General features: G+C 45.2%; 5 protein-coding genes across 6 annotated transcripts; 4 read left to right on the top strand and 1 right to left on the bottom strand.

Annotated features, from left to right (window-relative positions):
• Window positions 1–26,031: 26,031 nt before the first annotated feature.
• On the top strand, window positions 26,032–27,793 carry LOC124657658 (desmethyl-deoxy-podophyllotoxin synthase-like). Its single transcript, XM_047196173.1, has 3 exons — window positions 26,032–26,318; window positions 26,454–27,087; window positions 27,173–27,793. The coding sequence occupies exons 1-3, from the start codon at window positions 26,032–26,034 to the stop codon at window positions 27,791–27,793; spliced, it is 1,542 nt and encodes a 513-aa protein (XP_047052129.1).
• A 4,873-nt stretch (window positions 27,794–32,666) lies between these two features.
• LOC124657823 (myosin heavy chain, embryonic smooth muscle isoform-like) lies at window positions 32,667–37,425 on the top strand. Its single transcript, XM_047196319.1, has 5 exons — window positions 32,667–33,797; window positions 33,903–33,979; window positions 34,408–34,519; window positions 34,620–34,736; window positions 36,821–37,425. The coding sequence occupies exons 1-5, from the start codon at window positions 32,667–32,669 to the stop codon at window positions 37,169–37,171; spliced, it is 1,788 nt and encodes a 595-aa protein (XP_047052275.1). The 3' UTR covers window positions 37,172–37,425.
• A 699-nt stretch (window positions 37,426–38,124) lies between these two features.
• LOC124654897 (E3 ubiquitin-protein ligase RGLG1-like) lies at window positions 38,125–40,330 on the top strand. 2 transcript variants are annotated; one of them, XM_047193870.1, is made up of 9 exons: window positions 38,125–38,365; window positions 38,470–38,554; window positions 38,643–38,792; window positions 38,875–38,988; window positions 39,062–39,159; window positions 39,277–39,377; window positions 39,607–39,709; window positions 39,798–39,922; window positions 40,027–40,330. In XM_047193870.1, the coding sequence occupies exons 1-9, from the start codon at window positions 38,234–38,236 to the stop codon at window positions 40,073–40,075; spliced, it is 957 nt and encodes a 318-aa protein (XP_047049826.1). In that variant the 5' UTR covers window positions 38,125–38,233; the 3' UTR covers window positions 40,076–40,330. The 2 variants fall into 2 exon arrangements, with proteins under 2 accessions (XP_047049826.1, XP_047049827.1); XM_047193871.1 differs by lacking the exon at window positions 40,027–40,330 and having other exon boundaries at window positions 39,798–39,929.
• A 1,686-nt stretch (window positions 40,331–42,016) lies between these two features.
• Window positions 42,017–48,280, bottom strand: LOC124657657. The gene is made up of 3 exons (XM_047196172.1): window positions 48,199–48,280; window positions 47,919–48,078; window positions 42,017–43,242 (listed from the first exon to the last, which is right to left on the bottom strand). The coding sequence occupies exons 2-3, from the start codon at window positions 48,064–48,066 to the stop codon at window positions 42,017–42,019; spliced, it is 1,374 nt and encodes a 457-aa protein (XP_047052128.1). The 5' UTR covers window positions 48,067–48,078; window positions 48,199–48,280.
• Window positions 48,281–52,453: 4,173 nt separating this feature from the next.
• On the top strand, window positions 52,454–52,879 carry LOC124654193 (putative ripening-related protein 7). The gene has a single exon (XM_047193214.1). The coding sequence runs from the start codon at window positions 52,454–52,456 to the stop codon at window positions 52,877–52,879; it is 426 nt and encodes a 141-aa protein (XP_047049170.1).
• The last annotated feature ends 18,248 nt before the right edge of the window (window positions 52,880–71,127 follow it).

The following is a 71,127-nucleotide window of genomic DNA, read 5'->3' as shown; positions in this document are numbered from 1 at the left end:
GAATTTCATGAGGACTAATAAGAAGATCATTGTATTACTGACTTGTTTTTGAATGAGCATTTAATATATGTGAACTTTATTGCAAATGTTAACTAAGCATGATTTTATGCACTCATTTTAATTCCCTTATTCTTGTAGAATTAAACTGTTTTGAATTATTGGAGTTGAGTATTTCTACTCTAAGGGTTTTAGGATTTGTCATTAGGGTTGGATCTCTTAATTGAGAATTTGGTCACTTGCATATGATTTTATGTGAGCACCTATTTGTTAGGGTCTTACAATTATTATTATAATCCTATTTCAATGTTATCACTATTCTTATCTTTGAAAATATCTAGAGTAGATATTGTTTCCAGAATGGTTTGTCTTATCTATAAGGTTAGGTGGTTAATCACCACTCATGGTTTAAGTAAAGGTTTTAGCATTAGGTGTCTCTTATGTTTAATAATTGAAGCATAGGATTTAATTAATGAACAATTAGGTTTCTAATCATATTCTCCTAATGGCACATGGTTTGAATCTCAAATATGGCCAAGGTTTGTAGTTGTGATCACCCCAAGTGATGCACAAACTAGAGTTGAGATATAATTCTAGTTTGTAGAGATGAGATGACACCATATTGCATTGGCTAGGGTTTAGTCTCCCCTATCCATGATAAGATGGTTACTTGCTTAATTAATAGTTGTTGTTCTCCTTTAGTTACTAGGGACTTGAGAATTGGTTTTATCTAATACCAATAGACTTCTATTATTATCCTTAATCTATCATTAAAGTAACTAAAGTGGCTATGGTCTTTTTATAGTTAACTTTGGTTATAATGATGAATGGTTTATCACCACATAAAGTATAGAGTTTGATTCTAATGTTTCCTTATGTTCTTTTAACTGAGGAGTAAATGGAATATAGATGTGGTAAGATTATACTTATGATCACCAAGTGATTCACAAGTTAAGATTGGGATATAAGCCTAGGGTTGCTTACTAGTGATCTCCCTATAATTTCATGTGGTGAATGATATCTACTTATCATATAGGGTTTAACTTATGGCTTATTCTTCTATTTCTCCAAAGCATGGTCATGGCATTATCATGAGCAACTTATTCTCAATGGCTTCTACTCCCAATTCTTAGAGTATATGTTTGGCTTCCTAAAGTATCTCTCATGAACAAGGTTTCTTACTTCCAAGATCAAGTATTGTCTTGATCAGTTAGGGTTTAGTACTTCTATTTTACTTTCTTGGATGGGCTTACTATGGTTGCCTCTTTAGTTTATATCCCAGGAGAATGTCTGAGATATTAACTTAGAGTTCTACTCAAGGAATGATGATTTATTCATCTGGTTATATGAATAGTTCTCTCCCTCAAATCAAAGTGTTGCCTCAACTAATTTGAGTGTAACACCATAGCTTGAGCTCTCTCATATAGGAATAGCTATCCTAGGGTTTATGGTGTACTTCTAATATTGCCTTAGGTATATAGGCTAAGACTTCACTTGTCTAACTTAGTTGGATTAGTCTTACTCTTACTTCATCAACTTATGGATATGGGCTTATTCAATTTGATACTTGGTTATCTCACCACTCCAAGATGCCATGGTTTATCTCCTAATATTTTAATTCAAAGGTTGTCCTTGATTCTTAAATAGGTAAAGCTAAGATTGGTATGAATGGTCTCTCTCATATGGGAAGGACTTTATTACTAACCTAAGGTTAGGCTCCATAGGGAATAATGTGATCATCAGTATCTGTGTTTAGCATAGATGGGTTCTCTCTCTAGGGAATGTCTTGAATACTATCCTAGGGTTCTTTCTAAAGATGATGACTTAAACACATGGATGTATATCCAAGGTTGAGCTCAAGGTTTGTCATTGCTTCTCTAATAAATAATATAGAACTCTCACTTCTATAGGTTTGATGTATAATAAATTGGAATAGAGAAGAATATATAATTGAAAACTAGGGAGCATTTCTAGAGTGGAGATCCTTGTCATGATTCCAAGATTTAAGTGGAATGAATACCATGAGGTTCATGGTAGGAACATGGATTGGTTTAAGACATGGAAAAGATAAGTGAAGAATGGTTTCTCCATTTTATTGTTACTTGGTTTGCATTTGAATAGATGTTCATATGTTATGGCCAAGAATATCATATTATGATCTTTTATAAGATCAAGCAATTGATCATTGAGTAAAGTGTTGTTGTGTTGATTTTAGTTCCATTTGATCTAACCCCTTAGATCAAATCATCTCTACCCAAAACAAGGTTTTAAACAAAATCACATTGAGGTTTATAGCGCTTGACTTGATGAGCTACTTCAATTCCACCAAGGTCAAGTGAAACTTCAGTTACTGTGACTATTTTATTTTAAAGCGCGAAAATTCCCTGGATTTTCTATGCATGAATGCAATGCACACATCTGTTTCCTCTATTTTTGTAACCCCAAATACTGGGATATTACAGTCTCTACCCCTTAAACTAAACTTCGTCCTCGAAGTTTGAACTCTCTCACGTTTTCGGAGTGTGGATCTGACTTGTGCAGACTACATCTTTTCTCGAACTCCGTGATGATCTTTCGGGATATATTTGAATATATCCTTTGTCCAGATTCTTCCTGGAATCCACTAGTGTCTGTCTCTGAACAGCAGTTTCTTTCTCCAGTTCTATGATTTCTTCCTGAAATCCAATGATATTTGTCTCTGAGCAATAGTGTATGTCTCGGAACCATGGCTTCTTACTTTAATTCTTTGATTTCTTCCAACTCTATAAGCTTGTTTCCCTTCTCTTTGCAGATTCTATGATTGAGACTTCTTCTTGTGCTTATAGTCTTAACTGAAGACTAATTTGATAACATACTACTAATTGGTTATCCAGAACTTCGTTCTACAAGATTTGTTTAAGGTAGGTTCTATTTTCCATTACCAGCTATAACTACAGTAATGGTACTTAGTATGATATTTACTATGGGGATGGTTTGGATGGTTTATTTCCCTAATAATGGATTAGACTCATTTAGTCTATCCAATCATGGATTAAGGTTGATACCTCTGACAATTTTGGTTCCTTTAGGTTCCATGAAAGGAATCTTTCAATTAGTCTTTGGTTCTAGTATGGTCAATCTTCTTCAGTCTTTGACCTTCCTAAGCTTTATTTGGTCTCCGATATTTCCTTCATCCAACTTCATTAAACTTAGCTTACTTGAGCTTTCGTACTTCTGAGTAAATACTACTCACTTTCTCAAGTTATAGTCCAATTATTACTTCCTCGAGGCATGAACCTCGGCTTCTGGTCTGTCATCCTTCTGAAAGTAGTGTCCAACTATCTTATGAAAATAAGATCGAACTTCCTCTCAGCTCAGACCTTCTTCTTCTATTTTGCTCAAAGTATGGAGTCATTGTACATCCAACTCAACCTTTACTCTACCCCTTGGAGTTTTCTTATGGTCTTCAATTCCTATTCTTCCAACCATTGGACTTATGGTTACAATATTGGTCTAGGTCTAGTTTATGGGTTGTACTCTTCTAAGGTCTCGCGAAGACTCTTTGTGGTATATCCACTCAATTGTGGACATCCCAAATGAATCCTTTGACTAAATGTTTATAGGTCATAATTATTTAGCTAACAAAATTTTATTTGTTCACAACTTCTTGTTACAAATAATCCAATTGTGGACTACTTGATAACACTGTGGCTATTTGTTATCTAAAAATGGACTCTATTATAGGTTTTGATCAATTGGACGAGACATCTTCTACTCTATCTTCCAGTATTGATCCTATACCAACTGTGGTCTTCTGATACCAACTGTGGTCTTCTTATATCTGCTATGGTTTATTTTGCAAGAAAACCACTTGTTGATACTATGAAAATAGTATTATAAGTGACTTCACTTGCATTCCGTTCTTCCATAATGAATATGGTTCTGCTTCTACTTCTCCATAATCATCATATTTCTCGCCTTCATGCTTCTTCCGCACTAAAGTACTCCTCTGTTGAGGCTAAGCATGAGTTGTGGTTGATACTCCCTTCAAAGTATTGTGGTTGCTTCCCACAACTTTACTTCCTTTATCTGATGAACCTTCTTCTTGTCTTTAGAATCTTTAGAATTCGTCACTTCCTCACACGAATACCATTACCCTCTAGATCTATAGCATCAAGTAAGAACTTGATATTGCAACATGCACTTGCATATCAAAGTCAAACTTCATGTATGGATCTAGTCAAACAATGAAAATCCAATAAAATCCAAGAAGATTCAGCTTTGTGCTTATAATACACACCATCATAAGCCTGAATATAATAGTTGAGTAAGACATCTCTAAACATCAGGCCCTGATGTGTAGTGTATAACAACACATAAGATAGGTTTATAACGTGATACTTAGCACGTATATATGGCATACTACTATTGGTTTTGACATTTACCTGAATTGCACAATTGCAATGAGATAAACTTGAAAATTTTGTTCCAGAATGGTTGTGGTTGACCTAATTTCCTTTGGAAGTACTAGCTTAACTTCCATTTGTGTTGAGGACTAATACACATGTTATCTCTGGGTTCTAACATGGTTATTCTAAACACATAACTCTTGGAATATAGCTCCTATACTTCCAAGTGTTTCTACCATAAACCTATGGTCATGATGTGCTTGGCACACTTCCCATGGTTTTGGAACACAATTCTTGCACTATTGTTGTTGTGGGTATACTTTATGGGTATATCAACGACGTGGCCTAGATCCGGCAAGCCCGGGTGGCCCACAGACGGTGATGGTGGCATGGGGCCCATCGGGCGGCCCAGTTGCTGTTGATCAAGAAGGATGAAGTCCAGCCCGGGAACACTGGAGCCGGATCCCAACCGACCTACGAAGGAGGCCGGATCCGTGGAGGCCCATAAAGTATCCGGATCCGATACGGCCATAAGGAAGGCGGATCCTTGACGTACACGGCAAGATATTGTACCGTAGTTAGGCAACTTGTATTCCGGCTAGGACTCTCCATGTAAACCCTAGATCCGTGCGCCTTTATAAGCCGGATCCCGGGAGCCCTAGAGGCACAACCACAACCATTGTAACAACGCGCAAGCGCCTAGATAATTCCAGACAAGCGACGGTAGGCCCTGTCATCGTGCGGGTGTTCCGAAGGCTGGGTAACTCGCGTACCACCGTCCCGTGTGCACTCCGCCCTATGGCCCCTACTTCTTCTCCCCTTCGTGAGGATCCCTCCTCCGAGGTATTGTCGATTAGGCAACGACAGTTGGCGCCCACCGTGGGGCCCGAGGCGTGCGGAGGCCGGAACCGGGAGGGCTCCGCCATGGGAAGCTACGACGACTCGATCGCCGTAGGGCGCGTACTCTACGCCGGGAATTTTCCGATCGTCCGTCCGGACGAGTGCGGATTCCGGCTAGGACGAACCCCGTCAAGCTCTCCATCGTCCCAATCGGCGGCATCCACATCTTCATCGGCGAGACCGTCGATTCCGACGGAAACGCACTTGGTAAGTAACGGCCGACGCGTCCGCCGCCGAGCCGGACGCCGTCGCGAAGATCCGATCCGAGTCGCGAGGAGCTTCTTAAGGAAGATTCCGCCTTGGATCGAGGAAAAATCAAAACCCACCCAATCCGCCCACGAGCGAGGAGAAAACGGTGGAAGACCAATGCGGATCCGCACGGGTCTCCCGGGTGTTAGAGAAGCAAAGGTGTCACTTCGTGCACTTCTTGGCCCATACCGCGAGGAGACGCCCTCCACCGGGACGAGGCCGATCCTTTACAGGTTGAGGGACCCGGAAACTACGTCGCTCGGATCTGCGCGGAAGCGATCGGAGATAGCGACGCTCCGGGGCAAGAGGAAGTCGGAAACCCTGAGGAATCAATCCTCGGTAACTTGAGCCCAAATTCCGATGATGCCTCCTCAATAGGCACAGAGGAATACAATCGCTTGACGAAGGAGCTCGCAATCAGGGAAGATGACAGCGCTTCATCCATGAACACAGAGGAATTCAACCGCAAGCTCGAGGAACTCGGAGGCGGTGAGCAAGCTGAAGTGGAATCCGCCCAGCCGATGCGGGTTCTAGCAGCCGTGGCACCGGCTGGATCGGCCGGACACGGAAGACGAAGCCTCCAACTCCGGCCCGGGACCATCCAACGTGCGGCCTCCCTTGGGACCACGGCCGCACGGGGATGTCCTGTCACCGAAGAGATAGTCGAGCAAGCACGCATGGATCTAGTCGCGAAGTCGATATTCTCAACAAACCAATAACTCCGAGAGGAGGCTGCAGACCCGGAGGCCTTAGAAGCCAAACGGCAGGAGATGCTGGCAACAGCTCAGAAGTTCGCCAGGACTGCAGCCGCAATGGCGGAAGAAAGAACCTTGGCTGCAAATTTTGTGGACTACTCCCTAAAGAAGGATCGTAAAGTCGATGAAATGATGGCAACAGCCACGGGACTCCGAAAGGAGTGGCAGAAAAGGTTAGACTCTCTGCAGGCGGAGGCTGATAAAATCGCTCGAGAAGCCATCCCTCCCCGCAGGATCACCTTCGCAACGCCTACGGAGCAGCGAGCCGCTCGCAACTCCAAAGGATAACATGAAGAAGGCTGCGGAGCTCCTAAAGAAGAAGGACAAGGAGATTGACATCAACTACGTCCGGAAGCTCGTTGCTTCGGCAATGCGGCAACGAGCAAGGCGGACACTTCGCGCGAGGTTAGCATCCAATCCGGAGCGGTGCATATCCACCGCGCAGAAGGACGCCATAGCAAGTCAACACCGTGATGGCGAATCGCGCACCGGATCTACGGAGCGCGGGGAGGAAAGTCGAGAGATCATCCAAATCCAATCCCCATACCATCGGATTCAACCCGAAAGACCTGGCAAAGGGAAAGGATGCGATGTATACTGGCAGAGATAAGTACCGTGTTCCATCGCCACCACCCCGAGCTTCGCGTCCTCCGCTACCCCCTCGGCGTCGCAGCCCTGCCGGAAACCCCAGGCCCCATGGACCAGGTGGAATCAACATCCGCGACAGTATGCCGCCACCTAGAGACAGGAACAGGGAGCGTACGCTGGAACAACGCAGAAGCCGGAATCAAGACCACGAGCCTGAGCCTCGCCGGAATCAAGACCACGAGCCTGAGCCTCGTCGGAATCAAGACCACGAGCCTGAGCCTCGTCGGAATCAAGAACGTGACCCTGAGCCTCGCAGAAGCCAAGGACGCGATCCGGAACCAAGGAGGAGCCGGAACGAGGAGTACGCACCGGAGCCACGCAGGAGCCGGAACGACGGAGGCGACCACCACCAAGAGGAAAGGAGCCACCGAAGCCGGAGCCAGCCGAGGGAGCCACGCCACGAGTACGAAGGCGGAAGATCATCTTACGGGCCCCCTCGCAGATCTCCCTCGCCACCACCAAGTGGAGGCGGAGGTGGAGGCGGAGGCAGAGGCCGGAGATCCCGTTCCCGCTCAAAATCACCCGGCGGCGCCCCTCGTGATGCCGGGATCGCCTCAACGAGTACGGATCCGACTACATCGGTCCAAGGTGCTTTGGCCGGATGATCCGAGAGGAACCAAAGCCAAGAAGCTTGAACCTTAAGCTACCGGGAAATCCGAAGCATTATGATGGCAGCGAGAGGCCGGATACCTGGATCGAGGATTACTACAATGCGGTAACCTTCGCCGGAGGAACCCCGAATATAGCCTGCCGCATGCTCCGAGTTGTACCTTATTGGTCCAGCTCGTGTTTGGCTCGGCGACCTCGAGGAGAACACCATCTTTTGCTGGTTGGACCCGAAGAAGGCTTTCGAGAACCACTTCGGGGGTACCTACAAGAGACCGGCCACCACCGGCGATCTTCAAGCTTGCATCCAGAAGAAGGGCGAGACATCTAGGAGTTTCCTCACCCGATGGTTGGCAACCAGAAACGAGTGCGAGAACGTAGATAACCGCACGGCAATGCACGCCTTTATTGGTGGTGCACGGCGTGGGGGGCTGTTGCGCCACAAGCTTACCTGCACGGTGAACGCAAACAAACTCACTCTTGACGAGATGATAAACATCGCCGGCGATCATGCGCCGCCGATGACGACGCGGGCGGAGATCTCGCGGCTACGGCCATACCCCTGCACCAACGGAAGAAAAACCGTGATAACGGCGTCGGCAACGGCAACAAGCGGAAGAACCCCCCGAAGACCGGAAGGGCGGAGGATCCGACATGGTAGCCATGACGTTCCAACGCGGAGGTCCGGGGAGGCGGAAGAGGCCGCGGACGTGGAGGCGGAGCGAGGCGAGGGGCCAGCGGCGCGGCGGCGAAGTCACCGCAGCCGGATCCCGCGCCCCCCAAACGTATGAAGAATACAGGGATATGCCGTGCCTGGCTCATCTGGATCCGGCTACGGGCAAATCCACCCATACCAATCGCAACTGCAAGTGGGTCAATGATTTGAAGAATGACCCGGAGGCAGGATACAAACGAGCCCGGAAGCACCGCCCACGCGGCAAAGGAGGCAAGGGCAAGAACAAGGACAAAGAGGAGGACAGTTCCGAAGCCATGGACGAGGATGACGCTTCGCCGGAACCCAAGGAGGGTACCGCGGCTAACAAATCCAACCCCTTCGGCAAGAAGAGTGTCGGAAGTTACCACACCTTCCTCGGAACCCCAAGCTGTCCGCGCGAAAAAATCAGCGCTCCGGATCTTGAACGCCACGGTTCCGGGCTGTGCCGCGGTATGTCAAGTGGTCGGAGAAAGCACGTACGTTTGACGAGGTCGGATCACCCGGCCGTCATCCCCAAAGAGTGCTACGCCACTGGTTGTGAGTCCCCGCATAGACGGGTATGACTTCTCCAAGTGTCTTATGGACGGAGGAGCTAGCACTGAACATCATGTACACGGAGACCCTGGAGAAGATGAACCTCACCAAGGAACGGCTCAAGCACGGCACCACTGAATTTCATGGTGTGGTTCGGGTAAGAAGGCAAACTCTGCGGGCAGCATCAAACTTCCCGTGGCCTTCGGCAATGTGAACAACTACCGCGAAGAGATGATCACGTTTGAAGTGGTGCCCTTCAAAAGCTCCTACCACGTGATCTTCGGCGGGCCCACCTACCACAAGTTCCACGCCGGAGCATGCTACATCTACAACAAGCTCAAGATTCCGGGTCCTAACGGTTGGATCACCGTGTCCGGAGACTACAAGAAAGCTAGGGACTGCGAGGAAGGCGAGGCCGCCTTTGCGAGAATCCGTCATATGCTGGAGAGGAGCTGCAAGGCTACGGAGCCGCGGTGGATCCGGCCGAGATGCGGAACCACCAAGAAGCGGATCTCCGAACAGAAGACCTCGTTCAAGGCCGCGATAGAAACCAAGAAGCATGACCTCGTCGAAGGTGACAGCTCCAAGCGGGTTTCGGTCGGAGCCAACATGGACCCCAAATAGGAAAGCGCGCTCGTCGAGTTCCTCGGAGCTAACATGGATATCTTCGCATGGCAACCTTCGACATGTCCAGGAGTACCAAGGGAACTCGCCGAGCACTACCTCAACATAAACCCGGGTGCAAAACCGGTGAAGCAAGCTATGCGACGCTTTGGAGACAAGAAGCGCCGCGCCATAGGAATGGAATTAGCAAAGTTACTAGAGGCGGGTTTTGTAGTAGAAGTTATCCATACTTGATTGGGTCGCAAACCCCGTCCTTGTACCCAAAAGAATTCTGAAATACTAAGAATGTGCATCGATTACTCCGGCGTGAATAAGCATTGTCCGAAAGATCCGTTCCCTTTGCCGCGCATTGACCAAGTCATTGATTCGACGGCGAGGCGGAACTCTGTGTTTTCTTGACGCATATTCCGGGTATCATCGGATCTTGATGAAGGAGTCGACCAAAGGCGACCTCCTTCATCACACCCTTTGGCACATACTTGCTATGTTACCATGCCTTTTGGCTTGAAAAACGCAGGTGCCACATACCAACGTACGATGCGGCGGTGCACCGAAGGACCAAATTGGCCGGAACGTGCACGCCTACGTCGACGACATCGCGGTCATGACCGAAAGGGATCCGACCTGCTGAGCGACCTCAAGGAAACCTTTGATAATCTCCGACGGTACAAGATGATGTTGAATCCGGCTGAAGTGCGTCTTTGGCGTACCGACGAGGAAAACTCCTTGGCTTCATTGTTTCTCACGGGGGCATTGAAGTTAACCGGAAAAGATCAAGGCTATCCACGAACATCAAAAGGCCAACTTGTCTCAAAGATGTGCAACGATTAACTGGTTGCGTTGCGGCAATCAGCAGATTTGTTAGCCGTCTTGGCGAAAAGCCTTACCTCTATACAAGCTGCTGAAGAAAACGAGACAAGTTTGATGCGGGATGAGGCGACGGATAAAGCACTTCGGGAGTTGAAGAACATACTCTCCTCCCCACCTATATTGGCGGCTCCGGCTGAGTCGAGCCTATGCTCCTCTACATAGCGGCTACCAACAAAGTTATCAGCCTCGTAATCGTGGTGGTGCGAAAGGAAGAAGGATTTGAGCACGGAGTCCAAAGGCTGTCTATTACATTAGCGAAGTCCGACGGAATCCAAGCGAGAGATACCCTCACTTTCAGAAGCTAGCATACGGAGTTTTCCTAGGCAGCCGGAAGGCTGAGACACTACTTCCGAGGAGCACCCAATGACGGTGGTGAGCAAGGCTCCCACGGCAACAATCATCAACAACTCCGACGCAACGGGACGCGTAGCAAAATGGGGCATCGAGTTATACTGCCTTTGACATCAACTACGAAGCCCGAACTGCAATCAAGTCTCAAGTTCTAGCGGATTTCATCGCGGATTGGGCTGAAGCACCGGAGGGCACGCATCGTGCCGGAACACTGAAGCGTGGGTCATGCACTTTGACGGATCCAAGCAACATCAAGGCTCGGGGGCTGGAGTTACCACGAAGTCACCTACTGGAGAAGAAGCTGCGATGCGTTCGCGAGATTCACTTCGAAGCAACCAACAATATGGCGGAATACGAGGCTCTACTACACGGTCCGCGCATCGCTAAGGAAATTGGGATCAAGCACATCATATGCTTGCGGAGATTCCGACACTGGTGGCACAACAAGTAGCCGGAACACTGGAACGCCGAAACTCCGTCATGGCGGCTTACGGAGACGAAGTGGACGAGATCGCCAAGTGCTTCCTCGGATACGAAGTCAAGTACGTCGAGAAGAGACGATAACACGGCGGCGGACATGCTGTCCAAGCTCGGATCCGGCGGGAAACCAATTCCGCACAGGTGTTCCTTGAGCATCTGCGAGTACCCTCGGTGAAGGGTGCAAACCCGGAAAATCCTGATCCGGCGGTTTCTCCGGCTAAGGAAGTGATGGCAATCATTCCGGCCTGGACTCAGCCATTTACGGACTATCTCATCGATCAAAAGTTGCCGGAGGACGAGGTCCACGCACGTCAGATCATTAGACGAGCAAGATCCTACACAATTGTTGATGGACAGCTCTACAAACGAAGTGCAAACGGGGTTTTTCTCAAATGCGTCTCTAGTCAAGATGGCATTGAAATCCTCAGAGAGATCCACGCGGGGGATTGCGGGCATCATGCCGCCCCCGGATCCCTCGTTGCAAAAGCTTTTCGGTTAGGATTTTCACGGCTAACGGCTAAAGAAGACGCCGACAAGCTGGTGAAAACTTGCCGCGGTTGTCAGTACTACGCTACTCAACCAAACGCTCCAGCCCAAGAGCTGAGGACCATCCCTATCACCTGGCCGTTTGCGGTCTGGGGGCTCGATATGGTTGGTAAGTTGAAGAAATCATCTCCTGGCGGTCATGAATACCTCCTGGTCGCTATTGACAAGTTCAGTAAGTGGATCGAGGCAAAGCCAGTGAGAAAAGCCGACGGTGCTACGGCACTAAAATTTGTTTGCAGCCTCGTAACGAGATTCGGCATCCCACACAGCATAATCACAGACAATGGCACAAACTTTGCGCAGGGAGAACTCAAGGATTACTGCGATGAAGTTGGGATCCGGCTTGACCTTGCGTACGTGGCTCATCCACAATCTAATGGTCGGGTCGAACGAGCCAACGGCCTTATACTAGCCGGAATCAAACCTCGCCTTGAAGAACCGCTGCGCCGCGCAGCCGGAGCTTGGGCTGATGAGCTGGACTACGTGCACGTAGAGTTTACGAACTACCCCTAACAGGTCAACAGGATTTACTCCTTTTTTCCTGGTATACGGATTTGAAGCTGTGCTCCCCACTGACATCATCCATGACTCACCGCGAGTTTCCGCCTACAATGAAGAAACTGCTGACGAGGCTCGACAGCTATCTGTGGACCTGATCGAAGAAGCTCGGAATCTAGCCGACCAACGCTCCACCATTTACCGGCAGAAGCTCCGACGCTATCATAGCCGTCGAGTTCGGAACCGCTCGTTCATGGTCGGAGACTTAGTCCTCCGCCTTCGCCGGAGTGAAAGATCACAAGTTGCAAACTCCATGGGAAGGACCTTTCGTCATCGGCAAAGTACTACACAACGGATCCTACTACCTCGTTGATTTCCGGGAACTAAAGGATAGACACTGCTGGCGGCATCGGAAACGAAAACGAGAAGATCCGGGTGACATATATGATAAAACAGATCGTCCCTGGAACATAGCACAGCTACGTCCTTTCCACACTTAGCGCTTTACACATTACATACCTTGTAATATCTATGATACATGATCAATGAAATAAAGCTTTTGGTTCATTCTTAGAGTCATTTACCTCCTTTAATTTTTCATTTACGGATCGTGTATGTTGTTTTCCGACTAAAACCGCGAGCTGGATTTTTCCGCCTAGGCGTGTATGAAAGTTGTGATTTTCAAAATCGTCCCTTAGGACGTAAGCTTAAGTTTTTTGGCGGAAGTTTTTTCTGTTGCAAACCCATGGATTCCTGGTAGCGACTTCCGGCACTTGGGCTGGGGGCTTGTTTCCGCGGTTATTGACGGATTGCCATTGGGCTTCGTCGCCGCGGCGGCGTTTCCGGCACGGGTTTTCCGGCTCGTGGAAGGTCAAGTGGGCAAGCCGGAAATTATCAAACCAGCACTTGCTTTCAAGAAACAACACATGCAAATAATATAAAAACGGATAGCAGGATAAGTATTTTCCGCCCACGCATGCATGCTTGTTTCATCCCTAACTACTTAAGAATTTAAGTTATATTACAAACCCTCGCTGGGGCCAAAATGATGCATTGTTTTATCCCGCAGGACATAAACGTTTTCACTCCGCCTTGGACGGAGAAGCATTGCCCTACGGATCTTTTCCTTTGGCGCCCTCGGCCGGAGACGACACATCTTCATCGCTCTCTTCATCTTCTTCGGAGGTGGCGGCGCCGGACTCGGGTTCCTCTTGGGGAGCATCCTTGGAGCTGGTCCGGGTAAACTGGGTTCCGGATTCCGCAGGTCGGGTTTCCGCATCACGCTCCTTTTGAAGTTCCTCTTCAAGGGGCTCATCTGCTGGGAGAACCTCCTTGTCGTAGAACTCGTCATGACGGATCCTTCGCGCGATGCGGGTGTCATAGCCACTCACCGCATCAAGAAGAGCTCCGACATCTGCTGTCGGAGGAACACCAGAAGTTACCCGGTCCAGGTCCATCTCCGGGTTATGCGCCAAGCACATGGTTAAAGTCATGGCAGCTGCGCCTCGGGCTGATGAAGCTCTGTAGATGCGTTACCGGCTCCGGAAGAATGTCCATCCGCTTGACCGGTTAGGCGCAGACCGCGGGTGCGGCTCTTCTTTAGCGATAAGTTATGGCATATCTTCCGTGAGGCGGAGATCAGATCCTTGCAATCATCACCAGCAAGAGTAAGAACGTCGTCTCGGGGAAATTTGTTCCGGCGCCTTTCAGAGTATCGAAGTGGCTCTGCACAAAAATACAAGCGTAAAAATTCAAGTTGAGCACAAGAAACTATACATCAAGATAAGAAGTTCCGAGTACACGTACCCAGAATATTTTCGGCTAGCAAGTCCCAATGGTGCTCCGCGGTTTCCATATAATTTCGGAGCCCATTGAGCTCCTTTAGCTGCCCCTTGATGGTCTCGCTATCAACTTTGCGTTTCAACAAGAAATCGCCTTTTTCCCTGATGAGCTCGGAGTTTTTCTCCGCCAGTTGCTTCTCGGCCTGCTCCTTCTGCTGCTCCGCCTCCTTCGGCTTTATCTCCAACTCTTGGTATGAGGAGCGCGAGGTTTTCCGAGTTCGGAGGAGGTCGTCGCCAGGGAAGAGGATGCGCCTATAAGGAATCAAGTTAAATACAGTTCAAAGTCGGAACGAGAACTAATAGCAAGAAAGGTCGGAAACCCACCTTGGGCGTCCGCCAGTTGTTTGTTCAGTTCTGCATTTTCATTCTTGAGGGTCCGGATACTTTCCGCTTGACCCAAGGTAACGCGGCGCTGCAGGGCAATGTTTTTATGTAGCTCATAATGCAGTGCCTGCTGTTCCTGTAAAAACCGATCAGCGCAGGAGTAAAAATTCCGCCTACGTATAGTGGGGTCCTTTGAAGCATTGTTGCCGGAATCTTTCCGACATCATGCTTGGGGGCTACTGTGACATTTTTAAATCTTTCCAAAAGTGGCTGTACTCTAAAAGCATCTAAGCGCTAACTAGTATTTAGTTTCCGCCCACATGCTTGGGGGCTCTCGGGGAGTACCTTTTGTTTGCGAGATAAGCTTGTCGAAGAAGCGGCCGACGTCCTTCTTAAATTCCTGGATCTCCGACGTCGAGGCATCCGGTTTCCCCCGAGGCATTGTTCAACATGGCGTTGAGCGAGGTCTTGTTCAAGTTCCCACTTCTCCGCCTCCGTCGGCTTGTTGAAGAATTTTGTAGCATATGCCTTGGGGGTGGAAGTGAGGTCGGTCGGATCTCCGAAGTTTTCGGAAACACGACAACGTCGCCGGCACCGGCTCCGACCTTCTCGGAGGAAGTAACTTCAGCCTCTCCTTGGCCTTGGATCTCTGGTTCTTCTTGGGCTGGGCCTTTTGCCTTAGGATCTTCTTCGCCCGCCTTTTCGCTGCGGCCGGAATTACTTCCGGTGGAGTGTTTGCGGCGAGGAGGGGAGATTGATCCGCCTGAGAAGGAGATGGCGGAGGAGCAGTGTGGGAAGCGCTTGGCGGAGCTGGAGTTGTAGGACCAACAGCTGGAGATTTCTTCATATATTTGGTGATGGGTTCTTGGCTGATGGTCCGGGTGGCAGCGGTAGTCGGAGTCCTGCGAACAAATAAAAGAAAGATCGCATAAGAAACAGTTGCGTCAAAATAAATACGAACCATACGCGGAAACTTACGGGCGCCGGGGATGATGGGGCGCGAGCGTTTACTGCTGTTGGAAAGCATTCTCAAACGTTCCCGCTCCGCCTTCCCTTGAGTCTAGCGGAGGGGCTTGACGATCTTGGGCTTCTTGGCGGAGGCCTCGCCGCTGGCTTCGGCTTCAGAGCCGGGAGCTTTGGCGCGGGGACGCTTCGTAGGTCGAGGAGCTACCTTGCGGGGTGCTTGCTCCTCTTCCTCCTCTTCGTCTTCCGGAACCTCCTCCGCCGTGTCGCCCGCGACGGGGACGCGAAGTATGGTGCGCAGATTTTCCTCCGCCAATGTAGCGAGCTGGAGGGAAAGATATCATATGTTAGTCAATATCCAAAAACTTGTGAAGTTTGAAGTAACGAAAGGGTCAAAGCTTACCGGAGGACATTGGTCGTTCGTGTAAATATCTTTGATCAGTTCCGGGATCGGTTGACCCCGGCCCACCTTCACCGAGCGTCTTGAATCTCCTTTTGAGAGAGTCAGCCGGAAGATCGTGGCGGGTAGCTCGGAGCTGGTCGTCCGCCCCGGTGTACGCGCAGATTAATCGCGCGTTATATCGTAGAGGCTGGATCCGCCGAGTGAACCAGCTCAGTGTAAGCTGGGTTCCGGTTAGCCCGTCGTGGACTAACCAGGGAGATTCTCCGCGCTGCCTTCTCCCGGGATAGGAGTTAGGGAAGCGACGGGATGAAGCTCCAGCTTGCGAGCTCTTCCGGAGGCTCGTTGTTGAATTTGGGGAGGCCGTCGTGGACCTCCGGAACTGACGCATTCTTCTCGTAAAACCATCCGGCGTTCCAGTACCGGACGGATTCGTGCGAGTCATGAGGAGGGTACATGCGACCAGGTCGGAGCATGAATGTCATGCTCCCGCAGTTCAGCATAGCTTTGTCCTTCGTCTCTTTCTTTACTCGGAAGAAAAACTGCCATAGCTTGACGTCTGGCCGGATTCCGAGATGCCCTTCGCAGAGAGTTGCGAAGTTGGAGAGCAGAAGGTAGGAGTTGGGGCAGATGTTGTGGGGCTGAAGCCCATATGTTTTGAGGATAGAGAGGAAGAATTCCGAGCAAGGAAGCGATAATCCGCGTTCCACCCAAGCCTTGGTCATGACCACTTCTCCGGCTCCTGGCTTGGGGACGACGGTGTCGCGTATGAAACTCCAGTGGGCGGAGATCATACCTTCGTTCTGAAGCTCTCTGAGCTCCGTATCGGTGGTTTCGCAGGGCCACCATTGACCCCGCTCTCCTTCGCGGTTCCGGGCCTTGGAAGCTTTCTTGTTTTCCGTCTCCTGAACCTTGGCAGCCATTCTAGCTTGCCCTTGAAGTTCTTCTTCGATTTCTTGTGCGGTTGGGATCCGGCTTAACTTGGTGCTGGAAGATGCGGAAAAAGGTTGAGCCAGCCGGATGTCGGAAACATATGGTGGTAGGAATGCAATGGGATCCGGACAGATTGGCTCTAGTGAACTGGGATCCGGGCTATTCGGAGAACTACCAGTACAGTGCGAGTCGATCGGCATACTTCCGGCTGCACCCATGCAAAGTGTTTGAGTTACCGGAATCTACTCTACTTCTTCTTCTACAAGTCCGGTGCACGTACCGTCAATGGCGCGGCGAACCGGCGGTGCTCCGGCGAGGACGAAGGTCGCCGAAGTTGCTAAAAAGCGGCCCGCGTGACCACGAATCGGCGGCGGAGGAGATTTCCCGATCAACCGCGGCGATCTTGGAACGAGGGAAGGCTTGGAGCGACCTGGCGTGAAGTCTTCCGCGGCGGAGCTCGTCGGAGTTGAGATCTGGCGGGCGGCGCGGTGGGAGGAAGAAGATGAAGTGGTGAACGGGTGAAACGAATGAGGAGTTACCGCGCGTCGGGGTATTTATAGCCCTCGCGCGGAGATTCGCGTTCCGGATCCAACGGCGGAAACTGAACGGTCTCACCGTTGGATGCATGACACGTGTCTTAGGTTAAAAGCGGTAAAATGACGTGGAGGTGATTTAACCGTGCGCTCCCGAAATTTCCGGCTGAAGATTCGCATCTCCAAAAATTTAGCGCGGGAAGATAGGAAGTTGTGCGCGGGAAAAGTGCAAACTCCGTTACATTATCATCACTGAAGGACATGTGGATTTCCGGTTGAATGATATCGGAAACGTGTAAGTTTGGAAGCTCTTCAAGATTCTCTTCGGTTCCGAGTTATATGAAGACGGAAGAATGATGAATCTCGGAGAACTTCGGGGGCTACTGTTGTGGGTATACTTTATGGGTATATCAACGACGTGGCCTAGATCCGGCAAGCCCGGGTGGCCCACAGACGGTGATGGTGGCATGGGGCCCATCGGGCGGCCCGATTGCTTGTTGATCAAGAAGGATGAAGTCCAGCCCAGGAACACGGAGCCGGATCCCAACCGACCTACGAAGGAGGCCGGATCCGTGGAGGCCCATAAAGTATCCGGATCCAGGTACGGCCATAAGGAAGGCGGATCCTTGACGTACACGGCAAGATATTGTACCGTAGTTAGGCAACTTGTATTCCGGCTAGGACTCTCCATGTAAACCCTAGATCCGTGCGCCTTTATAAGCCGGATCCCGGGAGCCCTAGAGGCACAACCACAACCATTGTAACAACGCGCAAGCGCCCGGATAATTCCGGACAAGCGACAGTAGGCCACTGTCATCGTGCAGGTGTTCCGAAGCTGGGTAACTCGCGTACCACCATCCCGTGTGCACTCCGCCCTATGGCCCCTACTTCTTCTCCCCTTCGTGAGGATCCCTCCTCCGAGGTATTGTCGATTAGGCAACGACAATTGTTGAACAACTGGCTTCTTATTATTCTCCTCCTAAGTATTTATGATGTTCTAGTCCATCACATAATGACTCTCAAGTGAATCACATGTGATTACTCTCTCTATTATGTAAGTAGACATATATTATTCCTATCGCTCTTCCTTACCTCCCATGATTGACTCATCATGGACTATACTACCTCGTATAACTTCTATGTATCACTTACTATCAGTTGTTTCACAAGTTTGGATAGATTTTACTTACCCATTACTTGTCTTGGTATACACCTTCTAGTAGGATATCTTACTTATCTTCATCACTTGATATCTCTCCTATTAAAGGTCTGGATAACTCTTACTTAACCATAACATGTGTTGGTATACATCTTCCAATAGGATATCTTCCTTATGGTTGTATCCTCTCTTTGGACTACCATGTATTGTATACCAACTATGGTCTACTCATCTATTGTTTTAAGGACTTAATGGTATGCTACATACTTGGAATTAGCTAACTAACTTCACTTAGGAAATATGGTTAAGAAATTTGAATCAAGTGTGTCAGGATTATTCTCAAGTGAATATCCATCTCAAGTCATAAGAAGATTTGGTTTAGCTAAGACAACTTCCTATAGACTCTACCAATCCTATAGGTCTCCTTTAAAGGGTTTAAATCCTAGGGTCAAAGCATTTGCTCTGATACCAACTGTGGTGACCCGGCATACCACTGCATGGTGTAGTATGCAAGTCTGACATAACACCAATGAAACACCGTTCCACTAGTATTACATCACTCAGAGTGGTACAACAGAAACATATGCAGGTCCAAGGCATGTCTATAGAATTACATACAGACTCTGTTACAGAAGATCAGCACAGCCTCCTACTTTACAATGAGGTAAATCTGCAAATTAACTCCAGAAGAACGACTCGTAGTCTTATCCTATCACGAACTCTATTTGTAGAGTATTTAACTAGCTATAGAGGCTATGAATAGATTCTAGCTAAATAGGAGCTAGGTTTAGGAAGCTAGTTCCTTTCTATTGCTAATCTAGGTTTTCTCCTTGTTGGATGTGGTATCTGACTCTTCTGACAGGATCTTGTCCCTTGAAGTAGTTGTTGACTCCTTGGTCCTTGAGTTGCACTGTAGATCTTCCTTCGATGCCTCCATATCTAAGCAGGGGATTTAAGAGTGGGATGAGTACGAGCGTACTCAACAAGTTCATTATAGGAAAGAGGTGTTTAATGCACTAGCTACGGCCATAGACCAGAAAGTCCACGGCAATGCAGGTTTTTGTAATCATTTCTTCAAAAGGTTGCTTTTATCCTGAAGAGCTATGTCCATCAGCCTTCACCGGTTGACTAGAACTTCATGGAGTTCCTTTCCGGCAGCGTTCGCAGTTCCATATCCCGGAACAGGGAGTGACAGTCACGATTCATTACACTCGCGAGAGGTGTGTTGCTTTACCCACAAGAGATCTTAACCTTGGTGCCAACCGAGTCATGTTCTCGTCCACACTTCCTTTGGTGTGAGGCCCGGTATAAGGTCCTAGCCAAGTTATACTCCTCCGCTACCTCGAACACCCACCCTTTGTTGCAATTCCGACCTTGGGTCCTCGCTGGCCAGCGTACCCATAGGATACCATCCGACCTCGACTACTACCAGGTACGACGACCTGATACCTTCGCCGGTCGTTGCAACCCATCATAGACCGCATTACCGTGGGGACTTTAACGGGTTCCCCACCCTACCGCTTGTCCCTCGGGATTCAAGTGTCTACGGTAAGCGCATCCGTTGATGAACGAGAGGTGGAAGTACAACTGACTACTCCGTCCCATTCCAGATCTTATGGTTAACACGAGTTTTACGGCACAAGAATCATTGGACGACATTTGTTGTTTAATCCTAGATGGATACAAACCCTTGCAATGGAACCTCCACCATATCAACACATACCATGGTTCCATTGCCCACCACTTAGTCATATTCATAGTTATGAAAATAGCATTTTTGCTTTTTATGCAAGAGTGATAAGTATAGTACTTTGCAAGTAATTTGGTAAAAATACTCAAAGTGACATGAGCAAGCGATGAACTTGCCTTTCTTGACTGCAAGATTATGCAGGCAAGGTCTTCGATACGCAATAACTCCAAATTCTGAAATAGCATCATTGTCCGGTAAGGACGGTGTTTAAAAGATTGGCAAGGATGCATTAATGCATAAGTATGAGATGCAATCGCTTTAAACGTGACCTAACCCCGATGATTTAGGATTAGTGAGTTGTGATGATTTGTTTAGGTGTGTTGCACTTTTAGAGTGATTCACAAACAAGGTTCTCATTAAGGGTTGGTTAACTTAGTATCATAAGCAAGTGGTGCAATATATCACAAGCAATAATATTACTAGCACATAACAATAGCATTTGGTATATTCCTAACATATAATGAACAGATTGTTGGTTTTAGTACTATATGGCATGGTTAATGCTTAATTATCATATACTTCAAAAGAATAACTTTTGAAGAACATGTTCTTTAATAAAGAACAAGTATGATAATTAGGGTTGCGGAGTTCTATGGTTTACTATGACTCCAAGTAGCTTCTGGAGTAGATATTAGATGGATCTCAACCAAGTTGGATTCATCAACAACTAGGGCTTGTATGGTTTTAGTGAAGCATAAGTATCTTAAGTAATTGATTGCATATGGTTACTATCAAGGTTGGTATACCTTGCTTGGTGATAGCTAGCTAGGGTTTATAGGTCCTATTAGGTAAGGTTAATGACTATTATTTATTTTCTTCAAAAGAATAACTTTTGAAGAACATACTTCTTAAGGATTAAGAAGTATTACAATTAAGTTTGAGGCTGTCTAGGGTTTGCTATTGGATTTACTAGGCAAGGAATAGTTGGTTCCTAAATGGGGTGATTCATAAGTATCTCACACTAGTAGGGTTTAGTGGAGTATGGTATGTAAGGTAAACATCAATCATGGTTACTATTAGGGTTGATCAAATTGGTTTGATACTAAAGATGGTCAATTAAGGATGATGATCTAGGGAATAGGAACTAGGGTTCAGATTTGGTTAACCCCATTTGATCATCTAGGTTTGATGTTATGTATACATAGGATGCTAAATTATTAGTGATAGGGTTCCTATATTCTATGTGAATATGAACAAGCATTGAGTTGCTCATATAAACCTATGAATGAAAAGGAAGCGTTATGATCACATACTATAACCTAGGGTTTAGGTTAGTGGCAAATTAGGGTTCATATGAATTAATGGAGCTAGGGTTCCTAATGAATTAGGGTTTTAGAATTCCACATAAAATTATGAACTACTATTTTATGTATAATGGAACTAGGGTTTCCTAAGCTACCATATAGTTCTTAAGGTAATAACTTCATTATAAAGTGGAAGTTATTAATAACTTTGAAATGAAAATAATATTGGATTTGGCATTTTATTATTTTTAAAGAATTAATAATTAAGGTAATTATTATTTAGGGTTTAAATCCTTCTAATAAGAATTTAACAAAATAACAAATAAAGAAAATTAGTTTTAATGTTTTCTTTATTTATTTACTGGCTTTTATTTAATTTAGAAAGTTTTCCTAATTATTGAATTTTAATTCAATTAAGAATAAAAGAAAAGGCTTAAATAATGAGTATTAAACAATTAAATTTTTATTTAAAATAAAAATTTCATATTATATTTTTATTGGATAGAGTTTATTTTTATAAGAATTTTTGATATCTCATTTATATTTTTCTGAGTTGAAATGAATTTTCTATAATTTGACAAAGTTTCAGATTTTTAATGGAATTTGAATTTAAACGAAATGACTAAACACACCGGCTAGTCTACACACAGAGACACTGGCCAGTGGGCCAGAGTCCACGTCAGCTGCCACGCGTGTTTGACCGAGTCAAAATTGCCAACGTGGCAATGGGCACGGTGGCCGGCGGACAGTGGCGATGGTCGCCGGCGTTGGGCTACTCCCGCGGACGCGCGCGTGTGCTGGCTCGACTCAGGCGACGCGCTGAGCCATAAGGTGGCGGCGCCCCTCGGAAAGGTCGCCGGAGCGTGCTCGCCGGCGAGCTGCGGCGGCGGCGGACACGGGTTAACGGCGCGAGGCATGCTACGGGACGTAATCGGACGAGCTAAGCACTCCACGAGATTCAGTAGCTCACCAGGAGCACGATGGACTTGTCGGCGAGGCCGATGGAGGCTTGCATCGCCGGATTTGGTGTCGCCGGCCGTCGGAGAGACGAGCTTGACGGAGACGCTCCGGAGCACCTCGGCTCAATTCCTTGTGCAGGAGGAGCAAGGAGAGGATGGCGATGACGATGGTGTCCTCGGCGAGGCTCGGGGAGGTCCCTACCGGTGGCGATAGTCGGAGACCGGCGTGCTAGGGTTTCAGAAATTTGGGTGTTGGAGACGAAGAGAGGGGAATGGAAGGGCTTCTACGCCTTTTATACGCCCTTCGGCGTGTGCTGGCTGTCAGCATCGGCGGCGGCGACCACGGGACGTGGCCACACCGTCGCGGTGTCTCGCTCCCGTGCGTCGAGCTGGGCAGAGACGAAGACGACGGCGTCTCCTCGCCCTTATCCGCACGAGGCGGTACACGGGCTGGGCTGGGCCGTGGTGCTGGGTTGCCTCATGGGCTACTGCTGGGCTGCGGTGGCCCGATAGGTAAGCCTCTCCTCTCTCTTATTTTCTTTTCTGTTTTCTTTTTCCCTTTTTGGTTTTGTTTATTTGAATTTCAATTTGAACTCTGTTATTTTTGTAGGTATTTGACAATTGGAATTTCATGAGGACTAATAAGAAGATCATTGTATTACTGACTTGTTTTTGAATGAGCATTTAATATATGTGAACTTTATTGCAAATGTTAACTAAGCATGATTTTATGCACTCATTTTAATTCCCTCATTCTTGTAGAATTAAACTGTTTTGAATTATTGGAGTTGAGTATTTCTACTCTAAGGGTTTTAGGATTTGTCATTAGGGTTGGATCTCTTAATTGAGAATTTGGTCACTTGCATATGATTTTATGTGAGCACCTATTTGTTAGGGTCTTACAATTATTATTATAATCCTATTTCAATGTTATCACTATTCTTATCTTTGAAAATATCTAGAGTAGATATTGTTTCCAGAATGGTTTGGTCTTATCGACAAGGTTAAGTGGTTGATCACCACTCATGGGTTTAAGTAAAGGTTTTAGCATTAGGTGTCTCTTATGTTTAATAATTGAAGCATATGATTTAATTAATGAACAATTAGGTTTCTAATCATATTCTCCTAATGGCACATGGTTTGAATCTCAAATATGGCCAAGGTTTGTAGTTGTGATCACCCCAAGTGATGCACAAACTAGAGTTGAGATATAATTCTAGTTTGTAGAGATGAGATGACACCATATTGCATTGGCTAGGGTTTAGTCTCCCCTATCCATGATAAGATGGTTACTTGCTTAATTAATAGTTGTTGTTCTCCTTTAGTTACTAGGGACTTGAGAATTGGTTTTATCTAATACCAATAGACTTCTATTATTATCCTTAATCTATCATTAAAGTAACTAAAGTGGCTATGGTCTTTTTATAGTTAACTTTGGTTATAATGATGAATGGTTTATCACCACATAAAGTATAGAGTTTGATTCTAATGTTTCCTTATGTTCTTTTAACTGAGGAGTAAATGGAATATAGATGTGGTAAGATTATACTTATGATCACCAAGTGATTCACAAGTTAAGATTGGGATATAAGCCTAGGGTTGCTTACTAGTGATCTCCCTATAATTTCATGTGGTGAATGATATCTACTTATCATATAGGGTTTAACTTATGGCTTATTCTTCTATTTCTCCAAAGCATGGTCATGGCATTATCATGAGCAACTTATTCTCAATGGCTTCTACTCCCAATTCTTAGAGTATATGTTTGGCTTCCTAAATTATCTCTCATGAACAAGGTTTCTTACTTCCAAGATCAAGTATTGTCTTGATCAGTTAGGGTTTAGTACTTCTATTTTACTTTCTTGGATGGGCTTACTATGGTTGCCTCTTTAGTTTATATCCCAGGAGAATGTCTGAGATATTGAGTTCTACTCAAGGAATGATGATTTATTCATCTGGTTATTTGAATAGTTCTCTCCCTCAAATCAAAGTGTTGCCTCAACTAATTTGAGTGTAACACCATAGCTTGAGCTCTCTCATATAGGAATAGCTATCCTAGGGTTTATGGTGTACTTCTAATATTGCCTTAGGTATCTAGGCTAAGACTTCACTTGTCTAACTTAGTTGGATTAGTCTTACTCTTACTTCATCAACTTATGGATATGGGCTTATTCAATTTGATACTTGGTTATCTCACCACTCCAAGATGCCATGGTTTATCTCCTAATATTTTAATTCAAAGGTTGTCCTTGATTCTTAAATAGGTAAAGCTAAGATTGGTATGAATGGTCTCTCTCATATGGGAAGGACTTTATTACTAACCTAAGGTTAGGCTCCATAGGGAATAATGTGATCATCAGTATCTGTGTTTAGCATAGATGGGTTCTCTCTCTAGGGAATGTCTTGAATACTATCCTAGGGTTCTTCCTAAAGATGATGACTTAAACACATGGATGTATATCCAAGGTTGAGCTCAAGGTTTGTCATTGCTTCTCTAATAAATAATATAGAACTCTCACTTCTATAGGTTTGATGTATAATAAATTGGAATAGAGAAGAATATATAATTGAAAACTAGGGAGCATTTCTAGAGTGGAGATCCTTGTCATGATTCCAAGATTTAAGTGGAATGAATACCATGAGGTTCATGGTAGGAACATGGATTGGTTTAAGACATGGAAAAGATAAGTGAAGAATGGTTTCTCCATTTTATTGTTACTTGGTTTGCATTTGAATAGATGTTCATATGTTATGGCCAAGAATATCATATTATGATCTTTTATAAGATCAAGCAATTGATCATTGAGTAAAGTGTTGTTGTGTTGATTTTAGTTCCATTTGATCTAACCCCTTAGATCAAATCATCTCTACCCAAAACAAGGTTTTAAACAAAGTCACATTGAGGTTTATAGCGCTTGGCTTGATGAGCTACTTCAATTCCACCAAGGTCAAGTAAAACTTCAGTTACTGTGACTATTTTATTTTAAAGCGCGAAAATTACCCGGATTTTCTATGCATGAATGCAATGCACATATCTGTTTCCTCTATTTTTGTAACCCCAAATACTGGGATATTACACCACACATATGTTAATAAATATTACTTAGTTCTCCCCCTCTCACAGTTTATAAGGCATGCACGTACCTCTAGATCGCAAATTTGATCAAGTTAGCATTAGTTATATGTTATAAAAATTATATCATTAGAAAGTTTAGATGTTCTATTTTGTAATGATATAATTTTTGCATTATATAATTTAAATTATATAGGTTAAATTGGCGAGCTAGAGATACGGGGAGGACTAGTAAACTGAGGAGGAGTAGGATATATGTTGCATTTAATGCTGCCCATGCATGTAGCACAATCTTAGTGCATTCATGCACAGTGGCCAGTGGGATCGATCAAACTTCTCTTGAGTGCACGAAATGTTGAAGCATGGCTGGGACGAATCGGCCTGACACGTAGGCATGAACAGTTGATCACGTTAATGCGAGAAGAAAGCCATTTGTGTGGCAATTGATGCATATCGCGGTCATGGCGTTTCAAGTAATTTTCTCCTTTAATCGCTAGCTGTTTCACTGTTGAAGAATGAACGCGCGCCGTCGCCAGTACATGAGTACAGGGCAGAGTGCTGCTTGCAGAGTTGCAGTACAGTAGTGGCCAGTAGATTCTTCGAAGCTGCATGTGCGTGTCTATATAAATGCAACCAAACAGAAACCTGCTGGAAGCCTGGAACAGAGAAGCAACAATTGGTTAGCTCGATCATGGAGGTCGAGACATCCTTGTGGTATTTGTTAGCTCTTATTCCACTCTTGTACGCCACCATTCGTTTCTTGAGAGCTCGCCGGCGTGGCTCTGCCAGTGCCAGCCATGGTCGTCCGCGGCTACCTCCAGGCCCATGGCATCTTCCCGTCATCGGCAGCCTCCACCACCTCATTGGCGCCCTCCCGCACCGCGCCCTAAGGGATCTCTCCCGGCGCCATGGGCCTCTCATGCTCCTCCGGCTGGGCGAGGTCCCGCTCATGGTGGCATCCAGCGCGGAAGCCGCCAGGTCGATCACATCAAAATACTACACTTAACCTAACGCTTCCTAACTTGGAAACACACACTAGCTGGTATATTAGAAAATAACCCGGCTACAATTCAAATTTCAACACTAATCAAGATTAACCTACCTACGTACCAGGGAGGTGATGAAGACGCAGGACCAGGTGCTGTGCACGCGGCCGCTCACCTCCTGCGCCGAGGTCCTCAACCAGCGCGGCCACGGGATCACGTTCGCGCCGCACGGCGACCGGTGGCGGCAGCTCCGTAAGGCCTGCGTCCACGCGCTGCTCAACGCCAAGTGCGTCCGCTCCTTCCGACGCATCCGCGAGGAGGCGACGGCCCGGTTCATCCGTTCCATCGCATCGTCGTCGTTCGAGTCGCAGGAGGCCATGAATCTGAGCAGGATGATCGCCGAGTACGGGGCGGACACGACGGTGCACTCCGTCATGGGCGCCCGGTTCAAGGAGCAGGACGCACTGCTCCACTACGTGGACGAGGCGGTACGGGTCGTCGGATGTCTCACCGTGTCCGACCTGTTCCCCTCCTGGCGGCTGCTGCGGGTCCTGAGCGGCACGCTGCGCCGGGCGGCGGCCTTCCGGGACTCCTCGCTGGCGTTCATGGAGCGCTTCATAGTCGAGCATCTCGAGAGGAGAGCGTCGTTGCACCTGCCGATGCCGGAGGAAGACGATGTGATCCAGGTGCTCCTCAGTATCCAACGACAAGGCAACCTCCAATTCCCCATCTCCATGGACAACGTCAAAGCAGTGTTATTTGTAAGCCTTTTTTTTTCCATTTCATGTTTTTTTCGAAAAACGGCCAAGCCCCAGCCTCTACATCAATGGATGCACCATCATGCAGGATATTCTTGGGGGAGGGAGCGAAGCGCCCGCAACGATGCTACAATGGGTCATGGCGGAGCTGATGCAAAACCCTAGCGTCATGTCAAGGGCGCAAGCCGAGGTCCGCCATGCCTTCATGGGGAAGAGGGAGGTGACCGAGGAGGGCCTAGGCGAGCTGAGCTACTTGCAATGTGTCATCAAGGAGACCTTGCGGCTGCACTCAATTGGGCCGCTACTGCTGCCGAGGGAGTGCCAGGAACCATGTACCATACTCGGCTACGACGTGCCCAGAGGCACCGTTGTTATCGTCAACAACTGGGCTATCTCCAGAGACCCGAAGTACTGGGATCAACCGGAGACCTTCATCCCGGACAGGTTCATGGGTAGCGCCACGAACTACAAAGGCACCAACTTTGAGTTCACGCCCTTCGGTGCAGGACGCCGGATTTGCCCTGGGATGCTGTTCGGACTCGCCAACGTTGAGCTGGGTCTCGCGAGCCTTCTGTTTTATTTCGATTGGGAGCTCCCAGATGGCTTCCTTCCGGGCGCTCTCGACATGACAGAGGCCATGGGAATCACTGCTAGGAGGAAGGAGGATCTGTTCCTGCATGCCACTCTCCGCGTCCCGCTGCCATGTTGACCCCTAGCTTTCTATACTATCCAAATGGTTCTCTTCTTATTATCGTTGGAAATAAGCCCTAGAGGCAATGTGCTATTATTGTATTTCCATTATTATGACTAAATGAGAGATTGAGGAGAACAAAACTACATGTGTGGAATTAATAATAAACACCAAATGAAATACGTAGTCTCGCCGCGAAGACTAGCATGTCTATTTTCGATGGTATGTTTTTCTGAATTTGGGTGTAAGTTAAGTGTTACGAAGTTGACAATGATATATGAGAACAATATTGTTACAGTGAACATTGTTGCTCGATGGACCCCTTTGATATATCCTGAAACCTATTATCAATAGGGATTTGCTTGTTCTCACCTAGTTGAGAACTAATTTTTTTTGAGGGGATGGTAATGACATATGAACAACAAAACCTGTCCTCCTATAACAAGCGAAACCCCTTGTTTTGTGTTGCTGAGACATGCGCCTAAGGAGAAATTGCCACCGAAGTGAGCCGAGGAGCCGAGTGACGTGCCAGCGCTACTCCTTGATTGAGTGCCAGCACGTAGCTGTACTTTCAGCAAGAATTTCACCATTGGAAGCCGGTGCCTTTCGAAGTACTTTCACGTGTGAACCGAAGTCGTCTTGCCAAACTAACTTAGGGCTCAGGTAACGTTTTAGCGTCTGATTGATCTGTTAAAACCATACTTAGCTACAAACAATACGCGTGGTCGGCCCGGCGGTCTGCGTCTCTCACAAGCCCTGCTCGATGCACGGCCCATGTGCGTTGGTTATAGTAGTATATACTCCCGTATTGGCCACATAGGTTACCGGTCCTTTTTTTTTTTTTTTTTTTTTTTGCTTTTACGTGTGCTGCTAGCGTGGTAACGTGGGCTACTAGTTTTTCAGCCTTTTGTTTGTTTGTTGTACTTTCTAGGCTAAGAGTGGCAGTGAGTTGCACCTTATTTTTATATATTTTTATTTTCTAAATATGAAAAAAACATTTAGCAATGGTTTGATAATGGGGTTGCAACTCACTATTTTTTAGTACCAATTAAGGTTGTAACTTTAATTTTTCAGTTACAAGTGAAGCTGCAGCTGACTATTTTCAAGTTATAAGTAAGGTTGAAAGTAAGATATTTCACATGCAAGTGAGGTTGCAACTGACTATTTTCTTAGTTGCAAGTAGGGTTGCAACTGAATACTTTTAAGTTGAAAATAAAGTTGCAACTAAAAATTTTCAGTTGGAAGTAGGGTTGCAACTAAATACTTTTAAGTTGAAAATAAAGTTGCAACTAAAAATTTTCAGTTGCAAGTGGGTTGCGACTGACTATTTTTTCAAGTTGTAAGTTCGGTCTCAACTAAGATTTTTTCAGTTTCAAGTCGGGTTGCAAATGAGATTTTTCAACTGCAAATCAAATTGTAACTAAGATTTTTTTCCAGTTGCAAATCGGGTTGCAACTGAGATTTTTAATATTTTCCAGCTGCAAGTTGGGTTGCAATTAGATGTTTTTGCCAGTTGCAATTAAGGTTGAAACTGAGGTTTTTTTTTTCCAGTTGTACGTACCGTTTTAAATGCGAATTTTCCAATTCTAAGTCGAGTTGCAAATGAGATTTTTTCCAATTACAAGTGCTGTTGCAACTATGATTCCATAGTTGCAAGTGCGGTTGCAACTGAGATTTTTCAGTTGCATGTGCAGTTGCACGTGAGGTTTTTCACTTGCTAGTGCAGTTGCAACTGAGATTTTTCAGTTGAAAATGGAGTTGCAACTGTTAGTTTTATCCGGTGAGTTTTAACTTTAAAAAATTCAGGTGTGACTTGGGTTGCAAATAAAATATTAAAATTTTCTCTTATTATAAGTGGAATTGCAATAAAAAATTTCAACTAGTTTTCCTTACATATTAACAGTAGACGTCCCGGCTGTGAGTCAAGATTACCTAGCTAGTTCTATTTTACTTCTCATTTCGACATACTAGCTTGTATTGGCTGCTTGGTTTGGTCAGATGATTTACTAGTTTAAATGCAAAACCAAATATATTAGCATATCAGCTACCATGTCCTACACGAGATACAAGCACGAGCCCACTACCATGCGAATGATTTGCAGAGTTGTACAGGCTCGCGCGGGCGTCATGCACGAATTCCCGGCACATGCACGTGTTAATGAAATATTAGGTACAATTTGATGATGTCAGATTTAGTTCTCAGTCAGCTGAGAACTAATTTAGTTCTCAGTCAGCTGAGTATTAGATAGACCCTTATCAATATGTTGTTGCTATTTTCGAAATAATGGAAATATTACCATTTACTAGTTTCTTTTGGGTATGAGATTACCCTAGACATGGATATAGAATGGTTTGCATATGTTTGTAGCTGGGTAACTATAAAGATGGATTGCATGCCTACCACAGAGTATGTGGATTACTCCCTTGCTTGAGTGATAAGCCTACGAGATCACCAGCGCACATCTTTCCTTGAAACCCAAGTATATTATAATAGACATTGTCGAGGTTATCCCTCGTCAACCCGGAGTAAAATTTTGGAGTTGGTTACAATTCTATCATCATCTCGTTGAAAACATAAAATGAAACAACTAAAAACAAAATCAAAAATTGAAAAAATCCTCATTTGTGTCAGCCTAGTCGCTCGAGCTAGTCAGTGTCGCCCTGTGTTTGCCACTAAGAGCATCTTCAATAGATGATGTACAATATGGCACCTAGAAAAGGTATTAGGGCACCAAAATGTAGGTTTTAGGGCACTGCAAAACTGTCTACCGTAGTAGATGGTGTAAAATAGGGCGAAAGTGGTGTAACATATGACATAAACTAGTACCCTTAAATTTAGAAGGAATTAAAACATGAGATCCAACAGTGGGAAGGAGGAAGGTCTATCTGACGGTCGCTGAACACCGAACTTGATTTTGGCCAGCAGAGGTCACTCGAGGGCGAGGGATGGTGGCGAGGGCGTGTATGGAGCCTAAGGGGAACTGAGGGATGTTGCCAACACATTGGCGCCTTGCTGACCGAGTGTCAAGATCTCAACAAGGAGCACTTTCTCGCTAGCGGTCGCATGGGGTGGAGGTGGCCGTTGATCGATGTTGTGGCGGCCTCTATCAATTGTGTCCGCGACCATGGGGGAAATGGCTCGAGAGTTCTTTATATTGAACTATTTTATTTCTTGATAGCAAATCTTTAAATAGGATTTCAGCGGGAAAATATTTAACTTATAGTGTTAACTACTACAAGTTCTCTATTTTATTTAATAACACAAACCAATGTGAGAAGACCTAAACATTCGCCATTATATAATTGAAAAGGTCCATCATTACAAATAATGAGTGCTAAAATAGAGCCCAATGGTCATAAGGATCATGCTGAACTTTTTAAGAAGGAACCAGGACATAATTTCACCTCGCATAAGCGAAGCATACAAGGATGAAGAAATCACAATAAGCAAAAATTAACGTGTGCTTTTTATGTGGACTCTAACGAGTATGTATGTGTTAGTCTATGTTTTACTAACCTTAAATATATATTTCAAAAGTATGTATAAGCATGCACAAATATTTGAACTGAGGATTCTTGAGTAGGAGTTTGTAGCTTATTTAGAGCTAATAGAACATTCTGGTATTCATAAGGTGTCAACAAGCAGTTTGCGCTCGAATTACGCTACAGCCCTCAGTGATTCAAATTGCTTGATTATATCCGGTAAACATGCATTGGTGCTCTAAACGTGGCCGTGCAAGGTTAAAAATCCCGATGATACTCTTGGCATCGTGTCTCCATATAACATTATTGAGATGGAACATATTTACATTTATTATCTTTGTTTTTTTTAGCATGGAGAGGTCCCAAAGGACTTATATGCCATCATATTAATAAGAGGTGCATCTACATAATTTTACACGGTGCCTAAAAAGATAAGAAAATTACAAAGCAGAACCTATGTTTTATAGAAAATACCATAAAAAAGATTTTTGGAAAAAAGCAACCAGGTCCTCTGCTACCGATGGGATACTTAGAGCAATGGAGCCTTCCTCGCCGATACCCCGAGGACAAAACCACTTGGAATCAAAGGGAAGTGGGGCGCCGCCACGAGCTCATCAAGGGCCTCCATTTGGAGGTTGAAGAGAAGCCAAAATTTGTCGATGGGTTGGAAGAAGACAACCACATAGTCATTAGAGCCGGCCACTAAACTTGGGGCGCCGAGATTAGAGCCCACGAACCTGCAACATCGATACTCCATGGCAGCCGAAAACCATGCTACACGGCGCCACCCCACATTGTCTTTCGTTAGCCACCATGGCTCCTTGAAGATTATAGCACAACTTTGCCGACATCCGAGCTCTAACTGCACGAGCCCATACCTAACGGATGCCGATGGAGTCCTCCTTCACCGCCTCGGGCTGTGGCCAACGAAGCGCCACGAGGACCAACACCACCAAATAGTACATGATGTAGCCCAACTCCTGCGCCTGACTCCTAGATATGAGCATAATGCCGAATACATCAACGCGCCAACACAAAGTACTATAGATATTTACATTTCTTATCGATTCAAGCTACAAGAATGTGCTATATATGTGCTCATCGTTTGCTCGTGAATCAGAGTGTAAGGAAGATTTTCTACGAGGGCATGCACAAAAAAAGATCACTAAATTCTTTTTTTTTCTGGCATGACTCTTTGAAATTCATGCCAATCTTCCCTAGGAAATTCAGAGAGAGTTTGAAACGCAAAACATTTTATTCTTGTGCACGAGTCTCAAGTCGAAACTCCAACCCAACAGAACAGTCTACGCATCTCATCAACGTCAATACGTCACCCACCCCGTCCCCGACCCGCCTCCATACCGGCCGGCCACGCAAATCCCCCAATTCTCGCAATCCCCGCCGCGCCATGGCCGACGACGACGACGCCGGCGCCCTCTCCGACGTCGACGAGGACCCCCTCCCGCCTCCTCCTCCCCCCTCATCATCCTCCATCCCCATCCCCTCCTCCAAACCCCAACCCCACGCCGAAGCGCAGCAGCGCCTCCTCGACCTAACCGCGGAGCTGGAGTCGGAGCGCCGCCTGCGCCGCGCGGCGGAGGAATCCCTCGCCAGCTCCGAAACCCGGCTGGGCCGCCTCAAGGCGTTCGCGCAGGACGCGCTCCGGAAGCGGGACGAGTCCGCCGCCGCCGCTGCGGCCTCCGCCCGCTCTCTCCAGGCGCTCCAGTCCGAGGCGGCCACCGCCTCCTCCATGCTCGCCTCGGGCCTCGAGCGGATCTCCGCCAAGGCCTCCCCCTCCACGCCCCCGGCCCCGCTCCCCACCTCCCACAAGTACTCCGCGGGCCTCCCGGCCCTCGCCTACGGGGTCCTCAAGCGCGCCAACGACATCGTCGACGACCTCCTCGCGCAGATCGCCGCGGCCCGACGCGACCGCGACGACCGCAACTACCAGATCGCCATCGAGGTGTCCGAGCTCGAGGCGGCCCTCGCCTCGCGCGCCGCCGAGGCCGAGTCGCTCTCCAAGTCCCTCTCGGACCGCGACGCCGACCTCTCCGCCCTCCGCGATCAAGTAGCCGCCCTCGACGCCGCCCTCAGGCCGCTCCTCGCCGACCAGATCGGGTGCGCCTCAAAGCTCTACGACGAGGTGCGGCAGCTGGTCGCGCTGGTCGACCCCGACGCCGCCGGCGCGCTGCCCGACTCCGTGTTCGTGTGGAAAGAAGCCGACATCGAGGAGAGCCTCAAGGTGTCCCTCGAAGGCACCAGGATGGCCTTCGACATCGCGGCCATGGCGCTGCACAAGGTCGCCGCGTGGCGGGATAGGGGGAGCAGCAAGGTGAGCGAACTGCAGGGAAAAGTGGAGGAGCTCGTGCGCGAGAAGGAGCACATCGGGGTGCTGCTCCGCAGCGCCCTGCAGGCCAACACCAGCGAGGTGCTCAAGGTTGCTGAGGATGGGCTCAGGGAGGCCGGGATCGAGATTGGGCTCAACGGGCACAGGGATCACAGGCCAGGCAGCGCACAGAAGGATGAGGTCTATACCCTGGTATGTGTGTGCATTGTATATGTCATCGTTTTGCAAGTTCGTTCATGGTCCTCCGATATCTAGCGCACTGAGTTAATATTCCTGTGCGATCGACCGACTTCGCAGGCTGGAGCATTGGAGAACAGCATGAAGGAGTCCCAGATCAAGATCATTGAGCTGCAACATCTTGTTGAAGCACAAAGGTAGCTTCTACCCTCACTGATGAATTCTTGTCTCTCTTTATGATCATTGAGCCTTCCAATATGTTTCCTAACTTCTAGTTCTTGTGTTTTTCAAGTTTTGTTTTCCATTTGGTTGCCATTGTTGCGCATAGCATGTTGAGACGAGTAACAGTAATGATATTGCAAGACTATCCATCCATTGTTGGGTTTAGTGTGAAATGCACATGCGGTTTAATTCATACGCTTTCTGACCTTCTCTGTAACCAACAACAATCTATGCAAATTGATGGTATAAACCAAAAAAACCATCAGTTAACATTCAACTGTTGGCATTTGGATATAGATAACGGGAGCTGCAATGGTGTCTTTCCTACTTCTGATTTCCTGAAATAGTCCTCATTTTTCTTCCTGTCTGTCTGTGCTCACCTGTGTACAATTCTGGCTTTCAGGGCGGAGTCTGGTCTACTTAGGACTAGGATGGAAGGGCAAGAAAAAGAGGTTGGACAGCTACGGAAGCAAATAAAGCATCTAGAAGAGAAGGAAAGGCTGGCAAATGATAGTGTAATTTTCTCCTCATTTCTACTCTGTTGTTTCGCTACTTCTCTTAATAAGGTTGGAACAATGAGGCAAGCCCATAACAAGTGTATGATGCATTCTTAAGGTTGAGGGTCTGATGATGGACGTGACAGCTGCTGAAGAGGAGATCAAAAGATGGAAGATGGCTGCAGAGGAGGAAGCTGATGCTGGTAGATCAATTGAACAAGAGTTCCAGATTCAGGTGCTTTCTTATACAAACAAGCACTATATACTTCTGCATGTTCTTTTTTGCTAATGAGTTACCTTTGAAAACCAGTGATTCACCCAAACTAATCACCTAGCATTGCTGTTATATGATAATTGATATTCCATTGTGAGCATGCTTATATGTGGTGTTTTGACAGGAAAGCACAAAGAACAATTTTGTAGTAGGCTGTAGCATGCTTAGCATACTTGACTACTTGTAGCATAAGAATGTCCTTTAACAGACTAAGATGTACTCCCTCCGTCCTCATTTAATCGACGCGATGCTAGGCTACTCACTTAAGGATTTTATACTAAGCTCGCGTTAATTAAATCCGACCAGAGGGAGTTGAGTTGAGTTGAAACATTATTACAAGTGATGACCATATGCGTTATGGTATACTGATACAGATAAATAGTTTTGATCATGGAAGCAATCAAATGTTTATTATTATTCTACATAATGAGACAAACATATGACTTATAATGCGGTGCAGCTTAAGTAGGTATCCATGATACCCCAAACATGTCTTGTTTGACATGTTGGTAGGCTTAAAATTAGCTATATGATAGTTCCATTGTTCTATTAAGTTTCGTCACAGTGCATTGTTTCCTAGTGACCTTTTTAGTTACATCTTGGAAGTGAATCATACCATGACATTCTAGTGTTCCTACTTGCAGTGTTAATATTACCTTGTCATCATATTGTAGTAAAATCACTAGTTAATGAAAAAAAATTTAGATGCCTCAAGCAACGATGCCTACAGGGTATAGATTATTTTTTACCTGATTGATGTGTAGTAGTGTTTGGAAGGGCTTTCCACAGTAGTGGCAGAAGTCGCAGCGCAGTGACGCAGTCCTATATCTTGTATTGCAGCTGTATGAATGATACATGAATGTGCTAGGAAGCATAATGCTTTCATAAACACGTATCAGGTTCGCTCAGGCCTGAATATTTTCGATACTGTCCACCAGATCATGTACTGATAGGTGGGATTTCACTGGATTAACCTTCCACACCATTTTGCAGCAAAATACATGCACTCTAATCAAATACTCCGCATCGAACCCCCTCCCTAATTGTTCATCCTCATGATCAACTCCCTGGCCATTTAACTCAACCAAACATTTTTGATTCTAGGATTTGAGAATAAAGAAAAGAACAACAACTAGAATAGATACTTTTCCACTGTTTCTTGACCAAATTTTAAATCTTCACACCCTGTGGAATGTTTAGTTTAGGGCCTGAACCGTGCAATTTCTGTGCGCCATTTCAATTGGCCTGAACAAATCCGTCAAATTGAACACGATGAATATGGAACAACCAACAGATCTAAATCTTGAATTTTCTGTTCATCATTCCGAATCCAAACTGCACAACAGACACAAATATGATGGATTCCACTGTTAGTAAGCGCCGAGCCATGAGGTGGGGAGCCTTCTCCTGAACTTATTCCCCAAAAGGGGAAACTTCTCACGTCTGCTTATTTGAAAAGCACAATACATCATTTAGATCAAAGCAAAAAGGGCCTAAGCAAGAAATTTGTTCAACTTGATCAAAAAACTGCGATGTTGGAAAATCAAGTTATACTTGGCAGCGGCTGTGTAGGAGTACATCTCCGGGTTCGGGGAGGAGCATGGGGGGCAGACATTAAGCGGGGGATGAAGGCCCCGACGTTCAGGTCTGTTGGGGCCAGTGTTTCCAGCTGCAGGGAAAGGAACTTGACTAGGCATTGGCTGCGGCTTTCGTGAGTGTGAAGTAGAGTGTGTGTGTGGACTGAGAAGGGGGCTAAGTGAGATCTGGGCCTTTTGCAATATGGGTGGATGTGAGATAGGATAAGATCTGGCTGTTGAAACACACCATCTATATATCGACTTACAGATTTTCACAAAGATCTATGTTTGCACATGATATGTTCTCATGTCTTCATGATTTATTTTCAAAAGATTATGTAGATTACCGATACAATTGATGACTTATTTATGTAGAGTGTTCACAAGCATCCTTTCTATTGTAACCAACAAATTTGTTGATTATTTGATAAGCTGAACTGAATTCTAACCACTTTTTTCTCCATCCAGCTAACGTCCCTCCACAAAGAACTAGAGGAAGCAAAGGAATCGATGCTGGAGCTGGAAAACAAGCTCAAGTTCAAGGAAGAAACAGCTGCTGCCGCCATGGCAGCACGTGACGCCGCTGAGAAATCACTCAAGCTCGCTGACACAAGGTCAGCCAGACTGCGCGAGAGGCTGGAGGAGCTGAACAGGCAGGCGGAGGAGTCGGAAGGCAGGGCGGACCCGAGCAGTGGCAGCGGCCGCCACCGGTACATGTGCTGGCCGTGGCAGTGGCTCGGGCTGAACTACGTGCGGCTTCCGCCGGCCGAGACGGAGGAGGCCTCGAACGAGATGGAGCTCTCGGAGCCCCTGATATAGCCTGTGGCGTGTGGGATGTTGATATGGATTGGTATACTGAGTCTGCTCGTCCTGTTTATAGACAGAAAAAAAGGAAATTAGATTTTTTTTCTCTCTCTCTCTTTGTTTGGGTTCTGTCATCATGTAGATGTTTGGGATATTTTGTTGGTGTTTTGTATTCTGTAGTGTGCAGACTCACGAGGGTATTAGACGGCGCCGTGTAATTGTAAAAGTTACCACCCAGGGATATAGTGAAGATGTTCCATTCTTTGACAGGATTGTTTCGTTGCGACTTGTCGCTTCGTCCTTTTGTTTTTGCCGATTCGTGGATTACAGCTGATTTATACAGACAAAGAAATACTGCTTTTTTTGAAAATACCAGGACGTTGCAGTTGCAGTTCGTTATCATCGGCATGGGGAAGTCAAGTCGCGTTCCCGTCTCACTTCACGCGGACTGATCTGGACTGGTACGCGAATGGTCTTTGTGTCCTGCAAGCACACCTGTCCTCTTACTTACTTGTTTAATCATATAATTCCAGATTATGTGTGAGCATCATGGTGTTTATACGAGCACAAAGATAGTGGTGAGCTGATGCTGGAGGGCAAAGATTCTTCCACAGCAACCACAATCTGAGGAAGCTTCTTCGATCAGGTATGGCTCAATCTTCAACAATTCAATTTCTTTGTGTCCATTTTTTAGGTAACACATATAAATTAAGATCATCCTTTGGCGATGCACTTGTCTGGAAATTTCACCTTGTCCATGGCCACAGCATCTCTCTGTTCCGCTGGTCGGTTCCTCCTACTCCTTTCAGCGTCTTCACCGATATCCTCTACGCGTCCTCTGTTTTCTACTGTTTTTCTTTGTTTCATTCCCTGGAAACTTCCCACTTAGCTTGAGCCACTTCTCCTCCTCTCCTCGTCTCAAGCTTAAGAGGAGTGGGGGCGTGCAAGCAGCTCTTCTTCACCCTCAAGGCTCGATCTCCTCACACACATTGTCCGTCTGTTCTTGCTTTGCAACTGACGGACGGCACACCGAGCTCGCTTCGCGACTGCAGCGCTACCGCCGGAGGTGTTCCCAGGATGATCCTCTCGGCTTTCCTGCTGCTCTTCTGCGCCGTCTTCACCTGGAAGGTGTTCCCCAAGAAACACGAAGCAGAAGGGCCACATAGAGGAAGCAGAGGAACAGAGCAAGCTTACGACACCTTGGATCAGGTAAAACAGTGTACCTTGTCCAGTTGCAGTCCGTTATCCATTGCACGTTTTTATCCCACGGAGAGTCAGAATCTAATACTTCCGGCATCGATGGATCGTGGCAGGTCAAGGCGGCTCTTCAGCGGGTCGGGCTCGAGTCCTCCAACCTCATCATCGGCGTGGATTTCACCAAGAGCAACGAGTGGACGGGTACTCTTCACTTACTCTCCTACTGTCTGAACTTTAGCTCCTTCACACAGAGGCATGGATGACTAGAGCAGTTCGGTTGGATTCACAGGGAAGCACTGCTTCGGCGGTAGAAGTCTGCACCACCTCGACCTCGGCGCCTCCTCCCTGAACCCCTACGAGCAAGCCATCGGCATCGTCGGGGACAGGCTTTCGGCTTTCGACGAAGACAACAAGATCCCCTGCTTCGGGTTCGGGGACAGTAAGGAGTCTCTGAAGTCCTTTCAAACCATTTCTTCTTGCTGAATGGTCTCTCAACTGGTGGTGAATTTACTTGCCACCAGTGTCGACGCACGACCAGGACGTGTTCAGCTTCTACAGGGATGGGAGGGCGTGCCTTGGCATCCAGGAGGTCCTTCAGAGATACAGAGAGATCGCTGCAGGCGTGCGGCTATCTGGTACCATTTGTCACCAACTTCTGAAAAAATTAGTCTCATTAGTGCCGTGGTTCATAAATGATTTCTGATTCAGGCCCGACGTCTTTGGCTCCGATTATTGAAGCTGCAATGGGGATTGTTGAAGAGTCTAGGCATCAGTACCACATCCTGCTGATAATCACTGACGGGCAGGTGATTAACGGCTATTTTCATGTGGATTTTACAACTTTCATACCTTTTCTGACATGAACTCTCCAAGAATTTCCTTACTAATTTCCGTGATTGTGTTGCTCATGTAATTAACTCTAGGTTCCAAGATGTTCCTGTGCACATTGTGCGAGCAACCTGGAAGAATCAAGATCAGAGAACTACATAGAGGAAAGGACGCTTCAAGCCCTCATAAATGCCAGGTAAATAATACTGGTGGTAACAGCCAAAGGCTAAAACTGATCTAGTTTATACAAAAGGAAGTTAAAAAATTGTTTATTTAGATTATTATTACAGTTTGACGCAAATAGTCCATAATCAAATACTTTGGGAAATGATTCATTGGTCTGTGTTTGCTTGCAGTCATTTCCCTCTGATCGTAAAACTCCCCTCAAATTCTTTGTGATGTATCCTTTGTTTGTTTGTTTGCAGTCATTTCCCTCTATCCATTGTCCTTGTCGGGGTAGGTGATGGGCCATGGGATGACGATCTGATGCAAATCCATGACATCCAACTCCAGTTCGATAATTTCCAGGTATGATGTAGTAGCATAGTTAATTGTGTCTGTAAGAGGATATGCTCATGCCATCTGCTAAATCAACTCAGTCTCCACTTCACTGCAGTTTGTGGATTTCACCAAGATAATGTCGGCAGAGATGTCGCACGCCGAGAAGGAGGAGCAGTTCACATTTGAGGCACTGAAGAAGATCCCGGGGCAGTTCGCGGCAATAATCAGCCAGCGGATCAGGTACTAGCTAGCAATATTCAGAGAGACGTAGCATAGAAGGTTTCTGTTGGTTCTCAAGGTTGATTCCTTTTTTTTTTTTTTGCGTTGTTTTGCTTGATCTTCAGGGAGCTCGCTGCGAGGGCGCCTGCAAGGAGGCCTCTTCCTCCTCCCTGATCCGGCCACTGATTGTCGCGTGGATATGACATGATCACAGTGGAGGCCAAGAATAGAGATGGTTCAGAGGCATCTGGTCACCTTGAACAAATCAGATTAACCTTACCTTGGACAACCTTTTAGTGTCCTATTGTTTATAGTAACATTTGAGTCCGTCAGGCCTCTCTGAACCCCCTTACAGTCAGTGGAGGCCCTCTACACTCTTCCTTGTAGCAAAATGGAATATTTAAATTTATTTATTAGTTTGGTTTTTTATCTCCGTAGACAATTTTGTCGATTGTTTCATGCTTGTAGAAGTGTGGAACTGGAAGGTGTTTCAGTTACAGTGAATAACTGAAGATGTCCTAGATGTACATTCTGATCGGACAGAATTGTTTCATTCACAGAACTATTTTATCCTGGATTTCTGTCTGCATGCGTGTGCTACTCAACTCAGGCCAGCTGCTTCGCTGATCTATGTGCACCTCGGTGTACCACTGACCAAAAGAAATTTTTTTTTCTGAATTGCAGTGAACACCGAGCAGTGTGCCAACCCAAATATGCAACGGATATATGTCGAAATTGTCGACTGCTAGCTGAAATTTTGAAAGCTTGTACTTTGACCACAGAAAAAGAAAGAAAGAAAGCTTTATATACTAGAGACATATCAGTTACTCCGAGGTTTGGGACAATGGGACACCTAAAATTTTGTTAAAGCTATGGAAACAATTCAAAACAATTATACAATATGGATCTCCTATGCCACAAATTTCTAATCCAAACCTTATTTGCAGCGCTGAAACAAAAAGAAACATAAATCCGCTGTTGATATTGAAATCAATGGGTCGAATTTACACCCCAAACTGGATAAAGCTACCATCGGACTATACAAGCTGTGCCGAAATGTTCAAACAACCAGGTTATACATGTAGTCCTGAAACCGCCCAGCTGTCTGATACTGAACCTGGGAGAAAAGAGAAGAGGAGGCTACCTGGGCGCGGCGAAGGCCGTGCAGAGAACAGTGGCGGCCGGTGGATGTTCTAGATACACGGAAGAACTTAAGATGCCCAGGATGTTCGTTGTGATCTGACACAAGTGTTTTATTCATAGAACCGTTTTATCCTGGCTTTCTGTCTGCGTGTGCTTGCTACTCAACTCTCTATGAAGCACCACGGAGTAGTACTGACAAAAAAACACGCAAGTTTGCCTTTGTTTTCCCAATCGAAGTAAGAAAAAGTTGGATGTCGAATTTTTTGTTGATTGCTCAGCAAGAAATTCGAATATCGACCGCAAATGAAAAAAAAAACAGATAAAGTAGCTGGCCAACGTTAGTAATCTTGCCTCCCAGTGTCGTGGGATTCTTCTTCCACGGGTTGCATGCAAATCTAATACTGTACTACACAATTGCGTGCAACCCAGAACGGGGGAGTCCGGTATGCTCACTCTGCTCCAGCACACGCACTCTATTGCTACGGTAGCTGCATCTCATCTGATCTGATCATCTGAATGACTCATCCCTTGGAATGGAGCGGCATCTCTAGAGCCGACAGGGTGTGATCAGAAACAGGGGAATCAAGACACCGTGTGATCACATTATGCTGCTGCTGATCCCCCGTCAACTGGTATCTCTGTCAGACTAGCGATGCTTGGATCAGTAATACTACAAGACATATACAACTGTATCTATAAACTGTGAAAATGAAAACTCATAGTAGCAATTTGCCTGATACAAAACATAAGATGGTTCAATTGCTTTATCCATTTAGCAAGAACACTAGAGCGTACAAGGGTGCTTCAGAAAAGAAAGAGAAGAGCAGAGTGCGTGTATATTACAACTCACACGCCATAGCAGTACGACCGCAACAGGTACTAGATATCAAGCACATTTTAACAGGCCACGCTAAAAGTAGCACTACTTGTAGGCTAAGCATAGAGGTGATCTCTACTCTGAAGTCTGAACTTCTACCGCTTTCTCTTAGATACTCTCCTGGTCTTGGACCCGTCGCCTACTTTGGGCGCACGTTTTACTTCAGTGATTGGCTTCGAAACAGTAAACGTTGCATTACCATGTGCCGAGCACCAGATCATCACAAATTCTGTCCGCTCAGGTTCAAGATTGAAAAAATTAACTGCTAGCAATGGTACAAACTCTGCCACCTCTGAAAGTTCTAATAAGAAATTTAAAGGCCCGCGGTATTCTCCCCCGGCTGTCAATACGTAAGTACAACCTTTTCCATCCACCGTTGGAGACAAGTCATGAGGTCGGAAGGTAACTGACAGTTGTGGAACTGGCCAGGCCTTTATGGTGTTTCTGTTCCTTTCAACGGTTGAGGTCTGCGAGCTGTACTCAGCGGCTGAAATAAAGCAGTCAAACCTCAAATAGCTAACTTGTTCTGGAAAGCCCTCTGTTAATTGGGACGAGAGCATGTTCTTAGCAGAAGCCTGAAACCCGTCGCCTATGCAGCATAATGGTTCTTGACGGAAACTTCTAATGGCATTGTTAATCATGTTGAACACAAACTCCCGAAAAGCTGGTCCCGGTGTAATCATACTGACTTGTGTGGATATTCCAGTGAGTTCTCCAGATGCAACATCAGCCAGAGATTTGAACTGTGGCCCAAGTGACTGCAAACATTTAGTGGAAATCCCAACTATGTCCGTGCTTTCTGATAGCCGTAGCATCAAACTTAGGCGAAAACATTTTGTTGGTGTCTTGAGATCTTGGAAATCTAAATTTACAATTCCCACTACACCATAATCTTCGAGACAACATGCAAATATTGAAATCCTACGGGTTTGGCTTCCGCTTACCATTTCATGGCGCAGATATTTGCCTTCAAGAAGTTGTGCGATGATAGGATAGGAGAACCTATAGGGAGCAAGGGAACAGCCAGACTCTACGTCTCTGACAAACTTGTCGGTCTTCTGCGCAAACATCTCAAATCTTCTAACACAGGATCCGCTGATTGAGCCCTTTTCAGTGCCAAAGAAAGGCTTGACAGCATGCATAATCCTGTTAGGTAAAGAGGGGGCGAGTGTTACCCCTTGCTCTGTGCCTCCTTCTTCAAGATTAACCGGCAGTGTTTGCTGCTTGTAGAGTAAATCACGGCTCTCCTCAAAGGCCTGCTTGATCATCATCCTCATTTTCAGCAAAGACACCTCTATCATGGGCATCCTCTGTGTTCTCTGTTGGAAACGGATCCGTATACGTCTAGTATACGAGAGTCCTGCCTATTGTAACCTTGTACTTTGTATTATATAATAAAGATCCTGAGGGGTAGCAGCACTACCCCGAAAACCCTAAACTAAACTTGGTATCAGAGCCAAACAGCCGCCGCAGCCGAGATCGATATCACCGAGATCGATATCGCCTCCACCGTCGCCTCTCCCATGGCGATGACGACTACTTCCGCTATGGCCTCCACTGCCCTAGGGCCCATCGTCTCACCCCCGGCTGTCGTTGCTCCTTCTGCGATCACTCCGATCGCGATCCGCCTTGATCGAGGCAACTTTGCCCTCTGGCGAGCGCTCTCCCTCACCAATCTCTCCGGCGCCTCCCTTCATGGCTTCCTCGACGGGACGGCCGCCGCTCCAGCCCAGACCATCACCGAGGGGACGGGTGATGCTGCTAGGGCTGTGCCTAACCCCGCGTACGCGACGTGGTGGACACAGGACCAGAAGGTCCAAGGCGTGCTCCTCTCTTCCATGACGGAGGAGATCGCGAGCCAACTCCTCGGCTGTTCGACGGCCGCTGCGGTGTGGAGTTCGATCCACGCAATGTTCTCAGCCCAGAGCCGCGCAGGTGTGCGGCACATCCGAGTCCAGCTCCAGGCGCTGAGGAAGGGTGACATGACTGCCAGCGAGTACATGCACAAGGCGAGGGCTTTGGCCGACGCCATGACCGCCGCTGGATCTCCGCTTCGTGATGATGAGATCATTGACTACATGCTCACCGGCTTGGGAAGAGACTTCAACCCGATTGCGGCGTCGCTTAACGTTGTCACCACTCCGGTGACCGCAGCCAACTTCTACTCCATGGTGCTGAACTTTGAAGCGCTGCAGCTCTCGCAGCAGGCCGAAAACGAGTGGACCTCGTCGGCCAACTCCACGATGCGGTTCAACGCTCCCAACTCTGGAAGTCGTCCGGACATGCAGGATACCGGTCGCCCATCTGGAGGCCGCCCATCGGGCGGATACCCGCAGCAGCAGCAGCAGGGTCAGGGCGGCCAGGATCGTCGCCGTAACAATGGCGGCGGAGGAGGAGGAGGCTACAACGGCAACAATGGTCGCCGTCGCTGGCGCCCCAAGTGCCAGATTTGTAAAAACTGGGGCCATGAGGCCCAAGACTGTCGCCAGCGCGTTTCGACCAGGACTACTATCCCAACTCTCGTTCGGTAATTCGGCGTCGACCTCCTCCAACACCGACTCGGGACACCGGGTGATGGACTCGGCGCAACCGATCATCCGACTAGCGATCTCGAGCGTCTTCATGTTCGAGCCCCTTATAATGGCAAGGATCAAGTTCAAGTAGCGAATGGTTCAGGTTTGTCTATTTCGCACATTGGACACTCTACTATAGCCGGTTCTTCCCTTCGCTTGAAAAATATCCTCCATGTTCCAAATATTAGTCGAGCATCTCTTGTCGGTTAAACGCCTTGTTTCAGATAACAATATCTTTATTGAATTTCACAAATTCTTTTTCCTTGTTAAGGACAAGGCCACGAGGAGGGTTCTGCTTCGCGGTAGAAGCAAGGATGGCCTCTATCCTCTTCCGCTCGGACGAGCCTCTGTCTTCTTCAGCTCGTCGTGTCTGGATCCGTGAGTCAAGATCACGTCGTCCCATTGGCACCAGCGTCTCGGTCACCCTACAAATAATGTCGTTAGTTCCATTGTTAGGCAAAACGGTCTTTTGTGTTCTCCTTCGGACAATTCAACTCTAGTTTGTGATGCTTGTCAACGTGGTAAAAGTCATCGGTTATCATATAGTGCTTCTTCTCGTGTTTCTACCGAGCCTCTTGAATTAATTCATTCCGATGTTTGGGGCCCTGCTCGTGCTTCCTCTGGGGGGTACAAGTATTATGTGAGTTTTATCGATGACTACTCTCGTTTCTGTTGGATATATCTTCTCAAGCATAAGTCAGATGTTGAGCAGGTATTTTACGCCTTTCAAGCCCATGTTGAGCGTCTTTTGAACACTAAGATTCGTGCCGTTCAATCTGATTGGGGTGGTGAATATCACCGGTTGCATAGCTATTTTCAGCACACCGGTATCTCTCACCGTGTTTCCTGTCCACACACCTCCCAACAGAATGGTATTGCCGAGCGCAAACATTGTCACTTGGTTGAAACTGGTCTTGCCTTGCTAGCTCATTCATCTCTCCCATTGTACTATTGGGATGAAGCCTTTCTTACCGCGTGCTATCTCATAAATCGCATGCCTACTCCGGTGCTTCGCCAGGATACTCCTATTCAGCGTCTTCTTCATATTCAGCCGAATTATGATTTTCTTCGTATTTTCGGCTGTGCTTGTTGGCCTAGTCTTCGTAAGTATAACACCCACAAACTTGAGTTTCGGTCCAAGATGTGTGTTTTCCTTGGTTACAGTCCTATGCATAAAGGCTACAAATGTCTCGACCGGTCTACCGGGCGGATTTATATCTCTCGAGATGTTGTTTTCGATGAGTCTGTCTTTCCTTTTGCTACCCCCGGTGTTACAGTCGATGTGTCCACACTAGCTGACGCTATTACTTTTCCAGCTTCTGAACCGGCTACTAGTACTCCAGTGCGAAATTATGACCTAACATATTTGGCTACTAATCCTTCCGCAAGTGTTGGTGATCGTGATGTGCAGGTTCCTCCGTTGGCGACCGACGTTCTTGACGCATCGGCGATCGACGTGCATGGCAGCGGGGCGCTTGACGTGCATGGTGGCACGGATCCCCACGCTGCTTCGTCGCCTCCTGTTGATGGGCCGTCTTCGGCCCGGCCGGCCGATGAACCGAGCTCGGTTCCGTCATCGCATGCTGATGCTTCGACCACTGCGCCTTCGACCACTGCGCCGACGTATGTGCCTTCTGCGCATCCCATGGTGACACGTACTCGGGATGCTACGCGACGTCTGAAAGAATATACGGATGGTACAGTCCGGTATGATCCATCTCGACGTGCTTTCTTTGCGACTCCAGTCTCCCACATTGCTGCTCTTCGTGAACCCGCTTGGCGTAACGCTATGTCTGACGAGTTTGCTGCTCTCTGTCACACTAATACCTGGAAGTTGGTACCTCGACCTCCGGGAGTCAATATTGTTGGCAGCAAGTGGGTGTTCAAAACCAAACAACGTCCGGATGGCTCAGTTGATAAATATAAAGCTCGACTGGTTGCTCGTGGTTTTACTCAACAGCATGGTATTGATTATGGAGACACCTTTAGTCCTGTTGTGAAGCCTGCCACGGTCCGTTTAGTGTTGTCTCTTGCTGTTTCTCATGGTTGGACGCTGAGGCAGGTTGATGTCAGTAATGCATTCTTGCATGGTTACCTGTCTGAGGATGTGTATATGCAACAGCCTCCTGGATTTGAGGATGCTCGGTATCCCTCTCATGTGTGCAAGCTTCAGCGAGCTCTTTATGGCCTCAAGCAGTCTCCTCGTGCCTGGTATGCCCGGCTAAGTGGTCGGCTTCTTCAGCTTGGTTTTGTTTCATCGAAGGCTGATACATCTCTCTTCATATTTTCTCGGCATGGAGTTCAGATTTACATGCTGGTCTATGTTGATGATATTGTGATTGCTGGTTCTACACCTGCTGCGGTTGATAAATTGGTTCGGCAGCTGTCTGCTAGTTTTCCTATTAAGGATCTTGGTCCTCTGGCGTATTTTCTTGGACTTGAGGCGTCTTACAATTCAGGGGGGATGGTTCTCACTCAGCGGAAGTATGCTTTGGATCTTCTTCATCGAGTGAGTATGGAGAATTGTCGCGCTACTTCAACGCCTATGGATGCCACGGATCGACTTGGTCGAGAGACTGGTACTGTATTGGGGACTGAAGATTCTACCAGATATCGCAGCATTGTTGGCGGGTTGCAGTACTTGACGCTTACTCGTCCTGATTTATCTTTTGCTGTGAATAAGGTGTGTCAGTTCTTGTCTCAGCCAACCGATTTACATTGGGAAGCTGTGAAACGCATATTGCGATATATCAAAGGGACGCTTGATACAGGACTGCGAATACGTAAGTCCAAGCTCACTGGTGTTAGCATTTTTACAGATGCTGATTGGGCAGGAGACATTGATGACCGCCGTTCCACTAGTGGGTTCGCTGTTTTTGTTGGTCCAAATCTGATTTCATGGAGTGCCAAGAAACAGCCTACTGTTTCCAGGTCTAGTACTGAGGCAGAATATAAAGCTTTGGGTAATGGAGTTGCAGAAGCTATGTGGATAGAGTCTGTTTTGAAGGAACTAAGAGTACCTCAACAGCGTACCGCCATCTTGTGGTGTGATAACTTAGGGGCTACTTACCTGACGGCAAACCCAGTCTTCCACGCTAGGACGAAGCACATTGAGATAGATTTCCACTTTGTGCGAGAGCGTGTTGCTTCTGGGATGCTTGATGTTAGGTTTATCTCGACGAGTGATCAACTAGCTGATGTATTTACTAAGCTAGCTACTAGGCAGATGTTAGAGCGTTTCCGGTCCAATCTGAATCTTGTATGTAATAGTAGTAGTTCAGATTGAGGGGGAGTGTTGGAAACGGATCCGTATACGTCTAGTATACGAGAGTCCTGCCTATTGTAACCTTGTACTTTGTATTATATAATAAAGATCCTGAGGGGTAGCAGCACTACCCCGAAAACCCTAAACTAAACTTTCTCTCCAACGCAAACTCGAGTTCCAAATGCGCCCACTTCAGTCTCTCGATGAGGTGACTCTGGGAGACCATCTCCTCATGGGTATTGCGCATGAATGAGAAGGCTCCACTAACAACCTCCTGCACAACCGCTGATCCCACCATCTCTGCCATTCTATGTCTTCCCTGCACAAAAACAGAAAACAATTTGATTGGTTGAACATGTTAGAGAAAGAGAGCATGTCTCAGAGTGTGATTACTGTTAGTCATGATAAATCCCAAAGAAAACATGAGTATCAATATCACCTTGTCCTAGACGCGCCTTTCTGCCAATTGGGTAGGAAGAAGAATATGGATCAGACAGTGAACTGCAACGATTTGCAAATCTGAAACTCTGGTTTGGGTGTGAAGATAAGGAGATGTGGCAGAGGGGAGGGGCGGGGCAGGTTATAAATAGAGTTCTTGGGCAGGGATGCTTCCAGGATGCTTCGTTGCTGCCGGCTATCGAGTTACGTAGGATGTGTTACTTATATAACTATAAAAATCATACACAGAGTTACGAGGACGAGGATTGTATCATAATTCGCCTGTATGGTGTATGTCCTAAGATATGATTGGAAGTGGGATGGACATGCATATGCGCCATCAGCACTTACAATATCTTCTATGTTTCTAGCATGTGTGACATGGACGTGTGGGAAGATGAGATATTGGCGGGTGACAAGCAAGCTTCCCGGATGCTTTCTTGTCGCTACCAAGCAAATACCAGGGTACATTAATTAGCTCTATGTCAAAAGCTAATCGCACAAGCCATCAAGCAAAACAAAGCACATAATCCGACAAATCCAGCGCACCAGTCCAACAGAAACATAGTCATCTTGATCACGTAAGCATGAAACCCCCATAGTATGCTTGTAGTATAATCATGTGTGACAAAAGTAGCAGGTAATCTTGTAGGACTGACTGACCCCTAGACACAAAACCGGCACTAAACTAAAAAATCTGTTGTGTTCAGCTAGCAACATCTCAATGGGCTGCTAACGAAAGGACGGGGTGGAGCATGTCTGAACGAACATTACTGTTGCGGTGTAAGACAGTTACAATTGGTAGTATTATATAGTAGTATCGTACATTTAGAGAATTAATTAAGCTCACGGTAGTATTCTAGTCACTTTTGTTTTGCAGCCGTCAGTTATACATCTAATGGTCCTCACTCACTTGACCGTAAACAGTGTTATCTTCGCAACTCCGATTGCTCCTCCCTGCTCGCATCTGGTCACGAAACCACACCCACCGGAACTAGCCCGCCCGTCCATCTCCCGCCTCCCGCGGCCAGCCTTCGTCAGTGCTGCCGCCTCTTCTCGGTCCATCCTCGTCCTCGCTATCACGCTGCGGCCGGACGTGTCGTTAACCTCTCTGGCTAGGCTCGATCTAGGAGGGGACATCGCCTAGCCTCCGGCTGCCCCATAACCTCCACCATGGCAACCTCAATCGCACCGGGATGCTATTTCTCTGTGTTGTGTACGGGGTTAGCAAGAGGGAGGAAAAGATAATAAAGATAAGATGTTTGCTAAAACATACCGTACAATTGATTTTTTTGCTAAATACCATTAAAATTTTGTAACACATTCTCTAGAACACATAGCATGATCAAACATGGAAATTTATTTCCACGTTTTCTCTCCTTTTTTTCATATTTCTTTCCCGTTGTCTTTCATTTTTTATTTCTCTATTCCATTATTTTTATTTACTACTTCATTTTTTAGCTTTTCCATTTCTTTCTTTTTGATATATTTAAACCAACACGTCCTAATTGATGCAAAATGCATCAGATATGAGCCCAGAACAGGCCAGCAAAGAGGGCCCTGATGGGCCATATTAAGTCTGGCCCAACCGTTGCAAAACAAATTTCAAGAGAAATTTCAGATACGCCATCTGATACATATTACTTGAGGGAGTGTTCACGTCAGGATTAAATATTGTTTACATGAGAAAGTGTTCGGCACAAGTTAAAGAAAAAGGTTTCGATAGTTGTATCTTTTTGTTCATTGAAGTCATACATTTTGTAGATAGTTGCTCGTTGTAATAATGTTCACATGAGCACGACATGCACATTAAAAATTCATTATATCTTAAAGCATGCTTAGATCTCGGTCGACTTAGATTTAACTAAATTTCAGTAGGGTGACGTTGCTGAATCCTTAGTTACAGTCTAACTCATATATCCACATGAATCACGAAACAAATTTGATGGTGTGAATATTTTTCTTTAGTTGTAGCTGAAGAAATTTTAGCTACAATCCATGTGCAACTTGCAACTGGTAAAATCTTAGTTGCATACTCATGTGCAATTCACAAGATAACATGAATCACGATGCAATCAAATGATTCAGAGGTCGACTAGGATTTATTAACTCTCGTGCCACTTATAATTAGCAACTAGAGACATTTATGTCACAAAAGAAGGTGGACAGGGAAACCTCAGCTACAACCCATGTATAACTCACAAAATAGCATGAATCACAATGCTATCAAACGGTTTAGTGTCGACTAAGATATATTTAATTCTCAGGTGATTTGTAATTAGCAAAACCATATATCTTATGTTACTATAGTCGTAATTTGTTTCCATCACACACTGTAGTTTTACATAACGTTAACTATGATAAATAAATTGAACTTTATTGGGGCAAAACTATATCCACCCTTCCAAAATATTGTGTATGATTTTTTTCTGATAGTACTTGAAACACAACTTTGACTCCGTCCTAATTTATGTTGCACATAATTTTAAGTGAAAGTTAAAATTTATAAAGTTTGACCAATTATATAACAAAATATACCAACTTTTATAGTATGAAATTAATATTATTAGAATCATGGTGAAATATATTTCCTATTATCTACATTTTCGTATCATTGATAATATGTTGTTTGCTATATAGTTGGTGCAACTTTAGTAAGTTTGATTTTAACTAAAACTTGTACGCAACAGATTTTGGGACGGAGGATGTATATGGTTTCAAAATATTAATGGTATCGTTGCATTCGTTTTGCAAATCTCTTTTCTTTCATATATATTTATTTAAGCTTTATTGATATATTATGAGTACAAATCATAGTCAAATTTCTAAGTTCTTGACCAACGAAATTTTAAGGATGTGTCTTATATAGGGATCACACAGTTAAACACAATAAGTTACCATGAAAAAATAGAAGTTCAATCAACAATAAAGAATGAAGGTTAAGGACGATTTTTTTAGTAGAGGAGTTCTACATGTAGGTAATGGTACCAATATACGTTTCTGGGAATATACCTGGTTAGGTAGTACACCATTAACTCAACAATATCCATCCTTATATAACATTGTGCATCACAAGAATGTAACAGTAGCTCATGTGTTAGCCCAAACGCCTCTGAATATCGGTTTCAGAAGACTGTTAATGGGAAACAAATGGTCTTTATGGTTGCAGTTATGCCGACGACTTATAAGGATTAATTTATCGGATGAGAAGGATCAGTTTGTTTGGAAATTGACAACAAACGGCGTATTTACAGTAAAATCTATGTACGAGGATCTTATAAATGACCATACCCCTTTTCTGCGAAAGTATCTTTGGAAAGTTAAAGTTCCCCTAAAGATAAAAATATTTATGTGGATCTTAAGCAATAAAGTTTTACTTACTAAAGACAATTTAGCCAAAAGAAGGTGGAATGGGTGTACAAAATGTGTTTTTTGTGGTGAGCAGGAAACTATTGAGCACTTGTTCATCACTTGTCCTTTAGCTAAAATTCTTTGGCGTATGATTAATTTTACTTTTGCGCTCCCACCTTCAACCAATATTACCAATATGTTTGGTAATTGGTTAAAAGGAGTTGATAGACAATCTAAGGCCTTCATCCGTATTGGGGTTTCTGCCTTATGTTGGTCTATCTGGAAGACAAGGAATGATATTATTTTTAACAAAAAGTCTTCATTTCACTTTTTGCAGGTTACCCATATGGTGTCACATTGGGTCCAGTTGTGGCTCTCCTTTCACCGGAGGGACAGCGGGATGCTATGGTTACTGGATGCCCTCGGCTCCAGATGGTCGCTCAGGATATCTTGTGCCTGGCTGGCTGGTGGCACAATAGACGGATACAATGATGTGTAGTCCCTCTGTTTTAGTTTTCTTTCGCTGGTTGATTCTTGTATCAATTCTAGGCGATGCCTGAGTTGTTTTAACTATGTACTCTTATACTTTTAATAAAAGGCCGTGTGCATCATCATGATGCAGAAGCCGGGATTTCATTCCCCATTTCGAAAAAAATAAAGAATGATAAAACGGGTAAAGAGTCACGAAGGACTAAGACGACGAAGCAATACACAAAGATTTTACCTGTCAGCAGCTTAATTGGGCGGCGGGTAACACTAGGGCGGCATGGTCATGCGTAAGTACGTCCCCCACTTTGTCTTGAGGCTGCAGCGCGCGCCTACATAAACTCCTCCACCAGCAACCTTGAGATACCACAAAAAACACACACACACACACACAGAGGGCAAGCAGAAGCTTAATTACCATGGCGAACTCCACCAAGGTCGCGCTACTTTTCGCCGGCATCCTTGTCTTTCTGCAGGTGTCGTGCGCCGTCTGCCGGCCCCACACTACTCCAGGGACCTCGTTTCTCGTCAACGTCCCGGCAACGATGACGGTGAATGGCTTCCAGGAGGGCGAGGGGGGCGGCGGGCCGGCGGCGTGCGACGGCCAGTACCACAGCGACGAGGAATTCATAGTTTCCCTGTCATCCGAGTGGTTCGACGGCGGTGCGCGGTGCGGCAAGCTGATCCGCATCCAGGACTCTGCCAACCTTCACATCAGCGCCACGGTCGTGGACGAGTGCGGCGACTGCGACGGCGAGGTGGGCGCGTCCGCCCACATCTGGCGTAACTTCAATCTTGACCCCAGCGTCGGCGAGGTGAGCATCAGCTGGTCGGACGTCAACTGAACCTTGCAGCATGGTGTGGCTACTTTCCCGTATCGATCCAGCACGGCGCCACGGAGAACCTGAATAAAGCAAATGCGTACATGCAAGATGAATGCTCACATATAATCTACTTATTTGAAAGTGTGTAAGCCTGTTAAGTCAGTGTAATCCAGTTCCCTGTGAGCAACCCATACCTATCTGGGAATGTTTTTCGAAATGGACATGGTAGCCTCGACTTCTGCATAGATCAATGTATGCGTCTTTTTTTCGATAAAAAAAACAAGAATTCCCTGAAAGAAGTATATATATTCGGCAACGTAAGATTGGTCTCTATTTTCTATTTGCAGCTATATATATTCGGCCAAACTCACTTTCCCTGAAAGAAGTATTCCTGATTTCTTGCCTGGTGAAAAGGAGCATTGGCACTAAAACAAGGGAGTGGTGTTTTGGAACATGGGTGCATATGCTCCCTATAATTTGAAATGCATATTACACATATTTTAAATTTCAAAAAAATTGAAACAAAAAATTGGTACGTACATCTTCACATGCTACGCGCTCACAAAGTCGTTTCATAAAAAATCGACTTATCATGTGACGTATGTAAAAAAGATAAAATTCGGTGCTAAAAATAATGCTTTTCACATGATAAAGTTTCTCCTTTTTACATAGACCACAAAAAATATTGTTTTTTCGTGAAACTTGACGAATGCACATACATAATGAAGATGTACATGTAGAATTTTTGGTCCAAATTTTTTGACATTTCGAAATATTTTTTTTTGGTAGAGGGAGCATACGCACCCGGGAGCCGAATTGAATTTCCGCTAAAACAACAAGAATATTAATGACAAGAGCATAGCTCATGAAAATGGAGGTACTCCCTCCATGCCGGTTTACTGGGCTTGTCGTTAAATTAGGAGAATTCCATGAAATTAAGCTAGATTTCCTAGTTAATACGTGATTTAATTGCTAAAATTCCTGGAAACTAGCGTCTCCTCTCTCCTCTTTAATGGTGTGAAACGAAATTGACCAGTGCATGCATCGCATTTCCGTTTTTATCTGATCCTTCGCAGGGGCTCTAGGCCATCTTTTGGCTTCTGCCTAAATTAGCGCATGGGAAAGAGAAAGAATCGAAGGTAAATCATGTCCATTAAGATTATCATGGCCCAATAGATAACCACCTTGGTTGCAGCGCATCCCATTATAAGCCTAATAAACCGGCATAGCGGGAGTAGAAAATATGAAAAACACAAATTTTTGTGAAGCCTCTTAAACCATGTATCAGTTCTCACGGTCGCTAGAAATCGTCATGTGAACCAAAAAAATGTGTGCTATAGGTCATGAAAATGGGCAGAAAACATGAAAAATACGAGTTTTGGCGACCATGCTCAAATAATGTATCAGTGGTCAGAATCACCAGATATTGTCCCGGGAACCGAAAACTGTGTGCTAGCCCAAGCAAATGGGTAGAAAACATGAAAAAGCCAAGTTTTGCCCTGTCTCTGTGGCCACGATCGCTGGAAATTATCTTGGGAACCAACAATTACGTGCTATTGTCTCCGAAAATGGGTAGAAAACATGAAAATACAGGTTTTGGCGATGCCCGTCTAACAATGTATTAGTGGCCAACGTCATAAGAAATCGTCCCGGGAACTAAAAACGGTGAGCTATAGCCCACGAAATAGAGTACGAAATCATAAACAACAGGAGTTTTCGTGAAGCCTCTCAACCCCATGTATCGGTGGTCACGGTCGCTAAATTTTTCCAGAAAAAAAAAGTGCGCTATAGCCCAGGAAAAATAGGATTTTTGGCGACGCCACTTAAATCATGTATCGGTGGTCACAATCGGCAGAAATTGTTCTGGGAACCAAAAACTATGTGCTATAGCCCAAGACAATGGGCAAAAAACATGAGAAATGCGAGTTTTGGCGATGCCCCTCAAAAATGTATCAGTGGTCACGATTGCTGGAAATTGTCCTGGGAACCAAAAAACTGTGTGCTATAGCCCACAAAAATGGACAGAAAACATGAAAATGCCAGTTTTGAAGAGACACGTCTAACCATGTATCAGTGGTAAACGTCGCTAGAAATCGTCCAAAGAACGGAAAATTGTGAGCCATAGCCCACGAAAATAGAGACAAAAAAAAATGAACAACACGAGTTTTCGCGAAGCCTCTCAAACCATGTATCTGTGGTCACGGTCGCTATAAATCGTCTCGAAAACCGAAAAATATGTAACCTATAGCCCATAAAAATGGGCAGAAAACAATAGAAATACGAGGTTTGGCGCCGCCACTTGAATCACAATTGCTATAAATTGTCCTGGCAACCGACAACTTTGTGCTATAGCCCACGAAAAATGGCAAAAAACATAAAAAAGGCGAGGTTTGGCGACACCCGTCTAAGCATTTCGGTGGTCACTGTCGCTGGAAATCGCCCCGGGAACTGAAAAATGCGAACTATAGCCCATGAAAATGGAGACAGAAAACATGAACAACATGAGTTTTCGCGAAGTCTCTCAAACCATGTATCGCTTGTCTCGGTCGCTATAATTCTTCTACGGAACCGAAAAATTTGCGCCCATGAAAATAAGCAGAATACATGAAAAATAGGTGTGTTGGCGACGCCACTCAAATCATCTATCGGTGGTCGCAATCGCTAGAAATTATCCTAGAAACCGAATAATGTGTGCTATAGGCCAACAAAATGGGCAGCAAACATGAGAAATGCGAGTTTTGGCGATAGCCCTCAAACCATTATTCGGTGCTTACAATCGATGGGAATTGTTCTGGGAAGCAAAAATTACGCGCTATAGCCTACGAAAATGGTAATAAAACATGAAAAAGGCAGGTTTGGCGACGGCCATCTAACCATGTATTAGTGGTCAACGTCGTTTTAAATCGTCTTGGGAACTGAAAACAGTGAACAGCCTACGAAAATAGAGGCAGGAAACATGAACAACACGAGTTTTCGCGAAGCCTCTCAAACAATGTATCGGTGGTCATGGTCACTATAAAGCGTCTCGGGAACCAAAAATATGCCCTATAGCTAGCCAATCAAAATGGGTAGAAAATATAAAAAATCCGAGTTTTGGCGACACCACTCAAATTATGTATCAGTGGTCACAATCGCTAAAAATTGTCCCGGGAACAGATGAATGTGTGATATAGCCCACGAAAAAGGGCAGAAAACATGAAAAAAGCTCGTTTTTGCGACACCCGTCTAACCATGTATCGGTGGTCACCGTCGCTGTAAATTATCCCGTGAACTTAAAATTGTGAGCTCCAATGAAAATGGAGGCAGAAAACATGAAAAACACGAGTTTTCGTGAAGCCTCTCAAACCATGTATTATTTTCACAGTCGCTCGAAATCGTCTTGGGAACCGAAAAATGTGTGCTATAGGTCATTAAAATGGGCAGAAAAACATGAAAATACAAGTTTTGGAGATGCCACTCAAATCATGTATCAGTGGTCACAATCGTCAGAAATTGTCCCGGGAACCGAAAAATGTGTGCAATAGCCCAAGCAAATTGGCAGAAAACATGAAAAAACCGAGTTTTGGCGATGCCCCTTAAACCATGTATCTGTGGCCACGGTCGCTGTACATTGTCTTGGGAACAAACAATTACGCGCTATTGCCCGTGAAAATGGGCAGAAAACATGAAATAGGCAGGTTTTGGCGATGCCCGTCTAACAATGTATTAGTGGTCAACTTCGCTGGAAATCGTCCCGGGAACTGAAAACTGTGACCTATAGCCCACGAAAATATAGGAAGAAAACATGAACAACACGAGTTTTCGTGAAGCCTGTCAACCCATGTCGGTGGTCATGGTCGCTCAAAATCGTCTTGGGAACAAAAAAAAGTGTGCTATAGGTCATGAAAATGGGCAGAAAACATGAAAAATACGAGTTTTGGTAACGCCACTCAAATCATGTATCAGTGGTCACAATCACTTGAAATTGTCCCGGGAACCGAAAACAGTGTGCTATATAGCCCAAGAAAATGGACTGAAAACATGAAAAAGGCGAGGTTTGGCATTGCCCCTAAAAAATGTATTAGTGGTCATGATCGCTGGAAATTGTCCCAGGAATCAAAAACTGTGTGCTATAGTCCACGAAAATGGGCAGAAAACATGAAAAGGCAGGCTTTGGAGAGACGCGTCTAACCATGTATCAGTGGCAGACGTCGTTGGAAATCGTCCAGAGAATGAAAAATTGTGAGCTATAGCCCATAAAAATAGAGACAAAAAATGAACAACACGAGTTTTCGCGAAGCCTCTCAAATCATGTATCGGTGGTCACAGTTGCTATAAATCATCTCGAAAACTGAAAAAGTGACCTATAGCCCATGAAAATGGGCAGAAAACATGAAAAATACGAGATTTGGCGACGCCACTTGAATCTCAATTGCTAGAAATTGTCGTGACAACCAAAAACTGAGTGCTATATCCCACGAAAAATGGGAAAAAAATAATAGGACGAGTTTTGGCGACACCCGTCTAAGCATTTACCGGTGGTTACCGTATCTAGAAATCGGCCCAGGAACTGAAAATGCGAACTATAGCCCATGTAAATGGAGGCATAAAACATGAACAACATGATTTTCTGCAAAGACTCTCAAACCATGTATTGGTTGTCTCGGTCGCTATAATTCTTCTGCGGAATTGAAAAATGTGCGCCCATGAAACTGAGCAGAAAACATGAAAAATAGGTGTTTTGGCGACGATACTGAAATGATGTATCGGTGGTCACAATCGCTAGAAATGTCCCGGAAACCGAAATCTGATTGGTATAGGCCAAGAAAATGGGCAGAAAACATGAACAAGGCGAGTTTTGGCGATGCCCCTCAAACCATGCATCGATGCTCACGATCGTTGGAAATTGATCCGAGAACCAAAAAGTACGCTCATGAAAATGGAGGTAGAAAATATGAAAAACACAAGTTTTCGTGAAGCCTCTTAAACCATGTATCGGTTCTCACGGTCGCTAGAAATCGTCATGTGAACCAAAAAATGTGTGTTATAGGTCATGAAAATGGGCATAATACATGAAAAATACGAGTTTTGGTAACCATGCTCAAATAATGTATCAGTGGTCACAATCGCCAGATATTGTCCCGGGAACCGAAAATTGTGTGCTAGCCCAAGAAAATGGGTAGAAAACATGAAAAAGCCAAGTTTTGCCTATGCCCATCAAACCATGTCTCTGTGGCCACGATCGCTGGAAATTATCTTGGGAACCAACAATTACGCGCTATTGTCTCCGAAAATGGGTACAAAACATGAAACATGCAGGTTTTGGCGATGCCCGTCTAACAATGTATTAGTGGCCAACATCATAAGAAACCGTCCCGGAAACTAAGAACGGTGAGCTATAGCCCACGAAATAGAGTACGAAATCATAAACAAGACGAGTTTTCGTGAAGTCTCTCAACCCCATGTATCGGTGGTCACGGTCGCTAAATTTTCTATAAAAAAAAAGTGCGCTATAGCCCAGGAAAAATAGGATTTTTGGCGACGCCACTTAAATCATGTATCGGTGGTCACAATCGGCAGAAATTGTCCTGGGAACCAAAAACTATGTGCTATAGCCCAAGACAATGGGCAAAAAACATGAGAAATGCGAGTTTTGGCGATGCCCCTCAAAAATGTATTAGTGGTCACGATTGCTGAAAATTGTCCCGGGAACCAAAAACAGTGTGCTATAGCCCACAAAAATGGACAGAAAACATGAAAATGCCGGTTTTGAAGAGACACGTCTAACCATGTATCAGTGGTAAACGTCGCTAGAAGTCGTCCAAAGAACGAAAAATTGTGAGCTATAGCCCACGAAAATAGAGACACAAAAATGAACAACACGATTTTTCGCGAAGCCTCTAAAACCATGTATCTGTGGTCACGGTCGCTATAAATCGTCTCGAAAACCGAAAATATGACCTATAGCCCATGAAAATTGGTAGAAAACATGAAAAATAGGAGGTTTGGCGACCCCACTTGAATCACAATTGCTAGAAATTTTCCTAGCAACCGAAAACTGTGTGCTATAGCCCAAGAAAAATGGCAAAAAACTTAAGAAATGAGTTTTCGCGACACCCGTCTAAGCATTTATCGGTGGTCACGGTCGCTGGAAATCGTCCCGTGAACTGAAAATTCCGAACTATAGCCCATGAAAATAGAGGCATAAAACATGAACAACACAAGTTTTCGCGAAGCTACTCAAACCATGTATTGGTGGTCACGGTCGCTATAAATCATCTCAAGAACTAAAAATATGCCCTATAGCCCATGAAAATGGGCAGAAAAAATAAAAAATACGAGTTTTGGCGATGCCACTCGAATCATGTATCGGTGGTCACAATCGCTAGAAATTTTCCCGGGAACAGATAACTGTGTGCTATAGCCCACGCAAAATGGCACAAAACATGAAAAAGGTGAGTTTTGGCGACACCTGTCTAACCATGTATAGGTGGTCACCGTCGCTGGAAATTATCCCGTGAATTTAAAATTGTGAGCTATAGCCCATGAAAATGGAGACAATATGAAAAACAAGAGTTTTCAGGAAGTCTCTCAAACCATGTATCGGTTCTCACGGTCGCTCGTAATCGTCCTATGAACCAAAAAAATGTGTGCTATAGGTCATGAAAATGGGAAGAAACATGAAAAATACGAGTTTTGGCGACGTCACTCAAATCATGTATCAGTGGTCACAATCGCCAAAAATTATCCCAGGAAATGAAAACTGTGTAACATGAAAAATGAGAGTTTTGGTGATGCCCCTCAAACCATGTATCAGTGCTCACGAATCGCTGGAAATTGTTCCGGGAACAAAACATTACGCGCTATAGCCCACGAAAATGGGCAGAAAACATGAAAAACGCAGGTTTGGCGACGCCCATCTAACCATGTATTAGTGGTCAACGTCGCTTGAAATCGTCCCGGGAACTGAAAACTGTGAGCTATAGCTCACAAAAATAGCGGCAGAAAACATGAACAACACGAGTTTTCGTGAAGCCTCACAAACCATGTATAGTGGTCACGGTCGACATAAATTGTCCCGGGAACCAAAAATATACCCTATAGCCCATGAAAATGGGCAGAAAACATAAAAAATACAGGTTTTGGCGATGTCACTCGAATCATGTATCGGTGGTCACAATCGCTAGAAATTTTCCCGGGAACAGATAACTGTGTGATATAGCCCATATAAGACAATGGGCAAAAAACATGAAAAAGGCGAGTTTTGGGGACACCCGTCTAACCATGTGTCACCGTCGCTGAAAATTATCCCGTGAACTTAAATTGTGAGCCATAGGTTATGAAAAATGGAGGCATAAAACATGAAAAACACGAGTTTTCGTGAAGCCACTCAAACCATGTATCGGTTCTCACGGTCACTCGAAATCGTCCTTGTAACCGAAAAATGTGTTCTATAGGTCATGAATATGCGTAGAAAACATGAAAAATACGAGTTTCAGTGATGCCACTCAAATCATGTATCTCACAATCGCAATAAGTTGTCTCGGGAATTTAAAATTGTGTGCTATAGCCCAAGAAAATGGGCAGAAAACATGCAAAAGGCGAGTTTTGGCGATGCCCCTCAAACCATGTATCTGTGGCCATGATCGCTGGAAATTGTCTTGGGAACCAACAATTACTAGCTATTGCCCGCGAAAATTGGAAGAAAACATGAAAAAGGTAGGTTCTGCTGATGTTCGTACTATGTATTAGTGGTTAACATCGCTCGAAATCGTCCCGGAAACTAAAAATTGTTACCTATAGCACACGAAAATAGAGGAAGAAAACATGAACAACACGAGTTTTCGTGAAACCTCTCAACCCATGTATCGGTGGTTATTGTCGCTAGAAATTGTTCCAGAAACCAAAAAAATGTGCGCTATAGCCCATGAGAATGGGCAGAAAACATGAAAAATACGAGTTTTGGTGACATCACTCAAATCATGTATCAGCGGTCACAATCGCTAGAAATTATCACCGGAAACGAAAACTGTGTGAAACATGAAAAAGGAGAGTTTTGGCGATGCCCCTCAAACCATGTATCGGTGCTCATGATCGCTGGAAATTGTTCCGGGAACAAAAAATTACGCGCTATAGCCCACGCAAATGGACAGAAAACATGAAAAACGCAGGTTTGGCGACGCCCATCTAACCATGTATTAGTGGTCAACGTCGCTTGAAATCGTCTCGGGAACTGAAAACTGTGAGCTATAGCTCACGAAAATAGAGGCAAAAAACATGAACAACACGAGTTTTCGTGAAGCCTCTCAAACCATGTATCGGTGGTCACGGTCAATATAAATTGTCTCGAAAACCAAAAATATGCCCTATAGCCCATGAAAATGGGCAGAAAACATAAAAAATACAGGTTTTGGCGATGTCACTCGAATCATGTATCGGTGGTCACAATCGCTAGAAATTTTCCTGGGAATAGATAACTGTGTGCTATAGCCCATGTAAGATAATGGGCAAAAAACATGAAAACGACGAGTTTTGGGGACACCAGTGTAACCGTCGCTGAAAATTATCCCGTGAACTTAAATTGTGAGCCATAGGCCATGAAAAATGGAGGCATAAAACATGAAAAACATGAGTTTTCGTGAAACCTCTCAAACCATGTATCGGTTCTCACGGTCGCTCGAAATCTTCCTTGGAACCGAAAAATGTGTGCTATAGGTCATGAAAATGGGCAGAAAACATGAAAAATACGAGTTTTAGCGACGCCACTCAAATCATGTATCTCACAATCACAATGAATTGTCTCGGGAATTTAAAATTGTGTGCTATATCCCAAGAAAATGGGCAAAAAACAATGAAATATGCGAATTTTGGCGATGCCCCTCAAACCATGTATCTGTGGCCACGATCGCTGGAAATTGTCTTGGGAACCAACAATTACGCGCTATTGCCCGCGAAAATTGCAGAAAACATGAAAAAGGCAGGTTTTGGTGATGCCCGTCTAACAATGTATTAGTGGTTAACATCGCTGGAAATCATCCCGGGAACTAAAAAATGTGACCTATAGCACACGAAAATAGAGGAAGAAACATGAACAACACGAGTTTTGTTGAAGCCTCTCAAGCCATGTATCGGTGGTCACTATCGCTATAAATTGTCCTAGAAACAAAAAAAATGTGCGCTATAGCCCATGACAATGGGCAGAAAACATGAAAAATAGGATTGTTGGCGACGCCACTCAAATCATGTATCGGTGGTCACAATCGCAAAAAATTGTCTCGGGAACCAAAAAATATGTGCTATAGCCCGAGACAATGGAAAAAAATACAAAAAATGCGAGTATTGGCGATGCCCCTCAAAAATATATTAGTGGTCACGATCTCTGGAAATTGTCCTGGGAACCAAAAACTGTGTAATATAGTCCACGAAAATGGGCAAAAAACACGAAAAGGCAGGTTCTGGAGAGACCCGTCTAACCATGTATCAGTGGTGAACGTCGCTGGAAATCGTCCAAAGAATGAAAAATTGTGAGCTATAGCCCACGAAAATAGAGACAAAAAATGAACAACACGAGTTTTCGCGAAGCCTCTCAAACCATGTATCGGTGGTCTCGGTCGCTATAAATCATCTCGGAAATCGAAAAGTGTGAAAAATACAAGGTTTAGCAACGCCACTTGAATCATAATTGCTAGAAATTTTCCTAGCAAACGAAAATTGTATGCTATAGCCCACGAAAAATGGCAAATACATAAAAAGGCTAGTTTTGACGACACCCGTCTAAGCATTTATCGGTGGTCACCGACGCTGGAAATCATCCCATGAACTAAAAAATCTGACCTATAGCCCATGCAAATTGTGGCAGAAAACATGAGTATTTGCGCCGCCTCTCAAACCATATATCGGTTGTCTCGGTCGTTATAAATCTTCCATGAAACCGAAAAATATGCGCCCATGAAAATAGGCAGAGGACATGAAGCATACGAGTTTTGGCGACGCCACTCAAATCATGTATCAGTGGTCACAATCGCTAGAAATTATCTTAGAAACCGAAAACTGTGTGCTATAGCCCATGAAAATGGGCAGAAAACATGAAAAAGCCGAGTTTTGATGATGCCCATGTATCGGTGCTTACGATCGCTGGAAATTGTTGCGAGAACCAAAAATTACGCGCAATAGCCCACGAAAATGGGCAAAACATGAAAAAGGCAGGTTTGGCGACGCCCATCTAACCATGTATTAGTGGTCAACATCGCTTGAAATCATTCCGGGAACTGAAAAGTGTGAGCTATAGCCCACGAAAATAGAGGAAGAAAACATGAACAACACGAGTTTTCGTGAAGCCTCTCAACCCATGTATCGGTGGTCACGGTCGCTATAAATTGTCCCAGAAACCAAAAAAATGTGCGATATAACCCATGAAAATTTGCAGAAAATATGAATAATAGGATTTTTGGCGACGCCACTCAAATCCTGTATCGGTGGTCACAGTCGCCAGAAATTGTCTCGGTAACCAAAAACTATGTGCTATAGCCCAAGACAATGGACAAAAACATGAAAAAGGTGAGTTTTGGCGATGCCCCTAAAAAATGTATTATTGGCCACGATCTCTGGAAATTATTCTAGAAACCAAAAACTGTATGATATAGTCCACGAAAATGGGCAGAAAACATGAAAAGGTAGGTTTTTGAGAGACCTGTCTAACCATGTATTAGTGGTAAACTTCACTGGAAATCGTTCAAAGAATGAAAAATTCTGAGCTATAGCCCACGAAAATAGAGACAAAAAATGAACAACACGAGTTTTCGCGAAGGCTCTAAAACCATGTATCGGTGGTCACGATCGCTATAAATCCTCTTGAAAACCGAAAATGTGACCTATAGCCCATGAAAATGGCAGAAAACACGAAAAATACCAGGTTTGGCGAAGCCACTTGAATCACAAATTATCCTGGCAACTAAAAACTATGTGCTATAACCCACGGAAAATGGAAAAAAACATAAAAAAGTGAGTATTAGCGACACCCGTCTAAGCATTTATCTGTGGTCACCGTCGGTGGAAATCGTCCTAGGAACTGAAAAATGCTAACTATAGCCCATGAAAATGGAGGCAGAAAACATGAACGACATGAGTTTTCGCGAAGCCTCTCAAACCATGTATCGATTGTATCGGTCGCTATAATTCTTTTGAAGAACCGAAAAATGTGGTTCCATGAAAATGGGCAGAAAACATGAAAAATAGGTGTTTTTGCGATGCCACTCAAATCATATATCGGTGGTCACAATCGCTAGAACTTGTCCCGGAAACCGAAAACTGTGTGCTACAGCCCAAGAAAATGGGCTGAAAACATGAAAAAGGCGAGTTTTGGTGATGCCCCGAGAACCATGTATCGGTGCTCACGACCGCTGGAAATTGTTCCGGGAACCAAATTTACGTGCTATGGCCCATGAAAATGGACAGAAAACATGAAAAAGGCAGGTTTGGCGATGCCCATCTAATCATGTATTAGTGGTCAACGTCGCTTCAAATCATCCTGGGAACTGAAAAGTGTGAGCTATAGCCCACGAAAATAGAGGAAGAAAATATGAACAACACGAGTTTTCGTGAAGCCTCTCAACCATATATCGGTGGTCACGGTCGCTAAAAATTGTCCTAGAAACCAAAAAAAGTGCGCTATAGCCCATGAAAATGGACATAAATCATGAAAAATAGGATTTTTGGCGACGTCACTCAACTCATGTATCGGTGGTCACAATCGCCAAAAATTATCTAGGGAACCAAAAACTATGTGTCATAGCCCAAGACAATGGGAAAAAAAACATGAAAATGCGAGTTTTGGCGACACCCGTCTAACCATGTATCGGTGGTCAACGTCGCTGGAAATCATTCACAGAACGAAAAAGTGTGAGCTATAGCCCACGAAAATAGAGACAGAAAAATGAACAGCACGAGTTTTTGCGAATCCTCTCAAACCATGTATCGGTGGTCACGATCGCCATAAATCGTCTCGGAAACCGAAAAATGTGACCTATAGCCCATGAAAATGGGTAGAAAACATGAAAATACGAGGTTTGGTGATGCCACTTTAATCACAATTGCATGAAATTGTCATGGCAACCGAAAATTGTGTGCTATAACCCACGAAACATGGCAAAAACAAAAAAGGCGAGTTTTTACGACACCCGTCTAACCATGTATCGATGGTCAACGTCGTTGGAAATCGTTCAAAGAACAAAAAAGTGTGAGCTATAGCCCACAAGAATAGAGACAAATGAACAACACGAATTTTTGTGAAGCCTCTCAAACCATGTATCGGTGGTCACGGTCGCTACAAATCGTCTCGAGAACCCAAAATGTGACTTATAGCCCATGAAAATGGGCAGAAAACATAAAAATACGAGTTTTGGCGATGCCACTCGAATCATGTATCGGTGGTCACAATCGCTAGAATTGTCCTAGGACCCGAAAACTATGTGTGCTATATCCCATGAAAATGGACATAAAACATGAAAAAGGCGAGTTTTGGCGACACCTGTCAAACCATGTATCGATGGTCACCGTCGCTAGAAATTATCCCAAGAACTTAAAACTGTGAGCTATAGCCCACGAAAATGGACAGAAAACATGAAAAGGCAGGTTTTGGAGAGGCCCGTCTAACCATGTATTAGTGGTAAACATCGCTGGAAATCGTCCAAAGAATAAAAAATTGTGAGCTATAGCCCACGAAAATAGAAACAGAAAAATGAACAACACGAGTTTTCGCGAAGCTTCTCAAACCTTGTATCGGTGGTCATGATCGCTATAAATCGTCTCGGAAACCGAAAAATGTGACCTATAGCCCATGAAAATGGGCAGAAAACATGAAAAATATGAGGTTTGCTGATGCCACTTGAATCACAATTTCTTGAAATGTCATGGCAACCGAAAATTGTGTTCTATAACCCACGAAACCTGGCAAAAAACATAAAAAAGGCGAGTTTTGGCGACACCCGTCTAAACATGTATCGGTGGTCAACGGCGCTGGAAATCGTTCAAAGAACGAAAAAGCGAAAATAGAGATAGAAAAATGATCAACACGAGTTTTCGCGAAGCCTCTCAAACCATGTATCGGTGGTAACGGTCGCTACAAATCGTCTCGGGAACCGAAAAATTTGACCTATAGCCCATGAAGATGGGTAGAAAACATAAAATACGATTTTTGGCGATGCCACTAGAGTCATGTATCGGTGGTCACAATCGCTAGAAATTGTCCCAGGACCCGAAAACTATGTGTGCTATAGCCCATGAAAATGGGCATAAAACATGAAAAAGACGAATTTTGGTGAAACCTTTCAAACCATGTATCGGTGGTCACCATTGCTGGAAATTATCCCGAGGACTTAAAATTGTGAGCTATAGCCCACGAAAATGGACAGAAAACATGAAAATGCAGGTTTTGGAGAGGCCCGTCTAACCATGTATCAGTGGTAAAAGTCGCTGGAAATCGGCCAAAGAATGAAAAATTGTGAGCTATAGCCAACAAAAATAGAGACAAAAAAATGAACAACACGACTTTTCGGGAAGCCTCTCAAACCATGTAGCGGTGGTCATGATCGCCATAAATCCTCTCGGAAACCAAAAAAAATTGACCTATAGCCCATGAAAAATACGAGGTTTGGCGATGCCACTTGAATCACAATTGCTTGAAATTGTCATGGCAACAAAAAATTGTGTGCTATAACCGACGAAATATGGCAAAAAGGAGACTTTTGGCGACACCCATCTAACCATGTATCAGTGGTCAACGTCGCTGGAAATCATTCAAAGAACGAAAAAGTGTGAGCTATAGCCCACGAAAATAGATAGAAAAATGAACAACACGAGTTTTCGCGAAGCCTCCGAAACCATGTATCGGTGGTCACGGTCGCTACAAATCATCTCGGGAACCGAAAAATGTGACCTATAGCCCATGAAAACGGGCAGAAAACATAAAAATACGAGTTGTGGCGATGCTACTCGAATCATGTATCGGTGGAAACAATCGCTAGAAGTTGTCCCAGGACCCGAAAACTATGTTTGCTATAGCCCATGAAAATGGGCATAAAACATGAAAGAGGTGAGTTTGGCGACACATGTCAAATCATGTATCGGTGGTCACCGTCGGTGGAAATTATCATGAGAACTTAAAATTGTGAGCTATAGCCCACGAAATGGGCAGAAAACATGAAAAGGCGGGTTCTAGAGAGACCCGTCTAACCATGTATGAGTGGTAAATGTCGCCGGAAATCGTCCAAAGAATGAAAAATTGTGAGTAGCCAACGAAAATGCATACAAAAAGATGAACAACACGAGTTTTCGCAAAGTCTCTCAAACCATGTATCGATAGTCACAATCGCTATAAATCATCTCAGAAACCGAAAATGTGACCTATAACCCATGAAAATGGGCAGAAAACATGAAATACGAGGTTTGGCGATGCCACTTGAATCACAATTGCTTGAAATTGTCGCAACAAAAAATTGTGTGCTATAACCCACGAAACATGGAAAAAACATTAAAAAGGAGACTTTTGGTGACACATATCTAACCTTGTATCGGTGGTCAACATCGCTAGAAATCATTCAAAGAACGAAAAAGTGTGAGCTATAGCCCACGAAAATAGAGACAGAAAAATGAACAACACGAGTTTTCGCGAAGCCTCTCAAACCATGTATCGGTGGTCACGGTCGCTACAAATCATCTCGGGAACCGAAAAATGTGGCCTATAGCCCATGAAAATGGGCAGAAATCATAAAAATACGAGTTTTGGCGATGCTACTCGAATCATGTATCAGTGGTCACAATCTCTAGAAGTTGTCCCAGGACCCGAAAACTATGTTTGCTATAGCTCATGAAAATGGGCATAAAACATGAAAGAGGCGAGTTTGGTGACACATGTCAAATCATGTATCGGTGGTCACCGTTGGTGGAAATTATCATGAGAACTTAAAATTGTGAGCTATCACTACAAGAAAAGTTCAGATACACAACGTCCGAAAATCGTCCACTAAGGCCCATTTTTCGTCGCCTATGGGCCTAACCCGACGATTTGGGTTCTATGGTCGAAACTGCGTCAGGAAAAGTCCTACCACGTTTTTTCGGTTCGTCGCGTTCGGGCGCCCTTCCGCCACGGAAAATCGGACCGTTGCAGAAGTGTTTTCGGGAGCCCGTTGACTGCTGATGTGATGCAAACTGACACGTGGCAGACGCTGTTAACTGCCAGTTAACGCCGTTAACCGGCTGAAACCCCATGGTAGATGGTAGGCCCAAACAAGGCCTGCCACGCCTTAAGCGGGCCGACCCATTTAGTTTGCGGGTCGGACCAGCTGACTTAGTTTGACCGGTCAACTATCTAGCTGGACTGGTCCATTAGATACGTGGCCACACCTAACCTCTAAGGTTGACTGGTCAAAACTGAAACGGGCCGGCCCTCTAAGCACGTGGGCCGGGCCGAATGCCTTCGTTTGACCGGTCAATAGGCAACCAGGCTGGCCCAATAAGCATGTGGGGCCCACTTTACTGTTACCGGGCCGACCCATTTAACAAGTGGGGTCTACCATAAAGCAAGTGGGCTGGCCCAAGAAGTTAGTTGGCTGACCCAATTAGCACGTGGTTCCCTCTTTCCTGTTATCGGGCCAGCCCATTTAATAAGTGGGGTCCACAATAGAGCAAGTGGCTGGCCCAACAAGTTAGTGGACCGGCCCAATAAACAGGTGGGGCCCTCTTTCCTGTTAGCGGGCCGATCCATTTAGTATGTGGGGTTGATACGTCCAAAACGTATCTACTTTCCCGAACACTTTTGCTATTGTTTTGCCTCTAATTTGTGTATTTTGGATACAACTAACACGGACTAACGCTGTTTTCAGCAGAATTGCCCTGGTGTCTTATTTTTGTGCGAAAAATCAACTTTCGAGAAAATTCCCGGAAATAATTGCAATGGGCCTATTTTCACAGAAGACCTACGGAGCCAGAAGACGAGACGGAGGGGGGCCACGAGGTGCGCACACCACATGGTGGCGCGGTGGGCCCCTGGGCCGCGCCGCCATATGGGGACGCCGCCTCGGCCAGCCCCTGGCGCTCCCCTCTGGACTACTTAAGGGCCTTGAGCTAAAAACGCACGGGGGGTTCGACCAATTTGCGAGAGGACATCCAGAACTCCGCCGCCATCGAAAACTCTACTTTCGGGATCAGAAACTCCGTTCTGGCACCCTGTCGGGACGGGGAATTGGAGGAGATCATCGCCATCATCGCCACCGACGCCTCTCCATCAACCATTCATGCTTCCCCCATCCATGTGTGAGTAAATCCCCGCTGTAGGCTGAAGGGGATGGTAGGGATTGGATGAGATTGTTCATGTAATAGCCATAAGATTGTTAGGGCATAGTGCCTAGTATCCGTTATTGGTACTTTTATGATATTGTTGCAACTTGTTATGCTTAATGCTTGTCACTAGGGCCCGAGTGCCATGATTTCAGATCTGAACATGTTATTGATTCATGATGATATTCATTGTTTTATGATCTTACCTGCAAGTTGTATACACATATTGCTGTCCGGAACCCGAGGCCCCAAAGTGACGAAATTGAGACAACTAGAGGGGAAGGTCTGTGATATGAGGATCACATGTGTTCACGGAGTGTTAATGCTTTGCTCTGGTACTCTATTAAAAGGAGTACCTTAATTACCGATAGTTTCCCTAGAGGCTCAGCTGCCACCTACTGGTAGGACAAATTAAAGATGTTGTGCAAGTTTCTCATTGCGAGCACGTACAACTATATACTGAACACATGCCTATGGTTATTTAGTACTTGGATACTTGTTTTATTATTATCTCGCAAATGCCTTGTCTTGATTATTACATGAGTTATCTTATCCATGCAGCGCCCGTTCATCCATCCCTATGCCTACATTATTTTAATCCTGCTGTTTACTATAATCACTACTGCTGTCTTTATTACACTGCTGCTTACATTTCACTACTACTACTGCTATAAAACTGTTGCTAGTGATAAACTATTGCGAGCAAGTCTGTTTCCAGTGCGTGACTGAATTGACAACTCCGCTGTTAAGGCTTACAAATATTCTTTGGCTCCCCTTGTGTCGAATCAATAAATTGGGTTTTACTCCCCTCGAAGACTGTTGCGATCCCCTATACTTGTGGGTCATCAGGGGTCCACTATATACCAAGTGGGCTGGCCCAACAAGTTAGTGGGCCGGCCCAATAAGCAGGTGGGGCCCACTTTTCGTGTTAGCCGGTCGGCCCAGTTAGTAAGTGCGGTCCAACATAAAGCAAGTGGGCTGGCCCAACAGGTTACTGGGCCGACCCAATAAGCATGTGGGGCCACTTTTCTGCAAACGGGCCAGCCCAGTTAGTAAGTGGGGTCCACCATAAAAGCAATTGGGCGGCCCAACAAGTTAGTGGGCTGGCCCAATAAGCTTATGGGGCCCACTTTCCTACTGATGGGCCGGCCCAGTTACCAAATGGGCTGGCCCAATAAGCACGTGGGGCCCACTTTTCTGTTACAGGGCCGGCCCAGTTAGTGAGTGGGGTCCACCTTAAAGCAAGTGGGCCAGCCTGTTTAGTTGCTGTTTATATGCCGACATGATAGGCGCTTTAGGATTTTGCGGGCCGGCACATATGTGATTTCACTTAATTGGGTTGTTTAAGGGATGAGAATTTGTGATTTAGATTGCGCAGAACATTGAAAGATACTGAGAATATTTACGCAACACATGATTTCTGTCGGATAGCCTCACTTACCACAAGCACCATAGAAAAAATGCGCGAAAGAACTATAAAAACTATCTAAATATTACATCAGCTGCAAGGCTTTGAAAAAATATTACAGAACCCAGAGAAATTGAATGGTAATTAAACATAGCAATACAATGAAACGATTCGACAATCTTTTAAGTTGTCCGTGCACCACCTTTATCTGAAACAAAGACATTACAAGTTAAGAAAACAACAACAATGGAAAGGGAAAGACACTACAATGTTGTTTGCCAAAGAATTTTGAACTCATCATTTCGTTGTTATAACAAGATCATTGTAATGCGCACAATAAACAAACAAAGAGTGCATGCCGCATACCAACAACCAATATAACAGAGCACGTTAGAATGAAACAGCAGACTTACTATTGTCGAGTCCCATGCAAACCAACATGTTCAGGGAGTACAAAATTGGCATGAACAACATAGTAGGAGGCTATAAATTTTGTAACAACGATTGAGCAAGATGAAGTTATGATGGCTACATCTACGGAAGCGAGGAA

Source organism: Lolium rigidum, chromosome 5 (genome assembly GCF_022539505.1).
Source record: "Lolium rigidum isolate FL_2022 chromosome 5, APGP_CSIRO_Lrig_0.1, whole genome shotgun sequence".
In the NCBI taxonomy this organism is placed as follows: domain Eukaryota; kingdom Viridiplantae; phylum Streptophyta; class Magnoliopsida; order Poales; family Poaceae; genus Lolium; species Lolium rigidum.
Note: the sequence above shows the minus strand (reverse complement) of the source record. Positions and strands in the feature narration are given on the sequence as shown.

Bases quoted from the DNA above. Each gene is read 5' to 3' on its own strand.
- LOC124657658 (XM_047196173.1), top strand. From the start codon at position 26,032: ATGGAGGTCGAGACATCCTTGTGGTATTTGTTAGCTCTTATTCCACTC. The intron at 26,319-26,453 runs GTCGATCACATC...CCTACGTACCAG, and splicing joins TCCAGCGCGGAAGCCGCCAG to GGAGGTGATGAAGACGCAGG. The intron at 27,088-27,172 runs GTAAGCCTTTTT...ACCATCATGCAG, and splicing joins ACGTCAAAGCAGTGTTATTT to GATATTCTTGGGGGAGGGAG.
- LOC124657823 (XM_047196319.1), top strand. From the start codon at position 32,667: ATGGCCGACGACGACGACGCCGGCGCCCTCTCCGACGTCGACGAGGAC. The intron at 34,520-34,619 runs GTAATTTTCTCC...TGCATTCTTAAG, and splicing joins AAAGGCTGGCAAATGATAGT to GTTGAGGGTCTGATGATGGA. The intron at 34,737-36,820 runs GTGCTTTCTTAT...TTCTCCATCCAG, and splicing joins AACAAGAGTTCCAGATTCAG to CTAACGTCCCTCCACAAAGA.
- LOC124654897 (XM_047193870.1), top strand. From the start codon at position 38,234: ATGATCCTCTCGGCTTTCCTGCTGCTCTTCTGCGCCGTCTTCACCTGG. The intron at 38,366-38,469 runs GTAAAACAGTGT...GGATCGTGGCAG, and splicing joins CTTACGACACCTTGGATCAG to GTCAAGGCGGCTCTTCAGCG. The intron at 39,160-39,276 runs GTGATTAACGGC...AATTAACTCTAG, and splicing joins TGATAATCACTGACGGGCAG to GTTCCAAGATGTTCCTGTGC.
- LOC124657657 (XM_047196172.1), bottom strand. From the start codon at position 48,066: ATGGCAGAGATGGTGGGATCAGCGGTTGTGCAGGAGGTTGTTAGTGGA. The intron at 43,243-47,918 runs AGAGAAAGTTTA...TCCGTTTCCAAC, and splicing joins GGAACTCGAGTTTGCGTTGG to AGAGAACACAGAGGATGCCC.
- LOC124654193 (XM_047193214.1), top strand. From the start codon at position 52,454: ATGGCGAACTCCACCAAGGTCGCGCTACTTTTCGCCGGCATCCTTGTC.